Below are 72089 nucleotides of genomic sequence, written 5' to 3' on the forward strand. Positions count from 1 at the left end.
AGTCTTCTTCTTACGGGTCAATATATAACTCATTTTTCAAGATGGTGTTGGTTCTTTTTTGCACATAAAGTGTTGATTACAAAAGATAATGAACCATCCCTTGTTTGGTGTTGCAGACGTTATTATGACTACAATCAGATGCAATTGTTATGAACATATCGCTCAAGGATAAATAATTCAACCATCTTTCTGTAAAGGTAATAATTTCTCTAAACCAATCTTTTACTTCTACCCGTCTTATTATTGTGGTGCTGGCAGTGTTTAAATTCATTTTAATTAAATTAATTTAGGTAATTCTTCTTAATTCGTTGTTTCTAGTTTCTACCCTTCCGATGAATCCATGTAAATCTAGGCATCCAGAAAGATAGCAGCATAACCAATGGATCAACAACGATTAGGATCTTTTGTACATCGGCTCATCACCATTCAACAAATGTTCTTTTCTTGTCTGGACAACTAAAATTAATGAACTTACCATCTTGCTTCTTGACAGTATCTAATCTTTAAATAAATAATACTAAGGATTAAATATAGTTTTTTTAAATAAAATGATATTCTTTTTAGTTTCTTAATATAAATATTTTTTATTTATAAAAATATGTAATATGTTATGTTTATTTTTACGTATAAAAGACTCTGGCCGGCTGCAAATTCAACATCTCGTTATTTGTCTCTCTCTTCTTTGCCCTTCTTGTGACTTGCGAGTGTGACAATATCACCTGCTACTAGTAAAATTGTAGTTCTAACGACATATATCTATTCTATTTTGAAGACAGTGGAACTTATTTGGTTTAGGCTAAAATGGAATTACCTTCCATATAGCTAGTAGATAGGTAGTGCGTAGGACTATATATATCCATGGTTTCTCCATATGAGTTTGATTAACCATCATCATCAAAAACAATTTTTTTATTTTATTTTTAAGTTAAATTTTAAATGTCGGAATTCATTTCTCGCAATAAACAAAAGTTAATTAAGAAAAAAAATAAAAATTATAAAGTCTTAACTCTAAATAACGTGAGTAGGGACAAGTATTTTATACCCACAATTTCCCCATACTCGTTATTGTTACAAATATCAAGCCACATGCGACAACTAGCATATCTTTCTCTATTTTTCCAGCTTGGAATTTAATTTCGTCAGCGTTTTGCTTACATAGTCAGAGCAATTGATAGTCATTTGATCCTGCGGGACTGCATGACACAAATGAACCCATTTATGCTTATATCCAAAATTTCCACTTTTTAGTTGTCAACAATTATTTTATCAGTCTTATATCCAAAATTTTTATCCCATTTATGCTTTTAGTCAATGTTGTCAATAATAATATTAAATAATGATGTGATCTTAATTTTATTAATATTTTATCAATCCTAATCGTAAAATAAATTATTTTATATCTTAAAATGTTTCAAATAACTTTAAAATATATAATAATTTTTAAAATATATAATAATTTAAATAGAATATTTAATCTTAGATATATGTTGAGCAAACCTTGGTTATATTTTGAAAGGAGTTAGATCCGATGCACCAGAATGAATTAAACTCAAATAATCTTCTTAACTAACTATTTAAAAAAATAAATATGTTTAAATTGATCTCCACTACATAAAAATTAAAATGAATTTACTTTATTTAATATTTTTATTTGAACATAAATTTTATATCCATATATAATAGCCTTGTACAAGGTACAAATTACATACAACGTTTTCATGTGTTTAAAATTCCACTGTGAAAAACAATATTTTAATTAATTTTTAAATTATTTTATTTGAATAATTTAGTTTCTTACGTACCTTAGTTTAAATAGGTAAATATAGGTAAATTTATGAATTTAAAAAATATAAGTTTAAATCAATTCAAATTTAATTAAGATTGAGTTCACACATCTTGAAGAATAGAGATTCACAAAATAAATAAATTTTTATTTCAAAAGATCCAACAAAAAATATTTACAAATAAAATTAGTTTTTGAGATTGTATATTGATTAAAAAAATACTCTTGATGATTTTTTTTCATATTCGATAAAGCTCATGCGGCGTAAAGAATCTATTGCTCAAATTTTTCAATAACAAAAAGAAGATCATCATTGAATTTTCAAATTAACTTTTTGGTGAGAAAATTAAGAAGCCTCCTTTCTGCCCTAACAAAAAAGCACAAGTCATTAACTAATTATTTTCATTGCTAACAAAAAAATTAACTATTCATATATTCATTTTCTCTTTCATATTAGTTTTCACCCCATTTTTCTGCCCCTTTCTCTTCATTACCAATCACATATAACATATTTACCACTTTCTCTCTTTTTCTATACTTATTACTTATTCTTTCTCTCTCTCCACACATATAGTCCTTCATTAACAACATGTGAAATACACACACACACACACACACACACACACACACACACACACACACACACACACACACACACACATCCTCATCAGAGACAGACACACACATATTGATATCTATTTTTCAGAATAATGATTGATGTAGGTGTTCATTTAGTTATTTATTTGATTCTTGCTTTCATTTTGGATCGTGCTGCTCATCATCACAGGTACAAATGTTTATTACCAATTAATATTTTTATTACGTGTTCACTGCCATTAATGATAATTTATATGCTATACAAATTGTGTTCATGATGAGTGAACCTTAGATTCCCGTTTGAGACTGGATGCAATGATTCTTGCGGATAGTTTGCATTAATCATTGTATTCAATCTTGAATTGTCTGTTTGGACAGTTTGGGGAGACTGCTATTTTTATGGTAGATTCATGTGTTAAGGTTAAAATTATTTTGTTTAATTTGATGAAATTTCGGTACAATGCATTTCTAGTTGTTCTCTGAGTGTATACTTGATTATCGGGAAATTAATTTCACCGATTTCATTTCATGTACTTGGAGACCAATGCGAAATGCTGCCGAAATTTTGTCAAATTTAACAAAGTAGAATTAACCCTGATGTATGAAGCTACCATAAAAGACGGTCTTCCCGAATGGGATAGGGCTACACCTATAATAAAAAAGTGAGATTTTCATGCATCAAATAACTTTGAGAGTATGACCGAGTTATTACTTAGATGGATCGAAGTTGGATGAATGAAAGTCGTATCAGCCCAGAATATGAGGAAGGCATCAAGCAGTTCTTACAATTTGCTTTAGAAAGAGGTCAACCAGATAAAGATGAAAAATATTATTGTCCTTGCATCAATTGTTTGAACGGAAGATGACAAATACTGGATGACATACGAGAGCATCTGTTGTGTGATGGAATTAAGAGGAATTATACGACGTGGATATGGCATGGTGAAATGACAGACATGCAGAGTGGGCACCAATCCGAACCGTTTGATGTAGAAATGGGAGATCGCTTGGAGGATATGATTCGTGACCTTGTGATGCAATCCTACCTCGTAAGGGCATTGGATAGAAGACCCCAAGTAGAATGGGCCAAAGATGCAAGAGAAGGCCCTAGGGTTCTTATGAGCCTTAGGGTAGATTTCGGGCCCATAGGCTAAGTACGAGCCCACTTATCTTTGTAAATATTAGATTAAGGTTTCACTATTTTTGAGCCTTGTATTTAGGGCTCCATAATGTAGGTAGGGTACCCTAGAAATATAGGATTTTTCAGCCCTTGTATTTTAGGGCACCTAGACTAGTTTTTGTATTAGGGGTAGTTTTGTAATTTCATATGCACTAAGTGGATATTTGATGTGTGTGGTTGGAAATAAATTTAATTGAATTGGTAGAAGCCCAATCCAATTAAATTTTAGAGGGGGAGGTGAGCATTTGCTTACTACACCCCATTGCCACATCATATAGTCACACTTTGTGCATGTCCTTCATGCTTTTCATGCCTCATGACACCTAAGCACACTTAGTGGAGAATCTTGGAATTGATCTTGGATTAGTGGGCTGAACCATAACTAAAATTCACTAATCATAATTAGTGAAATTTTGGCTCCAAAGTTTGGCTCCACAAATTCAATTTCAAATTCAAGTGAAATTTGAATTTCCCTCCAATTTTGTGTGACACTTAGGCTATAAATAGAGGTCATGTGTGTGCATTTTTTTCAATTTTGATCATTTGAATATTAAACTTCAGATTTCAAAGCTCATTTGGAGCACAAAATTTCGTGCTCTTCTCTCCCTCTCCCTTCATTCATCTCCTTCTTCCTCCAAGCTCTTATCCATGGCCTCCTATGGTGGTGAGCTTCTTCTAGACTCATCTTCTCCTTGAAGTGGCGTCTCCTCTCTCTCTTCCTTTCTTCATTCCGCTGCCATTCATCTTCCAAGAAGTAAAGGAATCCATTGATGAAGAAGATCCTAGGCCTACAAGCTCCAATGGAGCTTGCATCATGTGGTATCAGAGCATCTTCATCTAGGTGATGTTCTTTTGCTTCCTCTATCTTTTTGGTCGGTGAATTCTCTTTAATTCCTTGTTCTTCATCTTATTCTCCATTTATATCCTCCATTGTCTTGTGGTTTGGTGCTGTTTAGAGTAGATTAAAAAAAAATCGATTAAATCTTAGATCTACACTTGTTCTTGCATTTCTATGGTTCAAATTTTGTAGATCTACTCTTGAATCTTGTTTTTGTGTTGATTTTAGGTTCTATCAATTTTCATTCATAATATTCTTGTGCTGAACCTTTAGATCTAAATTTTGTTCCAAAATATTGATTAGAAAAAAAAAACACAAAAATCTAAGTGTAAATCACTTAATCCATGTTGTCTTAGAGTCATGTTTAGTCATAGTAATTGTCACATTATGTTCTAAGTTTGTGTTGAATTTTATTTTGTTGATTGAATTCTAGATACATTTGTTCATGTATTCTTGTCATTCTTAGCCTATCCTTTGAATTTTGAGTCTAATTCATGCATGTTATTTAGTTCATAACATGTTCTAAATCAATTCCTAGAAGTAGTCTTGTTCTTGAACTCTTTTTTGTTTTCTAAGATTCCTACATGATGCCTATGATGAAGTTGAGTTGTGGCTGGATTTGTGAATCAAATAAGTCTTAAGCTCTCTTGAATTGTGTTATTCAAGATAATTGAGCATAAGCACACACAAATTGTAACTATGCAAGCCTTAAGCAACATAAACACTACTCTTGATTTCTAGGTTGAAATCGCTGGTGCTGGCAGCTTGAACATACAAAATTGTATAAATTACTAGGAATTGGTCACTACGAGTTTTGAGCTGAAATTTTTACTGAAATTTCTAGACATCTGGAAAAAAATTATAGAAAAAGAACCAAGCGATTTGGATTAAAGGAAAAAATAAGAAATATCACACAAGTTGGCAGAAAAATCAGTGTCCAGGAAAAAAAAGGAAAAGTGAAAGGAAAATGTGCTTGTTGTTTTGGCTCAAAATTTGTTCTATAATTGGTGCCTATTTTATACCAATCCTAGTTCTGAAATTTCAATTGAAAATTATTGTGAAAACAAGTGCCAAAACTAGAGGTTTCTTGAGTCTTTTTTTTTAGAGTTTTTCTACTCTACTCTAGAGCCATTCTAGGTTCCTCTGAGTCCTAGCTTGCTTTTTTGTGCTTTTCATTGCTTTAATTGTTGAATAATCCTTGGAAATTTGTCTTGTTAAAACTCTATTGGTTTAGCTTTCATTTCATTTTTTTTGGTCTTTGGTTATTGCTTGTCTCTTTGTTTCCTTGCTTGTGAGTTGCCATATAGGGAATTGGAAAGAAGGATTGGTGCCATATCTTGAAGAATTTGAGTCAAGAAGAAAGGGGCCAACCACCTTAAGAGCTATTGGACTAAGAAGCACTCCAAATTGAGTGAAATACTAAAGAGAGAATAGCCACCACAATTGAGGACTTTTTTTTTTTGTAATTTTGTAATTGGCAATTTGTTTTGCTTTCAAATTTTGTAACAAAAAGGCCTTTCATTGGAAGTAAGTTGGGAGCCTCCAATAGGTCACCCTACTTCCATTTGTGTGTAATAATTTTAGGCAATTTTCCCTTAGGATAGTGAGTGTTTTGTTGGGAACCTTAAATGAGGTCATCCAAACACTCTTAGGATCCGCCTAGTTTGCATTTCTTGCACTTTAATTTCTTGCTTACTTTCATAGCTTATTTCCTTTACCCTCCATTGTCAAACCGCCTAGATAGCTTGCCTTTTACCAATTAGTTTTTACCTTATCTTTCACACCTCTTTTAGTGTTTATTTTGGCTAGTTTCAACCATAGTTTCTTTTACCTTTTTTTCAAACCCCCAACAAGATAGAACCATAACTTAGGAACCAACATGAGTCTTCATTCTTCATCTAGTGTTAATGGTGAGGGTTCTACTCCTAAGGACCCCTTGTATAAGATATTAGATGAGTTGAGATCCCTTAAGTTGTGGAAAGAAAAACAAGAGAGAAAAGAAAAAGGTAAAAAAAGAGTGGAAGAAATAAGTAAAGATGAAAGAGAGAAAATAAGAGAGGAAGAAAGAAGAAAAATAATGAAAGAAATGAAAAGAGAAAAACATGCCTCCTATAGTAGTCATAACTCTTGCAAGAGCCTAAGTGAAGAACTTCGTGACTATTATGAAGGAAGGCATAGGTCACATCTTAGACCTCACTCCCATAGGAGAGAACATGAAAGAAAGCCTCAAGAGGTTAACATTAAACTCTCATACTTCCATGGGAAGGACAATGAAGAGGCTTACTTAGATTTGGAAATAAGGGTAGAGCAAAAACTTAAAAGAAAGCCTACTTTAAAATCTTATGGCTATCATTCTTATCCAAAGAAAGAACAAGGTCTAGGCATCTTAGGGGCAGCACCTTCTAAGCCCAATGATGATAAGGGGAATACAATAGAAAAGCAACCCCCTAAGGCTAGTATGCAAGAAAAGACTAGCTCCATAAAGTGCTTTAAATGTCTTGGAAGAGGACACATTACTTCTCAATGCTCCACCAAGAAAACCATGATTATGAGGAGCCAAGACATTTATAGTAGCCAAGATGAGGCTACTACTTCACCTTCCTCTAGTGAAAGTGAAGAAGCAAAAGGGGAAGAATCTAGTGAAGAAATCTACCCCCAAGAAGAAGGAAAACCTTTAATGGTTAAGGAGGAGTGTAAGGAGGTAAGTGTCTCCTCCAAGAGGTTAGCTAAGAAGGAAAGACATTTTGAAATAAAGACAAATATTAAAGAAATTTCCCCTCTTAAACAACCTCCACATTTTCTCCTTTGTAAAAAGGAACTTGTTCACATTGCCACACCTCTTAGGCTTGAGTTTATTCCTCAAGTAAAGGAGTTGTTGGATGAGGGTTTGGTTCGCAAGAGCTTAAATCCTTGTGCTTTGTTGGTGCCCAAAATAGGTATTATTAGGCACCAAATCCCTAAAATAGGTGGTATGGTGAATGCTTTGGGTGGTGCTACACTCATTTGTAAAATCACTCGTGCACCCAACATCTTCATGATTTGTGTACATAGGGACTCATTAGGTAGGTTTGTTCTTATTTTTAGTTTCAATACAAACTTAGGTACTCACATGGGACACCTTAGGTTTGTCATACTTTTTGGTAGAAATAATCAACATGAAAATACAGAAAAATGTATGTTCTATTGCTTTACTTTTCTTAATTTTTTAAATTGTGATCAAGGGGTTCCCATGAACCCTAAGAGAATAAAAGTCATTCCTGAGTGGCCCGCTCCACCAAGTGTAAGAAAAATTTGGGGCTTCCATGAGTTAACAAACTTTTACAAAAGGTTTGTCCCATATTTTTCTATACTTGTAGCACCACTCATTGAGTTGGTGAGGAACTATGTTCCTTCATTGGAAGATGCCCAGGAAATGAGTTTTCAAACCTTACCTTACTTCAACATACTAAACACCACTAATACATATGTTTTTGTTCTTTTTACAGGTGTTGAGGAAAAAAGCCCAGAGTTTCAAGAACCTCGGGATTTGAGGTCAAATCCTTTTCAAGGGGTAGGGAATAATGCAATCCTACCCCGCAAGGGCATTGGATAGAAGACCCCAAGTAGAATGGGCCAAAGATGCAAGAGAAGGCCCTAGGGTTCTTATGAGCCTTAGGGTAGATTTTGGGCCCATGGGCTAAGTACGAGCCCACTTATCTTTGTAAATATTAGATTAAGGTTTCATTATTTTTGGGCCTTGTATTTAGGGCTCCATAATGTAGGTAGGGTACCTTAGAAATATAGGATTTTTCAACCCTTGTATTTTAGGGCACCTAGACTAGTTTTTGTATTAGGGGTAGTTTTGTAATTTCACATGCACTAAGTGGATATTTGATGTGTGTGGTTGGAAATAAATTTAATTGAATTGGTAGAAGCCCAATCCAATTAAATTTTAGAGGGGGAGGTGAGCATTTGCTTACTACACCCCATTGCCACATCATATAGTCACACTTTGTGCATGTCCTTCATGCTTTTCATGCCTCATTGATGTGCCATCATTTTCTTCTATTTTCTAAACCCTTTTTGCACCATTTTAATTATTGATTGGTCTTAATTGTCAATTAATTAGGCAGTTTTATTATTTGGGCTCATTTAGCTAATTTGATGTTTTTAATCTAATTTCAGGAATTAATGAAACATTGGGCTTAATCCGGATTTTGGTTGTGGACTTGAAGAGGGCAAATAAAGCAGCGCTTACCTTAGTTAATTTCTAATTAGGAAATTTCGCAATTTTATTTTATGTTGTTCAGTGTTTATTTCGTTTAGGGCCGGAGTATTGTAATAGGGCCCAGTGACTTTGAGTGACTCTTTTTAAATAGCTGCCTTGGGATTCGTGCAGGGCATTCTGTTATGCTATTCATTATTCAGAGCTTTTGTTTTAGGGTTTTCGTTTTTCTGCTTGATGCTACTGTTCACGTAATGCAATTTTACGTTTTCCGCTTCTAATTACAGTTTCGTTCTTGCTTCTTCTTCTATTTTCATTTACGTTTCTGTTCATTTACGTTTCTGTTTAATGTTTCATTTGCGTTTTCTGTTTGAATCCATGGAAGGCTAGATTTTCTGGTGTTGTTTCCTTTTGAGGACGAAGCCCAACTCTCTTTGAGGTTTCGCTTGTAATGTGGTTTCCTGGCAGTTTTCCTTTCACCAGTTATCCCAATTTCGTGAACATTAATCAGTGCACGCTTCGTGTTCGATTAATTGCCTCTGAGCCTAACTTGCGTTCATGCTTAATGGACGAAGGGCTAACTGGTGTATGTGGTGCCTAATCACGTATTGAAAACCCTAAGTTGATTTTCGCTTAGTAAATTGAAATAGGGTTGGATTAAGTGGTTGACTGTTAGGGACGAATTCTCCATAACCCAGGATAAGAGAATGGCTTCTGAATCAGAGGAAACAACCCATTTTTAATATTAGTAGTTTCGTATTCCAGTTTACTTGTTCTACTCTTTAATTACCAAACAACCAAACCCCCCCAATCGTTACTGTTACTGCAAGTATATTATGAACATTTGGTTTGTCACTGCTCGTTGGGAAACGACCTAGGATCACTTCCTAGTTACTGCATTTTCATGTTTATTTGATTCGGGTACGGCCTCGATCACTCATGACACCTAAGCACACTTAGTGGAGAATCTTGGAATTGATCTTGGATTAGTGGGCTGAACCATAACTAAAATTCACTAATCATAATTAGTGAAATTTTGGCTCCAAAGTTTGGCTCCACAAATTCAATTTCAAATTCAAGTGAAATTTGAATTTCCCTCCAATTTTGTGTGACACTTAGGCTATAAATAGAGGTCATGTGTGTGCATTTTTTTTCAACTTTGATCATTTGAATATTAAACTTCAGATTTCAAAGCTCATTTGGAGCACAAAATTTCGTGCTCTTCTCTTCCTCTCCCTTCATTCATCTCCTTCTTCCTCCAAGCTCTTATCCATGGCCTCCTATGGTGGTGAGCTTCTTCTAGACTCATCTTTTCCTTGAAGTGGCGTTTCCTCTCTCTCTTCCTTTCTTCATTCCGCTGCCATTCATCTTCCAAGAAGCAAATGAATCCATTGATGAAGAAGATCCTAGGCCTACAAGCTCCAATGGAGCTTGCATCACCTTGGACAAGAGTCTTTCTAGCAAGCACATGCCCCTGTGTATGAAAGATTGCAGAGTGACTCAAAGAAGCCTTTGTATCCGAGGTGCAACAATTCCTTGACGCTGTTGTTGGCAGTGTTAAGTCTGGTTAATGTCAAGGCCAGATATGGGTGGAGTGACAAAAGCTTTACTTCACTGCTTCAAGTAGTGCACGATCTACTTCCGGAGGATAACACGTTGCCTAAAAGCTACTATCAGGCCAAGAAGATACTGTGTCTGATGGGTATGGAGTATCAGAAGATTCATGGTTGTCCTAATGATTGCATACTGTATAGACATGAATTTCAAGAAATGTCCAAATGCCCTAGGTGTGGGGCATCACGGTACAAGGTGAAGGATGATAAGGACTGCAATTCTGATGAAAACTCAAAGAAGGGCCCTCCAGCGAAGGTGTTGTGGTATCTTCTCATCATTCCAAGGTTTAAGCCTCTATTTGCTAATGAGGATGATGCAAAAGATCTTACCTGGCATGCAAATGGGAGAAACTCTGATGGAATGGTCTATCATCCGGCTGATTGCTCCCAGTGGAAGAAGATTGATAGTTTGTATCTGGATTTCGGCAAAGAGGCAAGAAATCTTAAGCTTGGACTAGCTAGTGATGGAATGAATCCATATGGAAATTTAAGCACTCAACACAGTTCATGGCCAGTTCTACTAGTAATTTACAATTTGCCTCCTTGGTTGTGCATGAAGCGAAAATACATGATGTTGTCTATGATGATATCGGGCCCAAAATAACCAGGAAATGACATTGATGTTTATTTAAGTCCGTTGATTGAAGACCTGAGAAAGTTGTGGGACGAGGGGGTTTTAGTGTTTGATGGGTTTCGCAAGGAGACTTTTCAAATGCGTGCAATGCTTTTTTGTATCATTAATGACTTTCCAGCATATGGGAATCTCAGCGGTTACAGTGTTAAGGGTCATCATGCATGCCCCATCTATGAAGAAGACACAAGCTACATACAACTGAAACATGGTAGAAAAACAGTGTACACTAGGCATCGCCATTTTCTAAAACCTCATCACCCTTACAGACGATTGAAAAAAGCTTTTAATGGAAGTCAAGAGCACGAAATTGCACGGATACCGTTAACTGGTGAGCAAGTCATCCAACGGGTTGAACACCTGAATACTGTATTAGGAAAGACCCAAAAGAAGGATAAAAGTAAGAGTTGCATATGGAAGAAGAGGTCCATTTTCTTTGATCTTCCTTATTGGTCTGATCTAGATGTTAGACATTGTATTGATGTTATGCATGTAGAGAAAAATGTATGTCACAGTGTCATTGGGACACTCCTTAGCATTCAAGGCAAGACGAAAGATGGGTTGAATACCCGTCAAGATCTAGCTGACATGGCATACGATCCCAGTTGCATCCAAGGTCTGATGGTAAAAAAATATACTTGTCTCCAGCTTGTCATACTTTGTCCAGAAAGGAGAAGATCAGTTTTTGCCAGTGTCTGCGTCGGGTTAAAGTCCCACAAGGATACTCTTCAAATATTAAGAGCCTTGTGCAGTTGAAGGAGCTTAAGCTGGTGGGGTTAAAGTCTCATGATTATCACGTGTTGATGCAACAATTGTTAGCCGTGGCCATACGAGACATTTTGCCTAACAAAGTCAGGTTAGCCATAACTCGTCTGTGCTTTTTCTTCAATGCCATATGTAGCAAAGTCCTTGATCTTGTCAACTTTGATGACCTGGAAAATGAGGCTGCAATTATACTGTGCCAGTTGGAGATGTATTTTCCTCCTGCTTTCTTTGACATCATGGTCCACTTAATTGTTCACCTGGTCAGAGAAATCAAATGTTGCGGTCCTGTTTTATCTGCGCTGGATGTACCCGGTTGAGCGCTACATGAAGATCTTAAAAGGGTATACCAAGAATCTACATCGTCCAGAAGCATCTATTGTTGAAAGGTACATCGCAGAAGAAGCCATTGAATTTTGTTCAGAGTGCATTAAAAAGGCTAAACCTGTTGGGCTTCCTGAGTCTCGCCATGACGACAGAGTGGGCGGTAAGGGTTCAAGAGGACTGCATGTTATCACTCCAAGTGTAGAGGATTTGTTACAAGCTCACTTGTATGTGTTGAACAACAATAATGAAGTTTTTCCATACATACTTCAACATGAAGGTTTAGTCAAACAAAGTAATCCAAAAATGTCAAAGAACTGGGTCTTGAAAAAGCATAACAAGACTTTCTCTAATTGGTTTAAAGATACAATCTTTGCTGACAAAAATGCTTCTGAAACATTAAGAAAGCTAGCTGATGGGCCTAAAAGAAATGTTATAACTTGGCAAGGATACGACATAAACAAGTTTTCCTTTTACACAAAAGGACAAGACGACAAAAGTACAATGCAAAACAACAGGGTCACCCTAAGGGCTGAATCTCAACACTTTGCAACTGTACATGATGAGAATCCCTGTGTAGCTTCCATCCCTTACTTTGGGTTCATTGATGAAATATGGGAGCTTAACTATGTCAAATTTACTGTTTGTGTTTTCAAATGTAAATGGGTTGACGGCAACACCGGTGTGCGGACTGATGATGTAGGATTTACGTTGGTAGACCTAAAGAAACTAGCTTACCAGAATGACCCTTTCATCATGGCAGAACAAGCTAAGCAAGTATTTTATGTGCAAGACCATTGTGATGAAAGGTGGTTCGTGGTTCTACATGGAAAACAATTGGTGTTAATGTAGAAGATGATGATTCATACATGGACACTTATGTTAGTCCTTTGTCCACACAAATGACTTCTAACGTCATCGGAGAAGAAGAAGCTGACGACGTTTATGCTAATCGTCATGATCATGATGAAGGAGAATTAATTAACATTGTCTAACGTAATTTTCTAATATACTATTTCATTTCGGTACATTCATTTACATAACTCATACAATGCTTTTTGATAATATTAGCTAACTCAACTTTTTTTTAAAGGTCCATGGCTACTCCACCTGCCTCGCCTCCTCCTCCTCTTCCTCCTCCTCCTGTAGACGCATCAACGTCTCCTTCTACGTTGAAGCGGACACGCAAGGCGACACGGCTATGATTGTTGGCCACTAGACCACCTGGGGCAGAAAGACCTGTGGTCAATGTCAATCCTGCTACTGGCAAGGCCGACGGTCCCCACAAGAAGAAATTAAGAACATATTTGGGGATTGTCGCTCGTGATAAGGTCGACGTGACATATGAGACCTGGAAGGAAGTCCCTGCTGCTTAGAAGGATTTGATATGGGAGGATATTCAGGTATTTTAAATTTCTTCTTTGATTTTCTTTAGTAGCCTAAATTTGTTATTTACTTTCAACCTAATTTATTGTTTGCCAGGCGGAATTTGAAATCCTTGAAGCTTCTGACAGTAGGACAAAGAAGAAATTTTTTTAGACAGTCGGGGAGCGGTGGAGGCAGTTTAAATCTGACTTGACTAGGAAATGGGCACTTGCAGCCGACAAGGACGGTGTGGACGACATTGTCTATGAAAAATACGACATTAGCAAGGAGAAATGGGCCCAGTTTTGTCAGACCCGCAAAGACCCCTCGTGGGAGGTATGTACTTTTTCATTTTCGTTATTTTCCACAAAAATATCAGTTCTTATAATTCATTGTAGTAATCATTTTCATTAATGTTTGATTTTTTCAGGATGTGCGGAAAAAGGCACAGACCATCTAGAAGCAAAACACTGCCCCCCACGTGTTGTCTCGTGGGGGTTATGAATATTTAGAACAAAAGCTCATGGCTGAGAAGACAAATAAAATACTGGAAGAAGCTGCCCAGTCCGGAAGCACTGAGGGCATCATTGACCCTCCATCTCCCATCAGACGCCACGTGAAGTGGAAGCTGGCCCGCACCAAGAAAACTGGGCAGATGACGTCTGAGGCAGCAAAGGAAATAGCTGAGAAGATTGTAAGTCATTTATAATTAATAATTGTAATTATCTTTGTGTATTCTATGAATTCCTTGGACAAATATGTGTTTTGTACAGGATTCTTTGGATGAGCAGGCGTCACAGGGATCGTTCGTCCCCCCATGGATGTCAAGATGTCCTAACTGCTGCCATTGGGCAACCAGAGCACCCTGGCCGGGTCCGTGCCGCTGGAGCCGGTGTCACCATAAAGCAATACTTCGGATCGGCTCCACGAATGTCGTGTAGTTCTTCCTCTATGCTTCCTGAAGACCTACAGCAGCTGACCCAAGAAATCAGGGACCTGCTTGATGAGTCGATCACAAAAAATGTGACTCGATAGCTGATGACATCCTTCAGCTAGATGCAGTCCCAGTTCCAGTCTCAAATGCATTCATAGGGACTTGCACTGCCTTCGGAGCCAGAGGTTGGTCCCTCAGGTGCTCGTGTCAACACAAAAGAGAGTTGTGTTGCTCCCTCAGGGAACGATCCAGAGACGGGTGACTCAGACAAATGCGAGCTATACATTGAAGAAAATCCTTCCCGCCTGGTTGCTCTAGGAAGACTTTATGAGGGATCCATAGTAGTTCACAACATCCCTTTGTTGCATGGCCAAGTCAAGGTTGGTGTTGAGGAGGTTAAAGATGTGGAGGCTCTCGTTCCTATACCCACTGACGAGGTTACCCCAGTGGGGCAGGCACATAACACCTTCCTTGCTTGGCCGACACATCCTTTGAAGCGTTTATCATAACAGGTATTTACTCTAATTATATGTTTCTTTTTTTCAATTGATTTGTTCACTGTAATCAAAACTTGTTAATTTACTATGTTTGATCAACAGGCAGCTGTGTCTCCAGTAAAACCTCCAAAAAGCCCGGATCATGAGGTCGATGATCCCCTGTACCTGATGACATTGATCATCCCACAACTATTTTTGAAGCCTCTCCAGGTTATATGGGATGCTACCATGTTCGGGGTGTTTAATCAAAACTTCCTGTTGTACATAAAGCACGAAGATCTCTCTGAAATTGCACACGGTGGTCAATGTCTCAGCATATCTGTTATACAGTTGTGGGTTTTGTAAGTCAATTTGGATTACTGTTAATTACCAAAGTAATTGTTTTAAATTCATACATAATTAACTTTGTCTTAACAACACAGGCATCTGACTGAGACAAGTCTGCGAGCGGGGAATTCCGATATGTATGGATTCCTCGAGCCACAGTCCATTCAGAGATCTGGGCAATTGCAATTTGAATCGGAAAGTTACATCAAGAGTTGGATGCAGAGTTCAAAACGAGATGTCTACCTTGGAGCCTACCTGAATGGGTAAGTCAAACACAATAACTGAATTTAAATAATCTATAGTACTACAGTAACCCATATTCATCTCTATTGTAGCGGACACTGGCAAATGATCGTCATTTTGCCTAAGGAAAACCTAGTTGTTTGGTTTTGTTCTTTACATAACAGGCCAGACAACTATCTTAAGGGAATAATTAACAGGTTAGTGTTGTTTTCAATACATTTGCATTAGCATAACTTAACAATATCAATATTTTAATGTTCCTCTTATTCAATAGTGCTTTGAAAGGACTTGATGATACTCCATAACCTAAATCCAAGGCTGCTGCTAGGTGGATTGTTGTTAAGGTACGTGATTTAAATTTATTATACTTATATATACTGCTTATGTGTGTGTACACTAATTGTAGTTAACGTTTAATTAATATCCAAATTTCATTATGTATTTAGTGTAATAGACAAAAAGAAAGCACTGAGTGCGGCTATTACGTCATGCATTGGATGTCCACGATAATCTTAGGATCTTTCAGGAATAATTGGGAAACGATAATTATTTATTTCAAACAAAATTGGTTTTCTTATCATTGTTATTACATTATTCATTTTTTTTATTTGATCATGCTGTATTTTAATGAAGTTAGACCATTGGAAGCAGAGAGACTCAAGGCGCTTCGCATCCAATGGGCACAGTATTATCTAAAAGTTAGAAATCAAACATAGGATGTTAGGGAACTATATAACTTTAGGTTACTTAAGTAGTTTATCATACTTTGCATTACATTTTTTACAATTTCTGTTTCATTTTAACATTGAATAACCTTTGTTGATAGTTATCCATAGTTATCAATTGATTTTTTTTCAATTAATAGTTTACTAGCTAGTTTTCTGCTAAAACCTATTTGAAAGCAGAATGCAGATGATATATGTTGTGTGTTGTGTGGTCTGATTTTAAATTTACAGGTTAAATTTTGGTTTTTTTGTAAAAACAGAGGCAGTATTAAAAAAAATTCCTGAAAACAACATCGGTTTTTTTACAGAAACCGATGTTAACGTATGGTAACATCGGTTTTTTTGAAAAAAAACTAATGTTAACATTTTGGATATTAACATCGGTTTTTTGTAAAAAACCGATGTTAACCATCGGTTTTTTGGAAAAATCAATGTTAACTGTCAACATGCACACATTAATTAACATCGGTTTTTTTTTTTACAGAAAACCGATGTTAACGTACATTAACATTGGTTTTTTACAAAAAAACCGATGTTAATTGTCAACATTAATACATTTTTTTGGGTGTAATTCATATTATCAACATCGGTTATTTATATAACCGATGTTATAAATTTTACGTTAACATCGGTTTTTTAAAAACCAATGTTAACGATAATACTTTCAACATCAGTACTTTCAACATCGATAAAAAACCGATGTTGAAAGCATATTTTCTAATAGTGTTTAATTGACTCAGGTGTAGAGTGACTGATCTTTCTAGCAAAAATATTGTAGTACAAGTCAAATTCTTGGTAACTAAGTTCACATTGACTTCAACCGAGTAATTGATGAGTTAATGAGGTAATTTATATTTTCCTATTGACATAATTGAAAGTTCCATATATAGGGTTAGATAAATTACTTTTAACATATAAGAGGAATATTTTTTATTTTCTTAATTTTTTCTCCCATAAATATTTCTGAATAAGTTTGTTACTTGGAGGTTTGTTACCAACAATAGGTATGAAATCTATACCATATAAAACAATCTATCAAATTCAAAAAATATAAATTTTGAATATCTAGCTGTTAAGGGGTTATGCATCATGAAAGTTTAGTAATTAAACATCTAAATTGACAATTTTTTTTTCATAGTATTGCCTGGGATAGCATGGATGGCTTGAATTAAGGACCCATAAGTATCTTGAGTTGGTATGCAGGTACCTTTTCCAATCCAAAAGACATGAATCTGAAGATAGTTTTCTATCACTTCGTATTCACAGTGCAACTATTGTTGGAACTTTGTTAGTATTTATTAACAATAATGCACTTTTTTAACAACTAATAACATACCATCGTTCATCATTGAACACATTTTATTACAAACCAAACTCTTGCAGAAAAATAGTAATTACAATGTATTATATCTTGAAACAGTGGTATACTCAGCTTTTGCTTTTCGACCTGTAGGGGTTATAAGGCTCCAAAGTACCTAGCACATGGTAATTAACAGAAAAAGAGGACGTATATAGCTTTGGAGTGTTACTGCTAGAAATAATTATTGGAAGACTGAACAATAAAGCATTAGAATATTCAGACAATCTAGTTACAATATTAAGATGCACAATATAAGTTAATTTGTCCTAATTGTTTATCAACTTGTTAAGACAAGATTGCATGGTGAACTGACTTGTACCTTTCTTTCATTAATCAAGCATGGAAGCATTTTTAGTCAGATATTTTAATACATCTTAAAATTTTGATTTAATTATATATATATATATAGGAGTATGTCTATGCAAGAATTACTCTAGAAATTGACTTTTTTCCCCTAAATTATTGAATAACTAAACATTGTCAAATAATAAGCAAAAAAGAGTTTGAAAGGGTACTATAACCTACCTAACATTATGTTTTTTAAAAGCCTAATTTAGGAAAACTTTGTAATCAACTAATCACAAAGTATAATTGGTCCATACCTGACGAGCTGCAACAACATCAATTGTGTAACCTTCATCAATTTCTGCATTTTTCAAAGCCATAACGGCCTTAGCTATTTCACCTTTCTCAACTCGATTAAGAACACCATTGAGCTGCAAAATGACATAACTGAGTGGTCATTGGTCAAGTATAAATCTTAAGACTATTACAAAAATTGGCAAGGATTATATGACACAAGAAACAAAAATGCAAAAACTCATCATGGCTACTAAACATTCCCAACCACCTACTCCTTCACCACATGGAAAACAAAAATGTAGTTACTCAATCACTTCTTAATATACCATAATTGCATATAAGCATTGTTCAACATACAAGTCTAAAATTACAATGGGATTAAAGCATCAAAGCGATACTTGAATTAAGATATTCTTGTTTCTTTTTCTTTACTCAATAATAGTTTCTGTAAGGTTCTTGTATCAATAATCATGTTGGTATACTATAATTTGTAATAATAATAAAAACAATGAAACAACCATTCCAAAAAAGAGAAAATTCCCTACTATTTATCGATCATCATTCACCACTGACAACTTGAAGACATTTTTAGTTCCAAAAAACATTTTTTATTTGTATTTTTCACTTTCATAAATAATTACAAAATGTCATGATCGTTAAAAATAATAAATGATTATTTAAAATATAATAACAAAAATTTCTAAATTGAAAGGCATTTCATGGCTAACCTTGAAGAGAAGCCCATTTATATCTTGAAAAAAATAGAATCCCTTCGCACTTCTAATTTCTTGGATTTCTATAATACAATTACATAAAAAAATTGTTTTACCACATAAGTAACCAAATTAGGAAGACCAGCATGACTACTCTTATTTTTATATAGCAAACGCGCAACTGATACTAACCTTGTGAGTTGGCTTGTTAAAGATGTTCTAATAGTGGTTTCTGCAGAAAGAGCAAGCTGTAAGAGGCAGAAGCTACAATTAAATTTTAGTATTAATGTAATGATAGAGGCAGAAGAGTATAAGAAAAGAAATTTTTTCTACTCACACAATTCCCTCAGCGAACCCAATTGCGATATTCATCCGCCGGTTCCAATCATGAAGGGATTCTGCTGAGTGTTATGTTGATCTTGTGTCATACTCTAGCCAATATCTCAATTCAACAGCAAATTCCATGTCTGCTTTGTTGCTCCCGTCTTTCAATCTTTTCAGTGCAATATGCATATGTACACAGATCAACACAAATGAAGTTGTTTTGTGTCTAGTCACTAATCATTACAAGTCTTTTGTACTTGCATTGAAGGATTGTTGCAATTGAAAAAAACAAAGCTAGAGGAGATATCGAATGTAGGTTATTTTTCCTTTCTATACCTAATTTGATTGAAAAAAAAAATCTTCCACACTAATCTCTCATAATCTGGTCCTTATCAGTGTTACATGATAAAGCCATCACAACTAGAGTCATTTAAGATTCCATAAGTTTTTTTTAGATGTTTCAATCTGTTAAAGAAAGTAGATCTCAATACGACACTAAGATATCAACTAGCTACAATATTTGGAGACACACTTGTGTTAAATTAACAATATTAACTATTACAAAGAACACAACAATAGTAATCAAACCTAGAATGATCAAGAATACTCATAAATCGAAGCTGATCTAGTAAGATGAACAAAGAATAAAAAAGCAAAGTATAGTCTGAGAACTGGCCCCAATACACACTACCGAATCCCCCTTCACCGAGCTTGTTATCATAGTTGAAATTATTTGTCGCAGACTGCAATTCCTTCAAAGAAAACACTTGCCATAGAGGTTGTTTCTTCCCCCGTCCTTTGCTACATTGCAAGAGACTAATATCAACTATTCCATTCAAAAAAAGCGTAGCCGACATAACAGTTTGAATCTAAAACTGTACTTTGAAAACTCTTCAAGTACGAAGTCAATGAAACAGGCAACTTTTGTAAACCTAAAATGATTAACCTTGCATGTTATGTTAATTAAGTCATAAGAAAAAACTCAACCTAAAAATTTCCCCTCTTTATTTTCCCTTAGAGACTTCACCTACCAAACTAACCTTTACTAGTCTTGTTGCACAGATAAGATTGACTAATACCTACAATTTGAGCGAAACCAGAATCTAAAACCCTCTCCTATAATTAGTGTCTCTCAAAAAATAAAATAAAAAAGTACAAAACCTGAAAGTGATGTGAGTGAGGTAAATATGTCATATCTGATCCAAACAATAATAATGATGAAATATATAAAGTAGAGACTAATCAGACAGATAAACTACACAAATGCAACCCATAATCAGATTTTCCAAATGACGCAGATAAACAACACAAAAAATAATTTATGGGTATTCCACGTTATTCTCACCATCATCATTTAAAGCTAAAAAAATTATAATGTTTGGAAAATCCATACTATATTCAGTTCATCACAAATTTCTTTTTTCTCCTCACACGACTCTCTCTCCTCTTTGTTGTTCCTTTTCCTTGACATGGTAGCTTGAATCTAAACAAAATTTAAGTAGAGCCTTTGGGACAATGAAACAAATATATACAACAATAATAAAAAAATGTGAATCCAAAAGAGCCATGACCCAATACCTTATTTGAGGCTTTGGTATTCATTTTGCAAATATTTTTTGCTCACTCGCAATCCTAAACAAAACACAGACTCAACATTAAGCTTGAAACAATTATTACCTCTGTTTAAAAAAATAATCAAAATTTGTCTCTCCATTATAACCCTTAACTTTACCCATGCTCATCCTAATTATTTCTTTAAAAAAATTTCATTCTATATAGTTAAATAATCAACATCCCTCAAAAAATCATAACACTGTCATCTGAAAGTAATTTCAAAAATTGATTAATACCATGGCCACAACCATCGATCTATGGTGTCTTTGGTCCCTCCATCGCCACGATGGCGGTGGTGGTGGCAGTGGTAGTTGCAACATCCTCAATAATCTTATTATTCTTCTAAATAGAAGCAACAACTTCCTTTGGCATATACTTCTCATCATGCTTGGCGAGAACCTTTGTGGCCAAAAAATAGCACTCTATCTTCCTCGCCTTCTTGGAAACATTCTTCGCCAACACCTCCTTCTTGATCTCCTCCGTCAACAGTTTTACGAGCCCTTCCACATAACAGAGTGCCATTCCTTGAAAAAATCCAGCAACGATCCCTCGTACCATACCATGATGTCAGAGATGAGATTGGTGATAACAAACTCCACTTCTGGTAACGACACCGGATACACCATGTTGCCTTCCAGGACAAGATCTCCTAATCGGAACCGTACTTTTGTTGGATTGTTTGCGTAGTTTTTTAGGGCTTCGGTTGGGGTGACGTAGAACATGACCTGGTCTTGGAATTTGTTGAGAACAATGACAACAAAGCCGGTGAGGCCGCCGAAGCTGAGCGCGTAGGTCTAGAGGCGCCTTGTCTAGAGCTAGCACGCGTGCGCCGGTGTCGACAGATTTGTTCGAGTGCAGCAAGGTGCGGCTCGTCGTGGAGAGGAGGCGGTGGAGGGAGAAGTGCGACGGCGAGGAGATGAGAGGGTGGTGATGAAGGGAGGAAGGGAATAGGGAGGCGGTGCAGAGGAGATGGGATTTGAATCGAATGGTGAGTCCCGAGGCTATTTCAATTTTCTCTCGGGAAAGTAAACAGAACGAAACAAAGAGACAAAGTTCAACAATGTTAAATTGAATTAATTTTTAGTATAGAAAAGGAGGAAAGAGAGACGACAGTTTTACAAAAAACCAATCTTTGAACGCAACTTTTTCAGACAGTTTTTGTAAAACCGTCATCGTTAAAGTTATCCATATTGCAAAATTGCCACCGCAATCGAATCTAAGATGGTTCTTGGAAACCGTTGTCATTTTACAGTCATAAAATACAGTTTTTTTAGTAGTGAAAGTAAAAAGTTGCATCTGGGATAATTTGAGTTCCAGTAAGAAAATTTCGTGATTGTGCAAAATTCCTCCATTCATTTCCAATTTTTGCAGTCTTCGTATAATAATTATAAACTATCTCACACTTCGTAGTCCCTTCCATGTTCAGATGGGTGAATCTTGCAGCTTTCATAAATGAGTACATGGTACTCGGCACATCCTGATCCATAACATGAACAATGTTGAACATTTCCTCTGCTTTTTTGTTAATCTTCATCATTATGTTAGCTATTTCCTTCCAGTTCTGTTGATCTTCATCCATCATTTCTAAACTCCATTTACAATATAAACATGACATTAAGTAGATTTTGTCAAACCAACTAAATCCACTAAGTGATCCATTCATAAACTGACTATGCACCATGCTTCTATAGGAGCTTATTCCATGCAACTAATATAATATGCGTGATACATTTGACATAACAATACGATACCAATAAATTTGCAAAACCAAGAATTTTCACACCAGCACAGAGTCTGTGGCAGAATAATATTCCTGTTTTGAAAACCAACAATGACATTCCTATTTTGGGGGCCTAAGGCTGTGACATAATTCTCACACTAGCACAAAGTCTCATTAACAAGCATTTTCATGTTAGTAATACGCACAATGTCCCAATATCTGTATTTATATATCCATAAAATAACACATGTTGTTAGAAACATACACAGAAACAAGCATTTTCATGTTAGTAATACACACATTAATAAGAAGCAATACACACATAAAAACGGAAGCAAGCATTGCCATCACCATCAAAACCAAGAACGAGCCCTAGCTTCTCGCTTACCATCACCATCAAAACCAAATACAGAAATAAGCATTTATAGAAGACTAACCTTTCTTGAATGAGTGAGAGTGCGGGAGTCAGAGAACAGCAGTGCGAGAGAGATTGCAAAAACGAGACCACGAGAGTGAGAACAAGAACGGTGTGGTCGTGCCATTGTAGAGAGTGCATGAGAGTGAGAGTGAGAAGGATAGCGCGAGAGGTGAGTGAGCAAGTGAGAACTAGAGCGCCAAAGATGAGTGAGAGTAAGAGATGGTTCAAAATGAGCACGAGAAGAGGAAAAGACAAATTTAATTTAACTAACACAACATCGGTTTAAAAAAAAACGATGTCAGCATGAGTTTATTAATGTCGGTTTTTGAAAAAACCGATGTTAACAAACTCATGCTAACATCAGTTTTTCCAAAAAACGACATTAACAAACTCGCATTACTTACGAATATGCCACCGTGTTTTTGTTAACATCGGTTTTCTAAAAAATCGATGTTAACATAACGATGTTAGATCCATTCTTTCTACTAGCGTATCTTGTTTGCTAGCATAAATTAAGTTAGAATAAATTACATAGACTACCTAAGCATGAATGGACTACGTCACTGCTAAACAAATATGTTTTTACATCATTATATCTATGCCAGTTTTTGAAAAATTGATGTAGAAAAAATTGGTGGCATTTTTGAAATGAAGTCCAAGTTTTTAAAGATGGTGTTCATAGAGGGTGTTAATGACAATTTTTATGAAACCATTTTTTATTTGAAGCTTACCACAACGGTTTTTGCAAAACCATATTTGATTTTACGCTAACAATCACGATTTCATGAAAATTGTCATTAACTTTACAAATATACTATAATATTTTGACTCTCTACACACGAACCCTTCACTCTCGTGTCCTTCACTCTGGCATGACCTACAATAGCCATATTCGTTTCATTTGGCCTCTCTCATCCCATTGCAACAATGCTTCCCTCTATTGCCTGGTTAGTACTCAACTTTGATTTGCTTTACTTTAATGGTTGGTAGCTAGGTGTAGCTGAGCAATAGTATTGATGTTTTTAAGTAAAGATACTAATACTAGCTGAGGGGAAAGTTAATTGTTCATAATTTTTGGGAGAGTTTGTTTGACTTGATAACCAAGTTTCTAGCTCTGGATTGTGAAACTGTGATCGGATTATTTATTCCATTTTGTTTGACTTGATAACCTAGTTAAAGAGTAAGATTAATTTCTAGTTGGTAGGATATATAGACAATGATTAGAAAGTATGAGTATTCTGGGCTTCTTGTGGAGATTGATCTCAAAGAAGGTGAAGATGATGTTGGAGGGTTTTGATCAATTTGTTAGGGCGGTACTCTAGTGAAAAATCTTTAGGAAACAAACTCCTAAGTGTTGTTTGAATGTCAACCTGGTAAAAAAAATAGGGAAATGAATATTCAAAATACAATATTGATTCATCTTTTAGTTTATGAAATTGTCATTAAATATGTTAAATATATGGTAGAATGTATGTAGTTGCTTACTTCAGACATATTTAAGAAACCAAGCTAAATTTCCCCTTTGTTACACCCCATGAAAACAACAGTCATATAAGATTCCTGATTTATCATGAAGCTTATTAGGAAAAAAAAAACAAATTATTTTGATGTTTTTTACAACAAACGAACCTTAATCATTGCCTCCTTAAAATTAAATAAAAATGAAACTAAACTTAGTACCATCATAACCTTAAAAATATTTAAATATATAGCATTTGAACTTTGAAGGGAATTTTATTTCTTTAGAAGAATAAATTACCTGAAAAAATTGTGTTTGCATTTTTGTGGATGCTAGTCTGAGAAGTTCCAATTGTTGGAGCTCAAGGTATGGTCGTTGATTCCTAAAAGCTAGTCTAGGAACACAACTGAATAAAACAAACAAATTATATATGCTTTCTTTTATTTAGAAAAAAAGAATAATTTGTTTATTATAACATTCCATATGAAAATTAAGAATTAATTAAAAATTAGTGAACATTAGAACTAATAGCCTCACTCATAATTGATATCAAATGTCAAAGTTTGCAACTAACTGAAAAGTTGTTGTGCCTGCACACTCCCCAAACTGGAACTTGCTTGGTTGTTCCTTAGATTGTATATGCCAAAAAAAAGCAAAGCCTCATAACTATACATGTAATATTTATAATATAATTAAAATGGAATAATATGTGTATATGCTGCATAAATATACTTTTGTGAAATGGAATCATATGCCCATAGACAAATGTAACTGCAGCAAAAAGATTACACCAGAAATTGGATAAAATCAGTCCTTGCAGCTGCAAAGAGAGAGAAGACACTTTCCTTGGGGTGCATGGTTCTTGATGCCAATGTTTTTGCATCAAGATCATGACATAGAAGAGTATATATTATGTGTCCCTAGTAATAGTATTTTGTTTCCTTTTCTATATGCCATTATTTGAATCTTTTACTTTTATGAAATGCAATGTACTGGTCCTATATGTGATGGATCTGTGTGTGTGAGTGAGGGGAGTAGTGGCTTATAGAAATTAGAATTATTTATGTGTATTTAGGAGATGATGTTACAAATGTTCTATACTACTTGTAGAATTGTAAATGAGAAGATAAAAGTCATTTTATTCATTAAAGACACATCTTCTATTCTATAATTGTTGAGAAGATAGAAAATAGTATCCAAAGAGTCTGACACGACATTCAAATCATCTGTGATAATAAAACTGACATTACTCTTAACAAAACCATCACCATCATAGACATTACAACTTTCACTCTTAGGAGAAATTGGTTTAGCCAACACATTTCCACATCTGCATCTTCCATTTCTGGAGGTTCTTCATAAGACCTGGCTTTTGTGTCGACACTTGAGCAAGTCATTACATACAAAATAGTCTGTGAGCAAAATGTCATCAATGTTCACCTTCAGATTATTCATATAAGCTTTTGATGAGTTCTTGAGTTGCAGTAGCATTTCTTTGGACAGACAAACTTTGTCAATATTTGCCACACTTCAATAAAGTGAGCTCAGTGATCAAACTTCAATTGACTGCTTTTCCATTTGTATAGCAATGTTTCCAAAAGGAAATGTTAAGAAGCTAAATAGAACATTCACAAAGTCCTTCCCTGCCTTGGGGAAGAAAATTTTATTTGCTCCATTTCAATGGTAGCCATGGTACAAACCAATGAACAAGCTTATAAGAGAGTAATTTTTTTTTTTGCTAAAATCTTGTAAATAAATTTCTTTTGTTGACAACATTTCTTAAGCATTTCAAGTTACTAGTACACTATATTGAAAATGTTGAGTCACCTTGGTTGTGTCTTTAATGAATCATGTTTTCTAGAAATGTGCATTATGGAGAGAGGTTGAAGGAAAGGAAAGTTAACAAAGAGAAGTATATCAGGGACTGATCAAGTACGACAATCACTTTATTCTTAACTTTACATGTTGTGTCCATGTATAATGAAACATATTGCTTAGAAAATGTGCATGGGGAGTCATTTCGATGAAGGAGAATGAAACAGTTGGGTGATGGAATGTAGAGAAAGACTTAATGTTTAGCCATTGTCCGCCTCGTTAGACGCTTAGTTGGAGTAAATTTTTTTACAAAGCCTATTTAATGTCTATAGATAAAAATATACTAAATTTGAGAATTTGACATGTTATCTAAAAGCAATTCGTTGGATGACTAGGGACACTTTATTTGACACTCTATTTTCAATACTCTATGATTGACTGAAAGTTGTTAAAAATCATTAATTTTGATGAATCTCACTTATCTTTTAATGATTTTCTCTCCTAATTTAGATATGAAATCCACCAAAATTGATAATTTTTTTAAAAAAATTAGTTAATCGCAAAAAGAATGTTGAAAAGAGAATACCAAAAAGAACGTCGTTAACATTTTGATTGAAATAATACAAAAAGTGAAACATGAAAGATAAGAGCAAAATATGTGAAATGGTTCCCTAAGAGCCAATGTCTCGGGGTGTGACACTCTACAATATTTTATTCATCCTTTCTAGTCAACCCCTCTATAGTTAGCTTTGATACCATATGTCCCTTAAAAGGTAGTTGTTAAGGGGAGAGAACTAAGTCACTTAAGTACTCCACCGAGCATGTCATACTACTTGTTGGGAATTTTACGCATCCTAATGGCCCTATGAATGTCACTTCCAACAAAACAGGGTAAAATGAATGTTTATCGCCCCCTTCTCTTTCCCTCAATATTTCATTCTTTGTTTCCTTATTTAATTACGATTAGGAATATTTTATTAGCATAAATAGAGCTTGGTGTTTAGGAAGAAAGATTAGGGATTAGATAGGACAGGACTTAAAGTGCATAAAGAGATTGGGTTTTGGTCTTTTTGCACTTTCAGCATTTTAGGAACACAAACATCAACCCCCACACTCCACAGTTTCTGTCAGCTAATTCCCTCTCTACAATTTCTTGAAATAAGTTTTGTTGAGTTACACAGTCACTGGTTCACACATATTTTGTATCTTAGTGCACCTCATTTTGTATCTTAATTACTGCTGATCTCTCCAATTTCTCTATCCAGAGTGCAAACTCGTATTAGTCTAGCATAAGTTGAAGGCATCTTGTTTATTGCTTGCTTTTGGGAGCTCTTGCCACCATTTTGAAAGCTAAAATCCGGTTTGAATCTCTATAATTTTGACTATTGAATAGTAATTATATACTTCTCTTTTTTTTATCAAGATTATATAATTGAGTTAGTGAGAACAAACTGGCTTACATCTGTTATTTATTTTAATTTCTGATGTGTTATTTATCTGAAATCAGTTAGTGTTGCCAACTTCCCACCGAGGTGGTTCCTCTTGACATAATTAAATTCACTATTTTAGTGTTTTGACACAGATCAAGATCATAATTAATGTACGAGATCCTAAAATTACTTTCTCCCTCTGGTATCAAATATGAGAAAAAAAAATAAAAACATGTCATGCTAACTAAGGACAAGTGAAAGCTATCTTCTCTTGGTCTTTGGGGTAGACAACTATTTGGTTGTATCGGGAATAACCATCAAGGAAACTATAATAAGCTTATCCCATAAGGCGTTCCAACATTTTATCCATGAAAGGAAGAGAAAAATGATATTTTTGTGTAGCTTTAATTAGCTTACGATAATCAATGCACATTCTTCATCCCGTCATAGTTATTGTGGGAATCAACTCATTCTTTTCATTATTGATAATCTTTGTACCCCATTTCTTTGATACCACTCGCAAGGGACTAACCCATGCACTATTGGATATGGGGCATATCTTACCGACTTCAAGAAGCTTTAACCCTTTTTTGATACCAGTTGCAAGGGACTAACCCATGAACTATCGGGTATGGGGTATACCTTACTGGCTTCAAGAAGCTTCAACCCTTTTTTTCCTCACCACTTCCTTCATAGTAGGATTAAGTCTCTTTTGAGGTTGAGCGGTGCCAATTTCTTGTTGTGCTTTAGACATAATAGACAAGTGAACCTAGTTTAGTTGTAGAAAGAAACAGTAAGTATTGAGTTATCGTATCCACAGAGACTATGGGCAACATAAAGGAAATCAACAATTAATTTTTAGAATCATTGTTGTAGTGAGTTGTCAATTCACTGTGGCGAATGTCTAAGTTTTAATTTTTGAAAAGAAAAGATTTCACTGTAAGCTGTAGCAACTAAATAATTTGTTAAGGAGAAAATTAACTATTTTTGGCTTTTGAAAGAAATTTTTGGAGCAAAACAAAATCCCACAAAAGATAAGTGTTGTTGAGATGAAATCCATATAGAATCCTTCAAATGAAATTCGTTTCTAATAAATCTCTTAGCTCAATGCAACCAAGATTCAAACTACAATGACTAATCCTAATTCCTTAGTGATTAATCCTTGAGTTCAAAGCCAAATTCCTAATTCCTTAGGTGATTTGAACCTAAAAACTCAGAGCTTGACCAGTGAATCTCTACAAATGCAAGTACTTGATTCATTCTTAACATTAAATCCTTGCACAATCTCAATATAGATCTAAGATTTAATTTGTTTCCACAAAATTCAAATCCCAAAATGCTAGGTTAACTACTCCTAACATATATCTAAGCATATAATTGAAATAGTATCACATTAACTATGAGAATTGATTAGAAAACAAAGAATTGCATACTTGAATTCTACTTCTTTCACTCAACAACTTGAAATTTATCTCATTTGGATCATGAATGATCCAAATAGAATCTCAAGAGAGAGTCACAATGGAAGAATAGAGAGAAAGAGAGATTCTATTTTAGAAAATCACAAATGAACCAAAAGTTCTTTACAAGAATGTCACAAGCTCTTTATACAGAGCTGAGATTAAATTATTTTTTTTCACAAAGGAAATTTGTTGCAGCGAAAGTATAATTCGCTACAACAGAATTACACAATGTAGTTGATCTTCATGCTTCCGAGGCTTGTTCGTTGGGGCCAAAGGTTGACTCTCTATGGCAAGTTTCTATTAACTCCGAGGTTTTTAGCTTTACAATTTCACTATGCGAGGTGTAGGTGTGTTGTGGCGAACAAAGCATGTTGAACTTGAGAGAGAGAGAGAGAGAGAGAGAGAGAGAGAGAGAGAGAGAGATGCTAGAAACACACCATCTGACACACTCTTTATTAGGCACACTTTTATTTTACACAATGGATACGATTAAAATAAAAGAGAATAACAATCATATTTTACAAAACAAAATCCCAAATGAAAAGGAAAATCAATAATTATGTTGGCATCACAAACCAAGTATGACCACCCATGACGTTACACGCAACACATGAAATCTCCTACCTCTTTCAAGTAATATAGTATTTATAAGAAACGTGTAAATACTAGCAAAGCAACTTGAAGTAACATGTCTCAAGGACACAAGGAGGATTATTATTCAAACTTTGAACATTCATGGTCATTTCGTAGAAAATTAAAGATTACACATGTGACACAACCAATGATCCAATAGAAAGTTAAAGAAAAAGGCTTATGAGCTAACTGAACAAAACCAGATTAAGTTAACATCCACTTGAGGCACCTCTATCTGTAGATTGGGAAGCATAGCTTCAAATCCTTCCCATGAAGCAGTTATCTCTTCATCACATATCACCACCTTTAAATTCACAAGATTTATGATTAAGGATAGCAATTCACACCTTGCACAACTTTTCACGTAGAGATTTCTTATATTACACAAATTACCAAAGCCCTCTATTAAAATAAGAAGGCTTATACAGTTTGAGATGTCAAGATGCCTTATATTTGAAAGCATTCCAATAGAATCTAGTAACCCCTCCAAATTGATACAAGAACAGAGCCTTAAGAGTTCCAAATTCACCAACTTCCCAATTTCTTGGGGTATTGCCAAGAGCTTGTGGCAATTAGTAACACTTAGCTTCTTTAGCATTGTAATATCACACACCTCACTAGGAAACAACACCATATCTTTGCAATAGTCAATGCTCAAATCTACTAGATTTGGAAATGCGTCTAAAATTAGGAAGATACCATTTTGAAAGCATGATTCAAATTGTACATGTAGAGGGATAACTTTTTAAGACTCTTCAATGTGACAAATGAAAGAACAGAAATCCTCTCCAATCTAATTCTTTTGAAAAAGTTCCAAGTAGCTCAAAATTTGTAAGTTAAGTGGGATGGAAATTGTAATTTGTGGCTATCAAAACTTTTAGTTTCACTACTAGAAAAAAAGTTTTTTCACGTCACTGGATCAACGACGGTTTTACCAAAACCGTCTTAAAAAAATGTGTGGTGGCATTTTTGTAATTAATAGGACTCCTTAACAACGATTTTTTGAAAAACCCATCATTAAGCTTCGTGAGTTAAGGATGATTTTTGGAAAATTGTCATTGAGAGTAGTTCATTAAGAACAATTTTTCTAAAACCATCATGGTTGGTTTGTCTAAAAATCAAAAGTTTTCATTCTTAGTCATCACTGAACTACTAACTCACACTCTCTTGCCCAAGCCTTGCTTCCTTGAAACCCATCAATCTTGTGTTGTCATGGTTTCACCTTTGTGATGTCGTGTTGTGCAACCACTGTCGTGCTCTTGTGTCACTATCATTGTTGAATGTGTGAACCCTTACTCTCACTTTCTCCTCTACCACATCGTGATGTCAAAGATAAGAACCGCTAACCATTGACAAGTTTCACTAAATGCTTGTTATATGTTGGTAGATCTAGTCCAGTAACTTAGTTATTTTAGATGATTGTAAAAATTTTGTTCACATTTCTTGTATTCCCAACGAAGGAAATTCATACACTTTTCTTCTCTACAGAAAAATCATATATATTTCAGTCACTTAATCAACAATTAATCAAAATGACCCGTAAATTGTAGAAGCAAAGCTTCCAAGATTATTTTGATGATGCCAAAGATTTTAAAAAGATTAAAGAAATCAAGAAGATTCAAGTGAAGATTGAAGAGAAGACTCAAGATATGCAATAACCTCAAGAAAAGCATCAAGATAAGTATAAAAAGAATTTTTCGAAGAAAAATTTGTTACCAAAGTTTTTAGTCTCTAGTAATCGATTACCAAAAGCCCAAAGTAGTTTTATAACTGTTTTAAAAATTAGTAATTGATTACCATGGACATGTAATCGATTACCAATGTTTTTGAACGTTGAATTTCAAATCCCAAGAGTCACAACTTGTGAAAAAATATTTTCAAAATAGTGTAGTCGATTACACAATATTTGTAATCGATTACCAGTGGTTTTGAACATTGGATTTCAAACCTCAACATGAAGAGTCACAACTTTTGATAAAATAAAGTGTGTAATCGATTACACCATTATGGTAATCGATTACCGGTGACTGATGTTGAAAAATTACCAAAAGTCACAACTTTTACAGTGACTGGTTTTGAAAAATAAATTGCCAAAGAGTCACAACTTTTAACAGTGACTGGTTTTGAAAAATTGCCAAGAGTCACAACTTTTAAAGTGACTGGTTTTGAAAAAATTTCCAAGAGTCACAACTTTTAAAGTGACTGGTTTTTGAAGAAATTGCCAAGAGTCACAACTTTTTAAAGTGACCGGTTTTGAAGAAATTGCCAAAAGTCACAACTTTTAACATGGTTTCTTCAAGAGCCATCAAGTGGCTATAAATATGTGACCATGGCACGAATTTCAATATGATCATTCTTAACATCTTTCTAAAAGTTTTTGTTCAACACTTGCTTTGTCAAGAAAAGTTCATTGGGCAAAAACTTGTGCTATTCTATTTTCTTCCTCACCTCCATTCTTACAAAAAGCTATTCAAGAGACCTACTCTTGGTGACTGTTTTCAAGAGAAGGTTTTCTTGGTTACAAACACTGAACACAAGGGACCAACGTTCCTTGGATTCATTGCAAGAAGCAGGATTTGCTTCTTGGTTGATCACTGGACACAAAAGACCAACGTCTTTTGGGTTCATTGTAAGAAGTGGGTATAACTTCTTGGTTGTTATCACTGGACACAAGGAACCAATGTTCCTTGGGGTTCATTGCAAGAAGTGGGAATAACTTCTTGGTTGTAATCACTGAACACAAATGAGGGAAGTCCTTTGTGATTCATTTCTTGTAAAGGATTTTACAAGGATAGTGGAAATCTCAAGCGGGTTGCTTGGGGACTTGACGTAGGCACGGGTTGTGGCCGAACCAGTATAAATTCAGTTTTGCATTCTCTCTTTCCTTAATCTCTTTTACTTTTTGTTGTCTTTATATTTCTTTAAGTTTACTTCTCCTTATTTATTATTCAAGTAACTTATAATTAAAGAAATAATTGAATCTAGGGAATATCTAAGTAAGGGAAATTTTCAATTAGGAATAGTCAATGAAATCTTAATTCAACCCCCCCTCCCCCTCTTAAAATTTATGAGGCCACTTGTCCAACATAAATAAAAACATACTTATAAGATTTTACATAATAGTTTGTTTTAAGTAATTTATATATTACAAAACCATCTATCAAAAATGTTTATATTTGAAAAGAATGCAAAAAGGCAACCAAGAGGATTGAATTATGTTCCTATCACAAATGGATCGAGTACTCGTCCTTTTGCCAAAAGGTCTCTTACTGTGTCCAAGGGTTCTCTGCTTTGTTTTCCTCGTCAAAGGGTGTATGTGAATTCAGTAGGGCAAAATGGGAGGTACCTGCAAAAGGCACTCCGACACTCAAGTGAGGGTTTAGCTCGAAGCTATGAATGATATATAGTGAGTAGGTGAGAATGAATCAATCCCTTTACCTGGGGGTCACTTTTTTTTTATACTAACCTTGTTGGGCTTGGGGTTATGGGCTTGTCACATCCTGATTAATAGTTCAGTAATATTCCTCCTAATCATGTTTAAGTACCTCTAATTGAAAGATTACCCTTAAGCGGATTTTGCGGAGATAATCATGGTCGAGCGGTGCTCGTTGCTCGCACATGCTAAAGGTCAAGACGTACTGTTTGGCATATATTGATATGAGGCTGAAGGGTGTGTTTGGTTTGGATGTTCCAAGTGTTAGTTCGGCTAAGCCATGTACTTTATTCGGTACACTAGCCCTCCAAGCCCCTTTTTGGCCTCCACTAAAAAGAGGGGCTTTATGACTCATCAGACAGTTATTCCCTTAGCGGTTACAAGCTTTTATTGCCACCAAGTGACAGTTACATCATGAATGTAATGGTTACTTCCCACGTTGAGCACCGTAATGTCCCGTGATCTCAGTTGTAGATTTGCCTTGATCAAACGGTGGGGGGATGTTGTTGGTTGGGCCTCGTCCCAGGCCCAACTCCTATAAATAAGGGGAGGTCCCCCTTTCACTCTTTGGCCCAAATATCTTTTTGTTTGCTCTTAGTCAAATAGTGCTTTCTTGCTCTCAATCGAGTAGTGTAATCAATTGTTTTGTGAGGTAAGTAATTGTTAGTCGGTGAATACGACTAACTTTTGTGTATAAAACTTGTGTAAATTGTATCAAACTCTTCCAATTTATGGTTATTTTGTAGTGTTATAAGTATTTTATGTTAAGTATAGGTAATAAATACTTAGTACTTCCATTTTGTGTGTTTAATAATCATTTTCTCTCAATTTTAGGTTAATTAGGCAAGCTTTGAAAAGTGTTGTTTTTCACCTTCTCTCTAAGCCAATCTGCTGGCTTAGTGAGCATTCGCTAAGTGCATCATTCATGGGCTAAGCGCGAGGAAGACTCTGGAAGAAGATGAGCTGTACAGGTTCACTAAGCGCACCGCTTCATCTCACTAAGCGCACCGCTTCAGTCCATCCGCTAAGCGAGAAAGGCACGCGCTAAGCCAAAATTCACTAATGTGCGCTAAGCGGTCCATAGTTGCACTAAGCGCACGAGCATGAACAAGGCCACCTATTTAAGCTTGAAATCATATTTTAGAGGGGGAGTTTGGGCTGGGATTCAGAGCTTTGCATGTCTAGAGATTTTAGAGAGAGAAAGGTCCAAGTTCCAGAGAGTTTTGAGAGATTTTGCTGTGTGGAGATCTGCAGAGACTAAAGCTTGAAGCAAAAGCCGTTCTGAGAGCTTGCGATGAGCTTGTGAGTGATTGTGAGATTCTAGAGGTGATAGAGACATCCTCACCACTTGTATTTTTGCAATCTTTCATCTTGATCTTCTCTTTGTTGTAAAGAAGGCTTCCTGGTTATGGAAAGTTAAATCCTCTGTTGGATCTTCCCTGTAGGTACCTGATGTAAATATATTTCTATCTATTTAATGATTTTTTGTGTGTTCTCTGTGCTATCTGCTTTTCACTCCAGTATGCCTTTACCTTGATCATGTAGATGCATGCTTTGTTAGGGTCATTCAACAGTGGAAACTGGTCTGATTCTAAAGTCCTTGATAGTACAGGGCTAAGTTGTCGTACTATCGCGAGGAATCGGGGTGCCATAATTTAGTTGTGTATGTGTGTCTTAATGCAGTCCTGATTGAGTTTAGTCCAACAAGAGGAATCTGCGGACGATGCTTGATCAGGATTAGGCTAAACTATCATAAGGAATCGGGGTTTAGTATCTCATAAGACACCATAGGAATACATGAGCATTGTTAGATAAAGAATATCATTTTAGCATTAGGCGCCTATTAGGAAGGCTAACGTGTTTTTTACTTGTTTTTACACATCATTTCTCTCGCATGGTTTTCCTTTTTGCATAGATAGTTTACACACTTATTCATATTCACACTTAGCTTTATACATCAGACACGTATTTGCTGATATATCTTACCAAATAACACAAGTTCCCCGAGAGTTCGATACTCGGTTCTTACCGTTTTATACTACTTGTGCGATCCGGTGCACTTGCCGGAAGCGAACAAGTTTTTTTGGCACCGTTGCCGGGGAGCTTCTTTTTATTTGGGAAGTTAGTTTGTTTTTAGGTGTCTATTCTTTGTTTGTTATTCTTTGATTGTTTGTGTGAATATTTGTTCTTAATTCCTATTTTTCTTTTCTTGTTAAACTGGATAATCGTTGTTCTGTTAGTATTGTATATGCATAGATCTCCCACAGGCAATTTAGTTCCTCTGGACTTAGAAATTGAAGCTATATTGCGAAGGAACAAGGCCGAGAAGAGAAGGAAACTTCTGCAAGACAGAACAGTTGCATCCATTCTTGAGGAGGAGACTCATTTCTCTGACTTATTATCACCTGATTCACCATCATCAAGGGAATCTGCCACTCAATTACCTGAAGTCATTACCATGGCATAAGAGCATGACCAAAGGATTACCCTTGAGGATTACTCAAGTAGTTCAGTACCACAATTTTTCACCAGCATTGCACGTCGAAGTGCAAGCTAACAACATCAACTACCCACATTCCTTAATTCATTTAATACAGGGGAACTTATTTCAAGGATTACCTAATGAAGACCCCCATGCACACTTGGCAACGTTCACTGAAATATGCAACATTGTTAAGATTGTCGGTGTACCAGACGAAGCTATTAGGCTCAGCCTTTTCTCATTCTCATTGGTAGGAGAAGCCAAGAGGTGGCTCCACTCATTCAAGGGTAACAGTCTGAAAACCTGGGAAGAAGTTGTTGAAAAGTTCCTAAAGAAATACTTCCCAAAGTCCAAGACTGCGGAAGGGAAAGCTGCAATCTCTTCATTTCATCAGTTTCCTGATGAATCTCTGAGTGAAGCATTGGAGAGGTTCAGAGGCTTGTCAAGAAGAACTCTTACTCATGGTTTTTTCGAGCCAATCCAATTGAATATGTTTATAGATGGGCTGAGACCACAAACCAAGCAACTGTTAGATGCTTCTGCAAGGGGAAAGATAAAACTTAAGACCCCAGAAGAAGTAACTAAGCTAATTGAGAACATGTCAGCCAGTGATCATGCCATTCTATAAGACAGAACCCATCAACCCACAAAGAAAAGCTTGTCAGAGCTATCATCACATGACGCTTTATTGGCACAGAACAAGTTGCTTTCTAAGCAACTTGAGATTTTAACAGAAACACTCGGTAAGTTGCCAACTAAGTTTTCTATTGGTCAACCTACGCACTCTTTTGTTTTGCAAGTTACAGGTTGTACCATCTGTGGTGAGGCTCATGAAATAGGCCAATGTATTCCCACTGAAGAAAACACTCAAGAAATTCATTATATGGGAAATCAACAGTGACAAGGGTATACTCAAGGAGGATTTTTAGGCTTCCAGCAAGGTCCCTATAATCAACAAGGACAGTGGAGGACACACCCTGGCAACCAGTTCAACATAGACTAGAGTGGGCCTTCAAGCAAGTCAATTCAACAAGGACCTAACATATTCCAGAGGACTACTAAGCTAGAGGAGACCTTGACTCAGTTTATGCAGGTAACAATGTCAAATCATAAAAGCACTAAGATAGCACTGAAGAACCTTGAGGTCCAGGTGGGACAACTGGCCAAGCAGATAGCTGGCAAGTCATCCAACAGTTTTGTGGAAAATACATAACAGAATCCCAAGGAGGAATGCAAAGTTGTGATGACAAGGAGTAAAAGGTTTGTGGAGGATGAGGATAGTGTTATGCATAAGAAGAAAACTGCCGACAAGAAAGGTACTAATGGCAAGAAAAATGAGGTGAGAGGTGAAAGTAATCAAGAAAAAGAGGAACAAATAATGGTCAAGAATAAAGAATTGAAGGACCAAGAAAAAGAAAAAGAAGTAGAAAAAGAAATAGAAAATGAAAAAGAAGGAAAAATAATAGGAATGCAAAGAAGAGTAGAAGCGAAAAAGCTGTGGATGAAGGTGTGGAAGTACCATATCTTGTGGTACCTTCCAAAATGGAAAAAGATCATCATCTAGCGAGATTTTTAGATATTTTCAGGAAACTGGAAATAACCATGCCCTTTGGAAAAGCTTTGCAGCAGATGCCACTCTACTCTAAATTCTTGAAAGATATGTTAACAAGGAAGCATAAATATATTCATCAGGAAAACATCATAGTGGAAGGAAATTGCAGTGATGTGATCCAAAAGATCCTTCCACCCAAGCATAAAGATCCTGGGAGTGTAACTATTCCTTGTTCAATTGGAGAAGTCAATGTTGGAAAAGCTCTTAGTGACCTGGGAGCCAGTATCAATTTGATGCCACTCTCCATGTGTAGAAGATTGGGAGAGTTGGAAATAATGCCCACTCGAATGAATTTACAATTAGTTGACCGCTCCATTACCAGGCCATATGGAGTAATTGAAGATGTGTTGGTCAAAGTAAAACATTTTATCTTCCCGGCAGACTTTGTGGTAATGGATATCTCTGAAGATACTGACATCCCTGTAATATTGGGAAGGCCATTCATGTTGACCGCAAGCTGCATAGTTGATATGGGGAAGAGGAAGCTGGAGCTAGGTTTTGAAGATCAGAAAATTGATTTTGATTTGTTTGTTGAAGACAAGCCTTCTCCAGAACACAATGTCTGCTTACAGGTAATGGAAGGAGGTCAAGAGGTTCTGAATGTAAAAACCAAAACATAAGATCGCCTAGTGAGGTAAAAACGTCAAGCTAATGACGTTAAAGAAGCGCTTCCTGGGTGGCAACCCAGTTTTAATTTTTGTAACTTTTGTTTTTCATGCATTAGATCATTAGGAACTTGCTGCATAATCTGTACGTAGGAGTAAATCAGCCTATCTTTTAATGTTAGATATAAGGGATTCAATTTGTTGAGGAAGGGACTGAAAAATAACTTATAAAACATTTTCTGAAAAATAGTCCTTTCGCTAAGCGCAAGCCTCGCGCTAAGTGCATCTTTGGTCATGCGCTAAGCCGAGAGTCTCAAGCGCTTAGCACCCAACCCTTGCATCTGAGGCTGATTTGGTCCGCTAAGCTAGCCAAGGATGAGCTAGGCCAACTTCAATTCGATCTGAATTTGGCTAAGCTTCATCCTGATCGCTAAGCGACAACTTATCCTTGGCTAAGTGCGACCTATTATCGCCAAGCTAAATTCCTTACGGCCATAACTAAGGTTCATGAAGCTAAGCGCCAGTCATGGCAGCTAAGCTGAATTCCTTGTTGTAATGTGAGTGCTAAGCGAGTCCTTATCAGCTAAGTGCATGCTCCTCTGTACTTAAGATGCATCATTTTAGCTAAGCTGGCCCAGAACCCGGCATAGCGAGAGTTGCAGCTTTTCTGATCTGCAGACCTCGCTAAGCAGACTTATCCGAGCACTAAGCCAAGCCTGTGTGCAAAAAAAAAAACTGATTTTGAATTTGAAACGTTGGCTAAGTGCGCAGATCCGCTAAGCAAGCCTCATTGAGAAACCAAATGTCTCTCTGGCTCGCTTAGCGCAGCGATCTGCTAAGCGAGAGTGTCGAAAACTGCTTAAGTGAGTGTAACAGCAGTTACACTCACACTTGCCCGATTTTAGAAACTTTGTCTCTGCATTCTCTTTCTCCAAAAAATTTCACATTTTGCATTTATGCTTTCTTTTTGCATTATCAACTTCAAAGCAACCACCATTCACCACCCAAGTAAGTTCCTTGATTCCTTTTCTCTGTTTTCTTGTCCAAACTATAGGATAGAAGACTTCACTTGTAGTTTTAGATTTTTAGGGTTTTAATGTTTTGTTAGAATTAGTTTAAGATTTAGGATTATATACGCTTGTATACTGTATTGAGTATGATGCACACATTGCATGTCTGATGTGCCTTTTAGAGGCTAGAAAAGTGCAAGAAAATGAACTGCATTTTCTGCATTATCTGGAAAACGCGATGAACTCGCTAAGCGAGCATGTTGTGCTAACCGAGTTCATTGGTACTTATTGTATAGAGGCGTTCTCTGAAGAACTCACTAAGCGCGCCTATCGCGCTAAGCGAGTTCATCCTTTGAGGATGAATACTCATCCTCTTGCTGAACTACCTGTGGCTAAGCGAGGTTGAATCGCTAAGCCTAGGTAACTTAGACATTTTTTTTGTTGATAGCCGCGCGCTAAGCCGAGCTTTGTTGGGCCAAGCGCGATTTGTTGCGGCATCCGCTGAGCTAAGTGAGCTTCTCTCGCTAAGCTCCCAATACTTAGTGAAATTTTTGGAAGAGTTGGTGCCACTAAGTGCAGCCTTTAAGGAGCTTAGTGCATATCCTTACGGAAGATGTTTAGCTTAGCGGGCACTGTCCAGCTAAGCCAATTCTGCAGAAGCTGAATTTCTGCAACATCCGCTAAGCGGCTCCACATGTCGCTAAGCGGTAGTGTTTTTTTTGCAAAGGCCAGCTAAGCGGACCATGTCTCGCTAAACGGCCAGTGTCTTTTTCAGTTGTATTTTTCAATTTTGATTTTTAATAAATTGAGTCCTGATCAATTGTTTGATTCCTTTGTCTATAAATGGCTTCCAGAAAGAGAAAGAGTATTGGTACAAGGCCCACAACTTAGTATGATACAAGGAGGTTCCACTCCTTTGAGGCCTAGACCCGATATACAGATAATGTTCTAGGAAGACATATATTGCCTGAAAGGAAGGTAAAGATATATCACTCTGAGCTAGATGAGTTTAAGGCTGAATTGGAGAGGCGTAATTTCCATAAACGCCTCACCAATTTAGTCGATGGGAGCATAGACCTAGCTTTGGTGAAAGAATTCTATGTAAATTTATACAGTTCTGAGGACCATCCACCAAAGCAGTCCAGAGTCAGAGGTCATTTGGTGAAGATTGATGTTGACAGTCTCAACACATTCTTGGAGACACCTATGGTATTAGCTGAGGGGGAGACCTTACCTGCTTACTCCAGATACTGCAGGTTGCCTACAAACTACAGAGAGATAGAGGCTGCCTTATGCATACCTGGCCGAAGGTTCATCTTGAACTCTAAGGGCCATCCTGGGAAGATTCTCAGGAAGGATCTGACTACACTAGCTCAGGTGTGTAGTGTCCTTTCATACTCCAACTTGGCCCCCACATCACACACTTTTGACTTGACAGTGGATAGAGCTAGGCTGATCTTTGGCCTAGTTTCTCGCTTGGATATAAACATAGGAGCGCTGATCTCTGGCCAGATGACCACTATAGCCCAGTCTAACACTTCTAGACTTGTGTTCCCTACTCTAATCGTCGCATTATGTAGAGCCAGAGGGGTTGTCTCTGATAGCCTCACTTTTGAGCGCCTAAGCCCGGTCATTAACTTGGCCTACATCAAGAAGAACTGTTGGAACCCCAAGGATCTAACAGTTTCTATTCGAGGGGCTAGGAGGGCGAGGGTAAGGCCAGCTGAGCTTCCTTCTACTTTTGCAGCTCCTACTCCAGCATCCACTTCAGCAGCTCCTTCTGTCCCAGCTCAGACAGATTCTCAGCACTTTGCAGCCATGCTTCAAAGCATTCATCAGGGACATATCATTTTATTACAGAGTTTACAGGTGGTGGCACCTCCAGGATCTATTCCTTCAACTGAGCAGTTTAGGGAGATGGTAGCCTGGCCCAGGACCCAACCTTCTCTTCACAAGGAAGATGAAGGTCCCACAACCCAGGTACCTCAGCATGTGGAGGCTAAGTCATCTGAGGCCACCATCCCATAGCCATTTGTTATAGGAGAAGAGGCAGAGGAGACACAAGTGAGACAGGTAGTTGCTGCCACGCCTGAGCGATCCCTTAAGGCTACTTCAGAGCCTTCTGCACAAGGGGAGGACATACCTTCACCTCAGCCTACAGTAGACCCCTCCACTCCTCTTCTAGAGATGCCAAAGGACCCAACTACACCGATCCTAGCTATGGACACTTCTCCTCCAGCTACTCCAGTATTGTGTTTGACAGTTGAGGAGGATGTTCAGACACAGGACACCCAGGATCAGTCACAGGAATTTTCATTCATGATGACACTTTTTGCTTTTTGGTTTATTATTATTATGATTATAGTTTCAGTACAATATTTCTTTTATGTTTATATACACTGCTAGTCTTATTTTTGAATAGTTGGTTTGCTTATTCTGAAGCATTTTGAATAGTTTAACTTAGTTTTTGATGACATGGCAGTAAAACACTTTTATCTTTTTGTGAAAAATGGGTGTATGTCTTTATTTTGAACTGAGTGCATGATTTTTATGGAATTTGTGTTTCTTTTCATGAGTTTGAGCAAGTGTGTATGTTAGACAAAGAAAGAACAAGAATGTGAACTTGCATTTAGAATTGTGAGTCAGTAGACAGATTGATTGTGAAAGAAAAGCTTGAACCAAAACCGATGAGAGTGTGACCTTACTCTGTGAGTGAACGACTAGCTGTGAGTAATAATCTTTGCATGAATCTCTGAATTTTAGAATGATATGTGTAAATGAGAACATGATGAAGGCCATGATTTGTGTATACACAAGCCTTTTGACCAAACAGCTTACCTTGCAAGATAACTGTATCCTTTGCTCCTTTTATAAGCTAAATGATTTTGTCATAAATTGAACCCTGAACTTAAATAATTATCTCTTGATACCTTGCTTAGATTCTAGGAGAGCATATGGTTCAAGGCAAAATTTACCCCAAATTTGGGGGAGTAAAGTCAGTTAGAATGAAAAGAAAAAGGTAAAGCATCAGCATACACAACAAATAAGTTGTATGTTAAAAAAAAGAGAAAAGAAAAGAAAAAAAATTGTGTTGTTACAATAAGGTCAAAAGCAAATTAAGAGGAAAAGATAGTGAGAAAGCTACTTGTATGACACAAGATCATTTAGATAAGTCTAGGATTTATGCTCTCTTAGAATCTAAACCTTTGAATCCTAGAAAAACCAAGAATTTTTGTAGCCAAACCTCACTACAAGCCTGAGAAAGTCCTTCTAATTCTATTTATACATTTCTGACTTTATGGAATGAGATGAAATTCAAAGATTGGACCTCTTGCTAGTTGTTATTAATGAATATCTTAAACACTTGTGCTTGAGTGAAATAGTAGTCGTGAGACTGTGGTTTAAGCTACTTTCCTTAATATTTGTCTTATGATTAACTTCATCTAATAATGCAACTTACATTTTATTCTTCTCTTTGAATAATGTGACATCCTGGAAATTTCTACCCGGAATTTTGTAAACAATGCATTTTGAATGATTACATATAAGTATTATTCAATGTATATGTATGTATACTCCTGGTAGAAGTAAGTATATTGGGGGAAAGATACGCGGGTTAGGCTAATTAACGAAGAGAAATCCATAACTGGATAGTTATAGGTTAATTCTCAATTAATTAGTTTAAAAATTATCATTTTGCGTGCAACTTAAAATTTAACGAAACCAACCTCTGAACCACGCTCGGGGTTTCATTCTGAGCGTTTTGATATATATTGCCTACTTTCGAAAACTGGCCCCGACGGGTGCAGAGAAACGCGAGGGACAGGAACCAGAGAAATGGCACGCAAACTGAGGCAGGATTTTAGCGTTTCAAAAGGTCAGATTTTTTCTCTTCTTGTGGATGAGTATGAGTCACATCAAGAGAAAAGTGGACCCTCTTTGCTCCACTCAAAAAGAAGATGTTCTCTCTGCTCACTCAGCCCAAAATTTCAGAAGCTTTTCTCCCTCTCTCTCTCATGTTGCCATTCCCTTCTTCTTCCTCACCATTGAAGCTCCATCAAAGCTCCAACCTTTGCACACCGTTTCTGCTCCAAATCGCGAAAGGAAGTCATTTTCGGAGTCGGGAAGCGCACATCTACGTTGTGGGACTTCATATTTCAGGTTTGGGTAGACTTCTTCTCACATGAATTTTCGTGGGTATTGGGTTTTGGGAGTTATGATGAGTAGTTTTACTAGGTTTATGCCTCATGATAGTTATTTGTGAAGAAATTTGATGAAAGCATGCTAAATTTGTCATGTTTGGTATGAGTCAAGCTTACCCATTCTGTTTTAGGGTTTTTATGATGATGCTTGTGATGCTTGTGTGCTGAAATGGCTGATGGAAAACTGATAGAGGTGAAGGGTAGAGTTAACCTAGGGTTAAAAAGTGAGAATGTAGTTATATGAGTGGAAAAGTGTGATGCTTTGGGGATTTGAAAAGCCAAATCTGGATTTAGTGGTAATTGGAGGTTAGAGTGAGTTAATCCTAGTTTGAAATGTCATTTAGGACTGTGAGAAAGCTTGGGCTGTGCAAAGGAGGAAAATGAGTGACCAAAGTGAAGGCAAGAGCCATTTCTAGGGTAAATTGGGTGTTGAGGAGTCAAATTTTGATTCGGTAGAGTTTTCATCGTAAAACCAGTTTGAGCAAGTTTAGATTAATGTTATAGACTTGTGTGAGATGAGAGTTTGCTCCAAAATTACCCCATTCTCATTTTCACTTCCCAAACCTTGAAAATCCACTAAATTGAGGGGTTTTAGATACCTAGATTTTGAGTTGCTTTGGCCTGAAGCTTGTCTTTGGTTTAGATATGATTTATACTTGATTTAGGACTTGTAGGATCCAATTTGGGCGATTTTGGATGAGGGCAAGAGTGATTTCAAAAATCTTCACTTCTATGTAGAATTTTGTTGTTCAAGTGTGCAGCAGAATTTTGTATTTGTGCAGAAAATGCTTATGCATGGCTTGTTGTGGAAAGGGTTGTACATATTGGGTTCTGGACGTTTTCTAGAAGATCCCAACGGTCAAAATGTGGACTTATGTACTAGGAACCTCCAGTAAAATTTTCGAGTCGATCCAACGGTGAAAAAATTGGAACAAAGGGAATGTTACTGGGGTATTTGAGTAAGAAAAGTTGTGGTATTGGTTTGTGTTTTGGGCAGAGTTTTCTGCCTCTGCCCTGTTTTTGCTTGGTTTTGATAGTTCATGATGTTTGGATGTTGAAATTGCTTGGATGTTGTGGAAGCTTGGAGGGATTGATGGGGACCCAGTGTTGAGAGGAACGAGGATAAGGGCTACGTGGGAGTACGTGAGCTCAGTTGAAGGTGGGCAACTGGGGATTGTGGATTTATGTGTGATTTGTTGATGTGGATAGTCGACTTGCACCATCGCCCGACCACCACCTAGTACCACATGTGACGGGTACCCCATAATCTTACAAGCTTGAAGTGAGGAAGTGTGGAAGGGAGAGACTTCCTACTTTTATTCGTTGACCACGGAGTGGTACCTGAAGATATGTCGTGAGGGTCAGGAGACCTTGGGGACGTTAGGTGGGGTGCTATTGCCCAAAACCAAGCTTGACCAATCCCGACCCAACCCGGGCATAGTCAGTCAGTGAGAACCTGTGACGTACCTAAACAGGCGAGCTCCTGGCAGTCAACCGATAAAAGAACAAAGACCACAAAGCAAGGAGGCTTGTGTGGTGGCTGGCCAGCTATGGATCTTGAGTAATATTTGGAATATGGCCTTTGGTAATCGATTACCAAGGGTGGGTAATCGATTACAAGGCTTAAAAATGAAGATAGGAAGTTAAGATGACCTCGGGTAATCGATTACCAAGGATGTGTAATCGATTACCAGGCCTAGAAATGGGATCAGGAACATGAGAAGGCTTCTGGTAATCGATTACCAATGTTGTGTAATTGATTACCAGGCTTAGAAATGGAGACAGTATGTTGTGGAGGCCTCTGGTAATCGATTACCAATATTGTGTAATCGATTACACAAAGTAACAGGCCACTGGTAATCGATTACCAGTTATGTGTAATCGATTACACAGTGCATATTGCAGGTTTTCATGTTCTGAAGCTGTGTAACTCGAGTTTGGCCTCTGGTAATCGATTACCAATGTTGTGTAATCGATTACCAGAGAAGAAAAGCCTTGAGGCACAACTTTTAATTGCATGTAGTGGTTATGGGACGCATTGTGTTGCTACTGTAGTTAGATCTCTCGTGAAAGAGTCTACCCCTTTCTTTTGTTTCTTGTAGATCGTGATGGCAGCGCAGTTCATCCATGACCGAGTGGAGATGGAGTGCCTAGAGGGAGCTTGGGAGACCCTCGAAGGCAATGCGAGGTGCCAATTCCGTGGCACGATCCGACTCACGGCTACTTCGTTGGTACATCCAGAGGAACCAGCACGCACGCTTCAGCGCACTGTGGAGTGGATATTACCTACACCTACTCCATATCTACTAGTGGAGCCAGTCCAAGTGATTAAGGTGACGTCATCTGAGGAAGACCCCGAGGAGCTACCTCCTGAACCTGTTGTGGATGCTCTTGACTTTCTAGGGGGTGATGAGGACCCACTCCCTGAGGTGGATTCTCCCGAGGACGTCATGTCGGCATCTGAGGCAGACTCTACGGAAGAGAGCGGTCCCGGAGGGATAGCGACTAGTGGAGGTTCTTCATCATAGCAGACGGCCCCTTAGACTAGGATTATATACTTTTTGGGGGTGGGTGTATCTAGTACAGACAGTTAGGTTTACTCTTTTGTTTTTTTGTATGGGTAGACCTATTGTATAGGAATTTGATGAATGTATACATGTGGCTGAAGCCACTACATTGGATACCTTTGCTCTGGATGACTCTATGTATTTTGCAAAACTCCCATATTTTGGACAACTTTAGATGATGAATGCACTTATGTTTAATCTGTTATTTGAAAAGAATGTGTTAACAAACTTTATTTGAAAGAGAGTTCACCGACCGTATTTTATTTTATTATTTTCACGTGACGACCTAAAGTAATGGCTGGTATACTTTTATTTTTTTTAAAGAGCAACATATTTTAAAGGTTATGTGGGATCAGAAAGAAATGACTCCGAATAAAGCTGTGAACTGGCCATTCAGGACTCTATAGTGATGATTTTTCCTTCTGAATTTAATTACCGTGAAAAAGAGAAAGAAACGAAAAAAAAAAAAGAAAAAAAAAAGTTTCCCATGGATTTTGTTATTTAAATCATTACTATTAAACCAGACATTATTTAGGGACGCCACAAATAACCGCATATTTTGTGAAAGACAAGTGATGAGTACATAATGCTTCATTCTCCTATCATGCAATCAGTAATTTTTGTTGCATACACCTTTGTACATAGTCACCAGACATTTATGAAGTGCTTGGCTTATCCTACCATGATTTCCATTCAAACATGCTAACCTCTTTACTATTGTGCTTTCGATTCATACTTCCTCACTCACAATGACACCTGCTCACAAGAATCAGAACCTTCATCGTTATCTCATTAGTGTATCTCATGCATCAATTCATTCAGAACAAGTCACAACCACTTACTGATTTCCTCTGTCTAACATGCAATTTTATTTATTTATTTACTAACTAAAATAAACTACCAAAATTAAATTATCATTATTGAAAAGAAAAGTACACTGAATTTTAAAGAAAATAAAATAAAGAAAAAGAAAGAAAGAAGGAAAAGGAAAAGAGAAATCCTCAGTTCTGTGTGGGCCATGGGTCCCATTCTCCCTATGTTGTCATGAGGTCTCCAATATAATCGATGTTTGTAGCATCTCTAGCGCCAGAGGTCTCACCACCCCCCCCCCCCCCCCGCCCCCATTAGGTAAGGGCTAGTCTCCTGGCCAGGCGACTCGCTGAAGGAAGTCCTCTGGCGTCATGAGTGGAGGGTCCATGGCAAGGTGAACTAAGATTTGATGAAGACTCTAAATGATGAGGCGCTAGCAGAGGTGGACACTTCGTACCATCTATGCTAGCGGCTCCAACTAGGAGAAAGATGGAGAAGGCTGGCTAGTGGTGTCAGGTGGAACTGATGGTGGTGTACCTTCTGGTGGAGGAACTGGAGGTGCATCTGATGCTTCTTTGGCTCGAATCCTCCTCGGTCCTGGAAAGATAATGGAAAGATCTGCTGGGTTCCAACAGTTCTCCTGATGTATGCTAAGTTGAATGTAACACCTTGAAATATTACTAATTATAAATCGATGTTTAATTGTATTTATCATGTTATTTGACTATATGGTTGACTTGAATGAGTTGAGGTATGACTTGAATTAGTCATGTGTGAATTTTTTGATGTGGATGTTGAGTTATGTCGATTTTTGTTGAGCTAAGTTGAAATTATGAGATTTCAAATTTTACCTAATCCTATTTTAGTAAAATCGCGATCCCGGGTTCGTCAACCGTTGGATCCTCTTTAAATTGTGGCTGGAGGTGCCAAAGACAATTCAACACAGTCTGACCGTTGGGATTTTGAAATTAACAATGTTTTATGTCTTACTAAGCGCGCGGAGCGTGCTAAGCGCAATTCCAACCCAAGAGGGAATTGCGCTGAGCGAAAATTAGCGCAAAGGAAGTTGCGCTGAGCGAGAATTAGCTCAGATTTTCCTCAAAAGCACTTCAATTCTTCATCTTTGGACTTCTACTAATCAAAAATTGTACATATGTTAATTTATTTTTTTGTAATCACCTTTTGTCGATTCTTTGGCTTTTAATGAATGAATATTTCTTTTCTAAGTGTTGGTGATTTTGTCACATTTTTTGCGTTGTTGGTAGTAGCTCATTTATTCCTATGCTCAATCAAATGACATGATAAAAAGAAATTTCATAGGTTTTAGTTTTAGCCAAAGTGTAAGGAATGTTAACACAGGTCGTATAACCTTAATAAACTTAGCTGAATTGTAGTTTTAAGTAATCAATGAGTTCTCAGAGTTGGATAAATAATTTGATTAAGTTCAACCTTGGCCGAGGAGAGTACTCGGGAAGGAATTATTCATCAAACTTCGAGCTCAACCTTAGCTAAGGAGGGTACTCGAGAGGGAACTATTCATTATTCTTCAAGTTCAACCTTAGTCGAGGAGGGTACTCAAAAGGAAACTTTTTGTGATCTTCGAGTTCAACCATAGTCGAGGAGGGTACTCAAGAGGGAACCATCGTATTTCTTTGAGTTCAACCTTAGCCGAAGAGGATACTCAGGAGGGAATTATTTGTGATCTTTGAGTTCAACCTTAACCGAGGAGGGTACTATTCAGAAGTTTGGACCTGCTAACTTGTAATGAAAGATATATCAAGAAAAATCTTTATTGGTAGTTGATTGTTGGAGTGTGCCTCGATAAAACCTCCTAAAAAAAACCCTTTTCACATTTTTATAAGGTTAAAAATCCGAGGTAGGAAAAAGAGTACACCACTCATTACAGGGTATGTGGCTAACTATAGTAAACCTTCAAATGTGTGGAATTCTAGGTCCTCGGGATGACTTCCCTAGATAGTTCTTCCAACTTTCATGCTTTATTCTTAAGGTTATGTCGGATCCTCAAAGGTCCTTCCCAGTTGGCCACCAACTTCCCATCTAACGGGGGCTTTTGGGCTTTGCTACATGCTCTCCACACTAGGTCCCCTTCCTTAAACTGTCGAGTTATGAGAAAGAGTACACCACTCATTATAGAGTATACAACTAACTATAGTAAACCTTCAAATGTATGGAGTTCTAGGTCCTCAAGATGACCTCCCCGGACAGTTCATCCAACCTGTATGCTCCATTCTTCAAGTTGTATCGGATCCTAAATGGTCCTTCCCAGTTGGCTACCAACTTCCCATCTGATGAGGGCTTTTGGGCTTTGCTGCATGCTCTCCACACTAGTTCCCCTTCCTTAAATTGTCAAGGGTCTGGTTTAGAGTTGAAGTGTCGGGTCATAGGCTGCTTGCAGGCTTTGGTCTTGATGATCGCATCCTCTTGTACTTGCTTAATCAGGTCCAAATCCACTTGTAGTGCTTCTTAGTTTTGGGCTTCAGCAAAGTAATGCCTTTGGAGAAAGACTTCTCCTACTTCAATTGGCAACATTGTCTTCATGTCGTATGTAAGCCAAAATGGGGTTTCCTGAGTCGTAGACTAAGGGGTGCATCTGTAAGCCCATAGGACCTCTACCAGCTGTTCGACCCATCTCTCATTGTCTCCATTTAACCACTTCTTCAACTCACTCAGAAACACCTTGTTAGCGGCCTTGGCCTACCCTTTGGTTTGAGGGTGCTCTACGAACGCGACCCTGTGCTTGATGCCAAGACCACTCAAGAATTCATTGAATTTTTTGTCTATAAACTATAGGTCATTATCCGTCAACAATGTATTCGGAATTCCGAAGCATGTGATGTTGCTTTTCCAAAAGAACTTCTAGACCTCTTGGGTAGTGATGCTCGTTAATAGTACGGCCTTGACCCACTTGGTGAAATAATCAATGACCACCAGCAGAAACTTCTTTTGCCCCGGAGCCATGGGAAAGGGCCCAAGAATGTCCATTCCCCAAATAGCGAACAACCAAGGTGAGACCATTGGGTGCAACTCTTAAACTATCCGATATATCAAGTTTCCAAGTCTTTGGCACTGAGTGCACTTTTTTACAAAGTTCGAGCAATCCATCCTAAAGGTTGGCCAATAGTAGTCGGCCTTGAGAACTTTGGTAGCCATGGTCCTTTTTTTGGAATGCAAACCGCAAATACCCTTATGTAGTTCTCGGAGGACATAGTTAGCCTAGTCTCAGTCAAGGCACTTGAGCAGAGGTGAGGAGAAACCTCTGATATACAGTTTTTCGATCACTAGGGTGTACCTGGCGGCTAGTGTTCTTATCTTTCTAGCATGGCTTTTATCGGCTGGGAGTATCTCATGCTTCAAGTAGTCGAGTATCTCCTTTCTCCACCGTAGGGGGGTTTCTTCCACTTGTAAACATTCTTTTCTAGAGACGCTGGGTTTAGGCACTGCATGAATAATGAAGGTTTTAAGTTGTCCTGGCTTAGCGAAGGTAGCCAACCAAGCCAACTCGTCAGCCTTATCACTGACCTCTTTACTTATGTGAGTCACTTGCACTTCCTCAATTTCTCCCCTAAGATTCTCGAACGCATAGAAGTATTTTAGGAGTTAGGGGTCTCAGATTTGAAACACCTTCTTGATCTACTCGGCAACAATCTTGGAGTCATTTCAGCATTGAACCCTTGAAGCACCAACCTCTTTGGTGAGCCTTAGACCTACAAAGAGTGCCTCGTATTCAACCTGATTGCATATGGCTTGAATTTGAAACATAAGGATTGTGCCATGGCCACACCATTGTGTCCTTCCAAGATGAACCCAACTTTGCTCCTGTGCCTGTTGAAGGAGCCATCCATATGCATCATCCACCATTCCTACCCGAAATGTGTTGATGGGGGGTGGAATTCATTAATGAAGTCGGCAAGTACTTATTCTTGGATAGTAACTTTCAGCTCGTAGGCAATATCATATTCTGAGTGTTCGATTGACCATATCATCATTCGTCCGGCCAACTCGAGCATACATAATATCTTGGCTATCAAGCAATCAGCCCGAACAATGATCTTGTGGCTCTAAAAGTATTATCGAAGGTGATGAGCGGCATTGACTAGTGTGAGGGCTAACTTTTCCATCACTTGGCACCTCATCTCCTGAACTTGCAGTACCCAGCTTACAAAGTATATCAGCCTCTGCTCACTTCCTTCCTCCTGCACCAGCACCGTGCTTATGGCCTCGACCAAGACTAAAAGGTAAACAATCAATTTTTTGGTAGGGTCCAATTTCGACAAAACAGGTGGTGTCACCAATGTTACCTTTAACTGCCAAAAGGTTTCTTCACAGACTTGATCCTACACAAAGTTTTTGGCTTTCTTGAGGAGGGAAGCTATCCTACCGGCTAGTCGTTAGGCCTCATTCACATTGAGGACTCCTCATGTCTAGGATGGCTCTGCATTTCTCTGGGTTGGCATGTATTCCCTACTGGGTGAGCATGAAACCCAAAAACTTTCTTCCTTCTACCCTGAAGACACACTTCTTGAAGTTTAGCCTCATGTTGTACTTTCTAAGCTAGCCGAAGGCTTCTTCTAGATATGCCAAATAAGTTGTCATATCATCATACTTGACCACCTTGTTGTCCATATAGACTTCTAGGTTTTTTCCAAGTTGCCCCTGCAAGATTTTGTCCATCAAGGGCTGATATGTGGCTCCGACGTTCTTCAATCCAAATGGCATGACTTTGTAACAAAAATTTGTGAATTCAGTGATAAATGTTGTTTTCTCCTCATCCCTAGGTTCCATCCTTATTTGATTGTAGCTGGAATAGGCTTCCAAAAAGCTTAACAATTTATGTTCGACCACTCCATCAACCAGGCAGTCGATATTCAAGAGTGGATATGCATCCGTAGGGCATGCTCAATTTAAATTTGTGTAGTCGATGCACATCTCCACTTCCCATTCAACTTCTTGACCATGACAATGTTGGAAAGCCACGTGGAGTAGTTGATCTCTCTTATGAACCCAACGGCCGTCAACTTGGCCACTTCTTGTTGTACTACTCGGAACCTCTCTTCACCTACCTTTCTCTTCCTCTAGGCGACAATCTAGGCATCTTCACATATGGCCAATCTATGACAATGGAAGCTTGGGTCGATACCAAGCATGTTTGTCATGGACCAGGCAAACAAGTTAGCATGTTATCGGATGACTCACTGTATTCGGTTGTTGTCATCCTCGGGTAGTTGATTCCCTTATTGAGTGAGCTAACCTTCCCTAAGTCCAAGCTAGATAGTGGCAGACTCTTCAATCGGGATCACTCAGTTATCATCAATTGTTATGGGGTCAAGCTTGAGTCCTTCTACTTCTTCAGCCTCAATTCTAGTCTCTACATAATGGATGGCCTTGGGGGTCTCCCTCGTTTAAGGCCATATCTAAGGTTGGCCATGTAACATTCCCTAGCCATCCTCTAGTTAGCGTGTACGGTTATAATGGTCCTGCCATCCAACGGGAATTTCATCGCGAGGTGAGGGATTGGCACAATAGCACCAAAGCTTGATGAGTTCCTCTATCTTATCCTTCAAAGCATTGCATTCTTCCATTGAGTGGGCATGGTTACGGTGATACTAGCAACGTTTATTGTAGTTGGCTTTTGGAGGAGTGTTGGCTCTCTTGGGCATGGTCAAAATGTTGACAGTTAAGGACTGATCCATGATATGGAATCTTTTGGCAGTAAGAGGAGTGTAATGGGTAAAGTGTGACTCCCGTGGAGGCCGATCCCTTCTTCCTTCGTCACAGGCCTTTTTGGAGTTGGGTCTGCCATTATCTTTCTTAGCCGACACTGCATCGACCCACACCTAGTTTCGGTATTCGGCCAATTCCTCCATCTGCATGTACTTGCCCGCTCTCGTGTGCAATTCATCGAGATCAGATGTCGGCTTCTTTCATAGGCTATTGACAAAAGGTCTCGGTTGTAATGTTGTTATTAAGTGGTGCATGGCCAACAGTGGGTCTAGGTTTTGGATATTCAAGGCAACCTTTTAGAAACGTTCCATGAATGTTCGCAACAACTCCTTCTTCTCCTGTCATATGTTGACTAGAGCCATGAATGTCAGGTGGTGAGGCTGACTAGTGGTAATATCAATGTAGAAAGTGTCTTTGCAACATCGGTTTTACCAAAATCAATGTTGCAAAGACACTTTCTACATTGGTTTTGGTCAAAACCGATGGGGTCATCACATTCAACATCGGTTTTTCCTAAAACAGATGTTGTATAGTTGATTTCAACATTGGTTTTTCCAAAACTGATGTAGAAAGTGATACAGCATACAACATTGATTTTGACAAAACCAATGTTGTATAGTTGATTTCAACATTGATTTTCATAACCGATGTTAAAATTGGTGCTTCTAACGATGGTAGTTTCAACATCGATTCATAACCGATGTTAAAAGTTCGTAATAACCAATGTTAAAAGCATATTTTCTAATAGTGTGTTGTTGGATCGAGTAGCCTCAGAATAATTAAGAAGGGGAGATTGAATTAATTATTCCTAAACCTTTACTAATTAAAAATTACTCTTTTAAGGCTTTTACTAAATTGTTAAGAGAATGAGGAGTAGAAGAGAAAACTTAACAGAAAGTAAAAGCGGAAATTAAATGCACAGCGGAAAGTAAAAGAGTAGGGAAGAAGGAAACAAACACACAAGAGTTTTTATACTGGTTCGGCAACAACCCGAGCCTACATCCAGTCCCCGAGCGACCTGCGGTCCTTGAGATTTCTTTCAACCTTGTAAAAATCCTTTTACAAGCAAAGATCTACAAGGGATGTACCCTCCCTTGTTCTCTTTGAACCTAGTGGATGTACCCTCCACTAGAACTGATCCACGCGATGTACCCTCTCTTGTTCTTAGTCAAACCCAAGTAGATGTACCCTCTACTTGTACCACAAAGGATATACCCTCCAATATGTTGAGACAAAGATCTCAGGCTGTTAAACCTTTGATACTTTGTGAATGGGGATACAAAAGAATTCTCAGGCGGTTAGTCCTTTGAACACTTTTGTATAAGGGAATGGGAAGAATCAAAAGAATTCTCAGACTGTGTCGTTTTGAATTCTTTGACAAGGGAGAAGGGAGACACAAAAGAATTCAGGCGGTTAGTCCTTTGTTCTTTTGGAAAAGGGAGAAGAAAGACACAAAAAGAATTCAGGCGGTTAGTCCTTGGAGAATTCTTTTTGGCAAAGGAAGAAGAGAATGAAAAGATGAATAACACAAGTTTTCAAGGTTTGGAAAACCAGAAAACTTCAGAAAGCTTTTTGGTACAAAGAAGAAGAAGAAGTTCAAAGAGATTCAAGGCTTATAAAGGATTGATTGGAAAAGTAAAAGTGTGAAAGAATTAATTAATTGAAAATGCAAAACAAAGCCTTGCTTTTATAGATTCTTCATGTCTGGTCAAGAAAACCATTTAGAAGAGTTATAACTTTTAGAAAAACTTAAAACCAATTTGAAAAAGTCAAAACCTTTTTGAAGAATTACATCTTTTGATTTATTCAGAAACAAACACTGGTAATCGATTACCAAATTAGTGTAATCGATTACACAAAGCTTTTGTGTGAAAGGATGTGACTCTTCACATTTGAATTTGAATTTCAACGTTCAAAGGCACTGGTAGTCGATTACCAAAACATTGTAATCGATTACAGCTTTTTGAAAATAATTGGAATGTTGTAAATTCAATTTGAAAACTTTTTCAAAACAATTTTGCTACTGGTAATCGATTACAACAATCTGGTAATCGATTACCAGAGAGTAAAAACTCTTTGGTAAAAGGTTTTGTCAAAAACTCATGTGCTATTCAAAGTTTTGAAAAACTTTTTAATACTTATCTTGATTGAGTCTTCTCTTCATTCTTGAATCTTGAGTCTTGAATCTTGATCTTGATTCTTGAGATCTTGAACCTTGAATCTTGATTCTTGTCTCTAGACTTTCTTCTTGAGTCTTGAATTCTTCTTGATTCTTATCTTGAACTATTGTTCTTGATTGATCTTTGATTTACTTGAGTTATTCTTTTGTTATCATCATTGTTATCATCAAAACACCTTTGAATCACCTTTGATTCACCATGAAGCTTTGCTTCTACATGTGTGATAGACAAAGTGTCACTTCATTAACCCTAATCACTGACACATACCCAAAAATTCATCATTCTCACATCTCAATCGACCCTCTTCTCTCCCCTCTCGTCAAACCCACCTGTATCACCATAGTCGCAACCCAATTCTTCTTCAAGAATCTCCACTCTCTACCACAGTCGCCATTGTCATCACCACCAATAGCGTCCCCAACAACGCCTCCCTCTTCTCCTCCTCTTTCACAATCCAACCCTGGCCTCGTTGCCTCACCCAATTTATCTTCTTTATCCTTCCACCACCACCAAGCCAATTCATCTTCTTCATCCTTGCACCGCCACACCTCCTTTCCCTATAATCATGACCTCCCACGACCCTCTAACATACTTGGTCGGTGTGCGGACGACAACCACCATCAACCTCGTCACTACGCCTCATCGCCATGAGAGTGTCTGCAATCTCCTTAATGCGCGAGGTGTCGACGTGGACAATGAAAAATTTGATGGAACTCACAAACCAAGAGGGGGTGAATTGGTTTCTAAATCAAATCAAAGTTAAAAAACCAAAAGTTAAAAAAGAAACTTCTTTTTCAAGGATCGTATCACAAACTTTTGATAAACCAATATTTAATTGTCACAACCTACCATTCGGCGAGAGGGCGACGTGGGGCTCACGGCGAGAGGGCGGCGCGGGGCTCACGGTGATACCACCAACGTTTATTTGAGGAAAACGTTGGAAAAACTTGAAAAGGTGTGGTCTACGAACTTTAAGTGTGAAAGGTTCGGGAGTTGTTTTTATGCACGGGAAAGGTATTAGCACCCCACACGTCCATCACAAGGGACGACAGCCTTTAATCAAGTGTGCAAATATGACTTCAAAATGTTTTATTTTCCCTTTTTTATGTCTTTTTTGTGTTTTTATGCTTTTTATGTTTTTTGTATTTTTTATCTTTTTGTGGTCGACAAGGGTGTTTCCCTTGCTCCTACGTATCCTCAATTGCAATGAGGAAATCAGACCTACGTAGTTCTTTCAGAACTAAACGTTGGTTAAGTTGTTTTTTTTATCTTTTTTTGCAAGATAAATTTTAATTGAACAAAGGTCATTTAAGGCGTTGGACCATTAAACGATCTTTTGATTTTGAAAGGAGAAAAACGTTAAGGCGTTGGACCATTAACGATCTCTTGTTTTTGAAAGGAGAGAAAACGTTAAGGCGTTAGACCATTAACAATCTCTTGTTTTTTAAAGGAGAGAAAAAGTTAAGGCGCTGGACCATTAATGATCTCTTGGGGTGGTCGACAAAAGCGGGATTTTTGCTCCTACGTATCCTCAATTGCGATGAGGAAATCAGACCTACATAGTTCTTACAAAAGCGGTAAAGTTATGGGTTAATTTTATGCTTTTGAACGGTCCATGTTAACCGATAAAAGCAAAGAGGATCGTTTAAGGCGTTGGACCTTAAAACGGTTTTAAGTGACTTTTGCGGACAAAACTTGATTTGTGAGTTGATTTTAGCCTTAGTTTCACTTTGGTTATTAGTCAATTCATTCAAGGAAACTTTCAAATAAAAGCGTCCGATTGATTTTTTTGATTATTTTATTCAAAGATATTTTGATTATTTTATTATTATTTTTTCAAAATATTTTGATTATTTTATTATTATTTTGTTTTTTTTTGTTTAATCGAGGTTACAACGTGAACGATCGGTTAGATTTTGCTTTAACAGTGATTAAACGACATTACAACACAAATGATCGGTTGAAATTCATTTTATCATTTATTAGGCGAGATAATGGCTTAAATAAACGGTTAATGCACGTTAAAAATGGAAGAAAAGAAAATCGAAAGTGAGCGAGATGAAGATGAAAGCAAACAAAAAAAGAAATGAATTGAAAGTCTTGGATTCGAACACTTACCGGTTGAAGAACAAAGAACGAACGAAGAACGGATGAAGAACGGTGAAGAACAGAGGAAAATCTTCACAGATTTGCTCATGGAAACGTCTCGAAAGCGTTACGAAAACACTTCGACTCGATTCTTCTTCACGGAAACGTGTTTTTTACCCAAAATAGCCGAAATGCATAGCCTAGGGGTCATGAACATTTTTGAAACAGCCCCCCCTCCTCCCTTATTTATAGGGAAAAAGGGAGGTGTTTGCCGCCCTAAGGCTTCTTGAGGAAGATTTCTAAGCGCACCCCAATTACTAAGTTCACCCCCATTTTTGTACTTTACAAAAAAGTTACGAAAGCATTACGGAAGTGTTTCGGATTTTATTTTCTCTTCCCTTTCACCAATATTAAGTGAAATATGCTTACCCTAGGTTTTCAGAAATTTTACGGAAGCATTATGGAAGCCACAAAAGCCCCGGAAACCATTTTTCAACAAAACGTGGAGGAGCTTGCCGCCCATTTGCTTCCTCCTTAAGCAACCCAACTTCCAAAATGTTCCGGAAGGGCCTAGATTATAATTTCTATTTACACCCTTATCTTGATAAGTTCACCCCCCCCCCCATTTTTATGTTTTTGGCTGTTTTCTTTTCGAAATCTCACAAAACTTTACGAATTCCAACGCGATGAGTTTTAAGCCTTCCAAAGCGATTAACAATGGTCCTCAGATGAAATTAGAGTGTAACAATTTATTTACACACACCCCACTTTGCTAAATACATTCTCGTTTTCGTGTTTTTGACCAGTTTCTTCCCGAAACATCTCGGAACTTTAAGGATTCCACAACGATTGGTGTTAAACATTTTGAGGTGGTCAAACGAAGATCGCATGCCGACAAACAATGGTCCCCGGATGAAATTAGGGTATGACATTAATCAATCACCCTTAACACAAAATCCTTTGTTAAAGTTCTTTCTCAAAAAGATAATTTCTTTAACCTTCAGTAAATGGATCAAGACTAAAATGAGAAAGAAAGATAAAATCAAGATAAAATGTACACCAATTTTTATACTGATTTACTCTCTATCTCTAGAGAAGCTAATCTAGTTATTTAATCAAAATCGAATTAGATTTTTACTATACATATAAAATTCTTACAAGCAATCACAATCAATCTCAATTCCTACCCCAAAAAAAGAGACTAAGGTACCCAACCCTAGGATCCTTTGTGAATAAGAGCCTAAGAGAAACCTACCCTTAACCCAAACTAGAAAAACCTATTCTAGCACGCCTTTAGAAATTCATGCATATACTGACAACATGTAAAACACATGAAAAATTGAGTCAAGGAGAGACACAACCAAATCAATCACATGCAAGAACCTTTGTTTGTGTGAATGAGTGTCTTCTTGAACTTAAGAGGAATTCACAACTCACTTTTTACCATGAGAGCTTCAAAAAACAAAGTCTAGAAGTTATGGGTCGCACACTTATTATAAACACATATTCTTCTCTTTTTTTTCTTCTTCATAAAAGTGAGAATGCAAGGTGATTATTTATAGAGAAAATAATTATAATCATCTGTAATCGATTAAATAGTCAATGTAATCGATTATTTCAAAGAAGTAATCAATTATATTATCATTTCAATTGATTAAAGTGTTCTTCCCAACATCTGGAAAACTTTCAAGAACAATGTAATTGATTAGATTCTTGATGTAATTGATTAAAGTGTTTATTATCACTTCTGGAAACACTTTTAAGAAAGAAGTAATCAATTATGATCACCTAGTAATCGATTAAAGCAGAGACTCATGAAAAACCAGTCATTGTCTCAACTGAACTGTGTAATCGATTATGATTAACTGGTAATTAATTAAATCGAAACTAGAATCTCTATGCAAGCTACAAACACTTGTGTAGTCGATTACGATCAACCTTTTAATTGATTAAAATAGAGAGTTTTATGCAGTGAAAAAGTTTCTAACTTTAGAAACAATCTTCTTACTTCTACATGATGATGCATGATGTACACATGAAAAGATAGAGACTAAGATGCAACAATTAATACAAATGCTACTCAAGGAATTAGGCATATAAAAAGACAAACTTCTTCAAGCTTCTTCATATTGCTCCCCTATCTCTAACAGACGATGTAGGGGTCGAGGTCATCCGCAAAGGCGGAGTTGATGGCATGGTCGACAGACCCAAGACAAAGGATGAGGTGATAGGAGTAGAGGTGGCGTTGGGCGACATGGGGGAGGTAGGCGAGCGAGTGGAAGTGGCAGACTCAATCTTACCAAGGGGAAATCATATTTTTAAAAAAATTATTAGTTAGTAAAATATAATAATTGAATTTTTTAAACAAATTCAATAATAAATAATGATATGGCTTCAATTTGCTGACGTGTCAAGTGATTAGGCTTGATGACGCGACACTTCATTTGTCACGTCATCACTTAACAGAATGGGAGTAACGTCAGATACTACATTGAAACATAAAATTTTTTCCAATATGTAGATGACCAAAAGTAAATTTTAGATAGTAACTTGAAAATGGCTTATTTTGCAAGTATGAAAAACATATTTAAGCCTTTTAAAAATATTTTAAATTATTGTGTGATAAACATACTATTTTTACCTCATAGGCCAACATAGTTGGGATCTATTAGTGATATTATGATGCCTTTGCATATTTCTTTTTTAAATAACACTTATAATTAATCTCAATGTCAAAATAAGTTTTATAATTATCATTTTTAGATTCAAGTTGAGATAAACTATGTTGTTGATTAAATTAATTACTACAATGTTACAAGTTGAAATCACTTAATTGTTAAACTTTAATTAATAAAATTAAAGTAAAATAATAATAAAACAGAGATTAATAAATTATATTAAAATAAAACTTATTAGCGAAATTCGCCTAAGGCCTCAACAATACTAGACACGCCTTGAAACTAGTAATTGAAGCAACTTATGAAAATAAGTTAAAAACTACATAGATGTACATGCCATAGATTTAAACCTTAGGAATGAAAAAAGTGTTATTAGGAGGAAGAGCTCACTAAAACTAGGTGTTTCGACAACGATTAGTCATTAACAAAACATGTAAATATCACTTGGTTACAAAAAAAAAAGTTTTTGTGCCAAACAATCTTAAAATCATCTTATACCCCTAAAATGACTTGTCAAACACCAAAAGTTATTGAGTGGAGACTCAAGTGGCTCTACTAAGAGATAACCCCAACTCATCTCAATCTCTCAATTAGACATGTTTAATATTCTTTCATTTGCTTTTCTCCTTTAGATGTGCAACTAACAAAAAAAAAATCAATCATTTCAAACTATCTTTACTTTTACCTTTATCTTAGTCTTGTTAGTTGTCTAACCTTTTTTTATTCATTCTCTAAATTTAAATTTAATAATTTTTAAAAAAAAACTTCAATAATTTTATGTTGAAATGTAAATTAATCATTGTAAATTTAAAACATAATTTATATAGTTAAATAGATTTGTTGTGAATTTTAATATATTTTCGATGGATTTAGATCAGATACAATTTAATGGTCGACATATGCCTTGAATCTAAGTGGCTAAGTTGGCCGATAAAGCACAATAGAGATGGTGACACAATGATGGTTAAGTATCTCGAAGCCCTTAGAGCTCAACTCAATGTTTGTGAGAGGTAGAGAGCACATAATGAGAGTTAGAGGAGTTGTTTCATACCTAAAACCTACTTATATACTTGAGTTTAGGAGAAAAAATTAGTTAAACAGTTACATTCACATGACCTGCATGACTCAAGTGGGGAATCACACATTTCATCTTACTGGTATAGATAATTTGGAATTGTTGATCTAGTTAAATCGAGTATCTCCAAGGTATATTGACTCGAATGAATTCTTAAGATATTATTCTAGAATGGTATATAATATAATATTTATTATAAATTTTAATTCGATAAAAATAAATATTTATCTAATGTATTTTAGTACTAAAATACTAGTACAAATATATTTTTATTAACGTTTACATTTTTAAAATTAATTATAACAATATTAATCACAAAATTAGTGCTATACTAATCTAAGCACGCATTTAATATTATTTTAATATGATTTTTATTTTTAAATAATCAGACAATTTTTTTACTAAATAAATCTAAAAATGATCTCATTTTTTTCTCTTAATTTATTTCCCTTTCTTTTTACTTTCTAAATAAATAAAAAATACCATAGCTTCGTCAGAGTCAAGGAAGACTATTTGTAACATGGAAAGTCATGCCAATACGGAATGAAACATGAGCAGTGGACAGACCGTTTAAAGAAAATTTAGAGCCTAAAATATATTTTAAGAAAAAAATAATTTTTTATTTTAAATGAGAGAATTATATGTTAGATTTTCTTGTCAATATATATATCACTTTTCACTTTTTTCTAATAAATCTGATTTTTTTTTTCTTTGTAAAAATTAAAGTAAATATTTTTATTTGATGAACTTAAAAATTTGAGTTTTACTTGTTTTAGTCTTGCCCTGACAGCGGATGGGACAATCTAGATAAGGATAAGTAAACCGTTAACGTGTGGAAAGTGGAAACTGAAGGAAAAAAAAAATTGAACCATGTACTAGTCTGGCAAAACAGTATTTGACTCATTTTTCTTACTAGGAAATTTAATTTTTTTTACGCATTAAGAATATAAAATTAAAACTCGTGGGATGAAATTAATTTCCTTATAGTATAAATTTAAATTATTAAAATATAAATTGTTTTTTATAATAAAGTTTCTAAACACGATTGAGAATTAAAATGCTATTTTTTTAAAAAAATTAATTATCCATCACCGTGTCAATTTTTGGGTGATAAGACTGATCATTCATTTAACTTTCCTAAAATTTGAAAAAGAAAAGCCATGGCAGTTGACAATGTATAAGACCTTCTGTTACGTTTATATTTTAATATATGCAAATGCAAACGATTTGCTGAACGGAAAAAGAATCAAACTCCTTATGATGAACACGTGTTTACCCAATTCAAAAAAATTGTACGTGTTTGACAGACATTTTCAATTAATTTTGGGTTAAATATATATATTTCATATCGAGTTTAATTGTATAATTTCATCCGCTGTCAAATTCTTATAAGTTATAATGCAAACATTATCAATTTGATTTTTATCGTTATATATTATTTATGTATTCTTAATTTGGTCTATGCATATCCAAAAAAAAAAAGTTGGTCTATACATGTGTAGCATATTTTTAATTTGGTCCTTAATTGCACATTCTTAATACTTATATAAATTAAATTAATAATGTGTTGAACTAAATTAAAAATGTGTCGTAGGTAGAAGACAAAATTAAGAATGCGTTGTATATATAAACACCAAATTAAGAATCCGTAAAAGACATGATAAAAATAGGAACCAATTCGATAATATGTGCACATAGAGACTAATTTAATTAGAAACTAAATTGAGAATATGCAAAAAGTACAAGGACTCGTTTATGCATTTAACCTTAATTTTATCAATAGTAATTTAATGAACAAATTTATGTCAATAGTTTTATTTTTAGCACTTATGTTAATAGTTTTTTGTATTGTTTTTGGATATGTTATTACAAGTAGTATTTTTTAAATCTAAACTTTTAATATTTTATAAGCTTGAGTTTATTTTTTTCCCTATAATTTTATGATAGTGAAATTTAGGTCCTAGAAATATTTTTAAAATAAATTACACATATTTCCATTAAGATTTAGACTTATTACACTTTATACTTCTTCAATCTTTTACTCCTACAAAAACATCCTTAATTTTTTGCCGTGTCCATTCTACTGACACCCTTGACCGTTTAAGAGTCAAAACTGTTAATTTAGACAGTCATGTGAGCGGCATATCATTTTTGTTTTCTTTTTGAAAATACCCTCATCTTGAACATTGGAATGTTCAACGCTCAAAAAAGGAGACTATGGACAATGATGCAAATTTGAGACCTTCATTGCTCTGCAAAACAATATCACTCTCCAACAGAACCCAAGTTCAATTGTGAAACAAAATCAACATCCCCATGGTACAAGAACTAATTTACCCAACAATGATGCAGAGAAAGACAAAGAGATAAATGACTAAAGTAGAACAAGAATCTAATTACTCAACCAGCGGACACAATGTGATCGACAATCATCACATAAAAAGAGACATCAATTAGAAAAAGAAAAACATCTCGAAAATCAGAATATGTTTTTCTAAAAGAAAATACAAAAATCATACAAACTTAAATTAATCATACAAAACTCATAAACAAAGGAATTGCGTCTTTCATGTCCCTAATATACTTTCAGTTGCTGCCTTGGCTTCCGAATCTGATGAGTTCCCATGCAGATTTTAATATTGGTCCACTACGTTTTTAAAATTGAGCAATTCTGATCAAACTCGTTGACCACGTACAAGCTTTTTTATTGCATATTTTGTCCACTATGTTTTTAAAATTGAACAATTTTAATCTATTAGACAATATATGTATTAAACACTCACATTATTCATCATTTTAGCATATCAATGTCACATCATTACTAACATGAGACATCAATATTTTTTAAAAAAATTAATGAATAATTAACAATGAACCAAAATTACAAAATTTAAAAAATGTGGGGAGTGAATTAATTTGCAATAAAGAACTTTAGAATCAAAATTACATCATTTACAAAACAATAGGAATAAAAAATAAATTTAATTTTTTTTTATTTTATTTTTTATCTTAAAAATATTTATTTATTTTGTTACTATTAGGTAAGACTTTATTTTTCTTTCTTATCTTGCTAACAATTGAGTTTTTGTTTTGCTATTATTTTTAATTTAATATTAAATTATTTATTTTACCTATTATATCATTTATTATTTTAGAATAATACTTCAAGATAATAGGTTTCTTTTTTTTTATTTGTGTATATCACCCCATTTATATATTGTTTATTCTATTATTTTAATATTATACTTCAAGATAAAATTAAGTTGTCTATTTAAGTACTGTTTATTTTATTATTAATTTATTTTAAATTTGATTGAAAATATTTTAAGATATAGTAAATGATTAATAATTGAATACACGATATAAAAAATTTAATAATTGAAATAAAAATACAATAATTTGAAATTAAATAAAAAAAATTATAAAACACCACAAAATACATTATCATCAATAAATAAAAGCTAAAAGTTATATAAAAGTATTATCTATACATATTTGTTTTTATTATCTTACATTTATTAAACTAAGTATCTTCGGATTATCAGTTTTCAACGCTAATTTTCTTATAAGTTTTTAACTACCATTAACTTTTCAGTATTTAAAATTTTCCAATTTTCAACTACCTTTTATCAAAGCTCACCTACAATATGCAAGCACATACATCATGTTTGGTTGGCGTTCTGATCCGCCTACATTCATAAATTGTGAAGCAAGTATTACTTGTCTCTATACTGAATAGAATATGTTGACTTTAGTTTCTTTTGTTTGTAGTTTTTCAACAGAATTTTTTTAAAAAAAAATTAAGTGAATGCGGATACTCTACGTTATGCTGATGAAAATTGCAAGCACATCTTCCTAGTGTTAGACTCGTAAGCTTCACCTTTAAAAAGAAAAGAAAAAGAAAGACTCGTAAGCTTCAGGTCAAACATTGGGTGACATTGGAACCTGAGTCAGTGACCACAATTTATTTAATTTTTTTTAATAATAAGAATCATATATATAAAAATAAAGATATAAAAAAGTGAAAAAATAGTATAGTGGGTTCAAACACATAACAATAAGTACAAAATGTTTAAGATAAAAATTTGTAATTTTATTAAAATAAAGAGGTGCATTTAATTACCGTCACACAAAAATAGGTTAGTGATTCAAACAAATAAAAAAATGGGTGCAAGATATAAAAATTTAAGATAAATATTTGTAATTTTATTAAAACGAGAGTGCATTTACTCATTGTGGGTAGGTCTACCACCGAGGTTAGACATAACTTTTTATGAGACAATATTTTAAAATATGAACATGTATTTTATATAAAAAAAAAATAAACATAATTATTGTACCTCCAGTTGTCATTAGGTCAAGCCCAAAGACTAAATAAAGCGGGTAAAATACAAACCGACCCAACCTATATGGCTAGCGGACATTTGGATGCCTAACTTAGATTAGAGTGCTGCTAGGTGCACCCAGCATTTTTGCTGGTGTACCCAGCACTTTAGATGAAAAGTCTTTTATGCCCCTGGGTTATTTTAAAAAAAAAATGTTTGACTCTCTCTCTCCCGCTACTCTCTCTCTCCTTTCACCCAACAGTTCTTTTCTTCTTCCTCGCACAGAGTCATTCTTCTTCTTCCTCGCGCTACCTTCTTCCCCAGAGCCATTCTTCTTCTTCCTCGCGCTACCTTCTTCTTCTTCTCCGTTTGATTCTTCTTCTTCTTCCTCGGCCATGAACGACGAAGCACGAGCAGCCACGAACCACGAACCACCGTGAAGAGGAGCCGTGTTGCCGTGAAGAGGAGCCACGAACCACGAACCAGCGTCCACTGTCGAGGGAGCATTGTCAGCGTCGGTCGTCGAGGTAAGCACCACTATCCTTTCCGCCATTGATGTCGGAGTAGGGAAGCTTGGAGGAGCTTACGGATCAGGTGATCCGTAAGCATTTTCCGGATCAAGTTGATCCGGACACATGCTTACGAATCACCTGATCTGTAAACTACACAGACATAGTTTACGAATCACTTGATCCGTACACAACTCAAACATAGTTTATGGATCAGGTGATCCATAAGCATTTTTCGGATCAAGTTGATCCGTAAGAGGAAAATGCTTACGGATCACCTGATCCGTAAATAGTCACAGCTTCATTTTACAAATTGTATCCTCTTTCAGGGATGAATTAGATTGATTAGCATGAATTATGATTATATATAGATGTATCCTCTTTCAGGGAATTATCGAAATAGTATATATTGATTAGCATGAATTATTATTATATTGATTAGATTGATTAGCATGAATTATGATTATATATTGATTATCGAAATAGTATCCTCTTCTTCATTTAAAAAATTCCAAAAGATACCTAGTGCTTGTCAGAAACTATCCAAATATTCCAAACCATATATTGCTACTAAAACTAGTCTCATTATTACAAAGATAAAAATCACAACTAGAGAGAGCTTAAGGGTTAATTGCATCAACTTCATCCTTATGGTTTGCTTAAGGGTTGGTTACGAAGTCATGCAATCTTTTATGCTCAAACCTATTCATTTTCTTAACATAATCTTTAACATTGAGATAAATAACTAAGAAATAATTATAAGAAAGATTTGGAATTGATTATTGACTTTAAAAAAAGCAAATTACTTCCTCATAGACACTTCATTTACGTTGGCAATTGAATGCACTACAAATAAAGCTTTAATACTATGCACATATGCAGATTTCTCCCTGTCTGTCAAGGTGGATGATTAATGCTCTAATTGTGTAAGGATGGAAATTAATGTTTCATGATTTTATCCACTAGTCCCTGCTTATTGCTTACCAAGTATTGTATGCATTAGAGTAAGACACTCGAGCACAACCATGAAAAAAATAAGTACTCTAGTTCTTACTCAAGTATAAGTATTATTTTGTCGATTGCCTGTGTGGTCCTTTTGGTCATGTGAGTACTTTCGATTATAGGACAATCCATTGGTGACATAATTTTCTTAGAAATCACCTACAAGTTTTATCCAAAAGCTACCTCCTTTTCTGCTTCCAAGTCATTTACGCAAAACCAAAGAAACAACCATGAGTCCCATTGGCTTGTCCTTCCTCTTCCTCATTTCTTTAGCACTTCTCTCTATTGCCAGAGGCCAACAAAGGGCACCTCATGCTTGATGTGCTTTCTTTAATCACATCAAAATCTCAGCATAGAACAAAGCATAAATACTCTTTCACTTTGCCCAAATTCCTAAAAAATCGTTTCCTTAACTATATATATATGTATCTCACTCTCTTATTTCTTAGCACTAGTTCCATCTCCCGTTGTTTATGGTTAACAATGTAACTACGATTGTGATAGAGATTGATATCAAATTTGGATGTTTTCACAATTATCATAGACACATGTTTCCAATTTCTTACTAACTACTGAAAATAATAAGATAAATTCAATGTGAAGCAACATCAGATACAAAATAGCAGGTCTATCACAGATACTAACTACTGAAAATAATAAGATAAATTCAATTGTGATTGAACTTTGCATTCGAAAACTGGACAACCACATTTAATAGGTGATGAAGTTGGATATTCTATCTTCGTTCAATGATTTCGAACACATAAGTGTGTGTGCTTATTGATTTAGTCAACATATGAGAAAGTTTCTAAAATCCTAAAGTGACCTAACCATGCTTTCAATGATTTTAATCACTCACTTAACCATGCTTTCAATTATTGATGCATGTACATAATTCCCTTATAACCTCACTATCAAATTGCATCTGAGGATTGTGATTGAACTCTGCATTCGAAAACTGGACAACCACATGTAATAGATGATGAAGTTGGATATTCCATCTTCGTTCAATGATTTCGAACACACAAGTGTGTGTGCTTATTGATTTAGTCAACATATGAGAAAGTTTCTAAAATCCTAAAGTGACCTAACCATGCTTTCAATGATTTTAATCACCCACTTAACCATGCTTTCAACTTATTGATGCATGTACATAATTCCCTTATAACCTCACTATCAAATTGCATCTGAGGATTGTGATTGAACTCTGCATTCGAAAACTAGACAACCACATGTAATAGGTGATGAAGTTGGATATTCCATCTTTGTTCAATGATTTCGAACACACAAGTGTGTGTGCTTATTGATTTAGTCAATGATTTCAATGCTTTCAATGATTTTAATCATTTTCATTTGTCATCTGGCTTTGGTGGCTTTGTGAGACTCACGCATAAAATTTGAGAGAATGAAATGAGTGATGGATTTTGCGGTACTCATTTGCAGATCATGGTTAGGACTAGAGAATTAGGTCGTGCCTTAGGTCAGGTCACTGGCAGAGGTGTGGGCAGAGGAGATCGTGATGATTCCGATGATGCTCCGCAGCATTGACAGTGATGCAATCCTATCCTGCAAGGGCATTGGGTAGAGGACTCCAAGTAGATTGGGCTAGAGATCCAAGGGAAGAGCCTAGGGTTCTCATCAGCCTTAGGGTAGATTTCGAGCCCATGGGCTAAGTATGATCTCGCTTATCTTTGTAAATATTAGAATAGGTTTTTCCTTCACTTGAGCCTTGTATTTTGGCCATTCTAGTAGTATAGGGTTTTAGCCTTGTATTTCGGGGCATTTTTAGTAGTCTTTGTAGTAAGGACTTTTTTTTGTATTTTCATGTTTTTTTGTCATGGGGGTGAGCTTAGCTATTATAAGGGGTGTGTAGCTAAGTTCTAGCTTCTCATCTCAAGGAGGTGAGCTTAGCTATTAGAGAGGTATGTGTAGCTAAGCTCTAGCTTCTTTAGGAATCTTCTTAAGGAAGCTTCTCAAGGAGGTGAGCTTAGTTATGAGAGGGGTGTGTGTAGCTATGCTCTAGCTTCTCAAGGAAGTTTTCTCAAGAAAGCTTCTCAAGGAAGCTACCTAGTCTATAAATAGAAGCATGTGTAACACTTGTTGTAACTTTGATGAATGAGAGTCTTGTGAGATACAACTCAAAGTTCAACTTCTCTCCCTTTTTTTTTCCTTCAATTTCGTGCTCCCCCCTCTCTCTTTCTCTCCCTCTTTCTTTTCCTCCATTGAAGCACCCTCTCCAAGCTTCTTATCCAAGGCTCATCTTGGTGGTGAAGCTCCTTCTTCCATGGCTTATTCCCTAGTGGATGGCGCCTCCTCTCACCTCTTCTCCTTTGTCTTCCGCTGCATCTCCATGGTGGAAAATCACCATTAAAGGACCTCATTGAAGCTCAAAGATCCAGCCTCCATAGAAGCTCCACAAGCAAGCATCCATCAAGTGGTAATCAGAGCACAAGAGCTTCAAGTAGGTGCTCCTTAAACCTCCATTAATTTTTTACTTTACCTTCTCTTCCATTGTTGTTTCTTCATTTTTCTCCATGTATCTCCTCACATGTCTTGTGATAAATGTTTTTAACATGATTCTTTAGAGTTTCTACCGATTAAATTTGCTATAGAAGCTAGATTTGATTTTCTATGGTTCAAATTTCTTGTTCTTGTTCTTGAACCATGAATTGTGTTGAGTTTAGGTTCCTTTGAGTTTTGTCTTGTTATTTTTTGTGGTTGAAACCTAAACCATAAAATTCTTACAAAAATGTTAAAGTAGAAGAAAACCTCAAAAATCTAGAGTGACTTGTTCACCTATTGTAGTTTTGTCATAGAAGTCATGTCTAGTCATGAAACTTGTCACATAAGATTTCTTATGTTGTGCTGAATTTTATTTTCTTGTTTCTTTGTCTAACTCATTTGTTCATGAGTGTATGAAATTCTTTTAGCCTATTATTTGATTTGAGTCAAATCTTTCATGTTAATTAGTCCTTAACATGTTCATGCAAAATTCTTAGAGAGTCTTTGATTGTGAACTTTTTCTTGAACTTTTAGGTTTCCTTATGATTGTGTCTATTGTGAATTTGAGTTTTGGTGATTGAATTGCTGGCTGAAATGTTGATCCTAAGTGAATATTGAACTCCTAAAACTGTGGTAAACAAGCCTAGTGAGTTCAACATGCATAAGAGGGTTGAAAGTAAACCCAAGGCAATCAATATACCATGCTTAAAAAACAAAATCGCTGGTGCTGGCAGCTTGGACATACAAACTTGTAAAAATTACTGATAATTGGTTACTTCGAATTTTGAGCTGAAATTTTTACTGAATTTTCCAGACATCTGGGAAAAAGTTAGAAAAAAATAAAAAAGTGATTTGGATAAAAGGAAAAAATATGAAAAATCACACAAGTTGGCAGGAAAATCAGTATCCAGGAAAAAAAATGAAAGGGAAGTGTGCTTGTTGTTTTGGCTCAAAATTTATTCTATAATTGGTGCCTATGTTATACCAATCTTAGTTTCAAAATTTCAATTGAAAATTAGTGTGAAGACAAGTGCCAAAGCTAGAGGTTTTTTGAGTCTTTTTTTTTCAGTTTTTTTTTACTCTACTCTAGAGCCATTCTAAGTTTCTCTTTGAGTCCTAGCTTGCTTCTATGTCCTTTTCATTGCTTTAATTGTTGAATAATCCTTGAAAAATTGTCTTGTTAAAACTCCATTGGTTTATCTTTCATTTCATTTTTTTTGGTCTTTGGTTATTGCTTGTCTCTTTGTTTCCTTGTTTGTGGGTTGCCATATAGGGAATTGGAAGGAGGATTGGTGCCATCCCTTGAAGAATTTGAGTCAAGAAAAAAAGGGCCAACCACCTTAAGAGCTATTGGACTAAGAAGAATTCCAAATTGAGTGAATCACCAAAGAGAGAACAACCACCAAAATTGAGGACCGTTTTGTAATTTTGTAATTTGCAATTTACTTACCTTCATTGCTTTCAAGTTTTGTAACAAAAAGGTCTTTCATTGGAAGTGTGTTGGGAGCCTCCAATAGGTTACCAAACTTCCATTTGTGTGTAATAATTTTAGGCAATTTTTCCTTAGGATAGTGAGTGTTTTGTTGGGAACCTTGAATGTGGTCATCCAAACACTCTTAGGATTCGCCTAGTTTACATTTCTTGCCAAACCGCCTAGATAGCTTTCCTTTTACCAATTAGTTGTTTACCTTATCTTTCACACCTCTTTTAGTGTTTATTTTGGCTAGTTTCAACCATAGTTTCTTTTACCTTTTGTTTTCAAACCTCCAACAAGAAAGAACCACAACTTAGGAACCAACATGAGTCATCATTCATCTAGTGTTAATGGCAAGGGTACTAGTCATAAAGACCCTTTATCTAGAATCTTAGATGAGTTGAGTTCGCTCAAGTTATGGAAAGAAAAACAAGAGAGAAAAGAAAAAGGAAAAAAAAAAAAGTGGAAGAAATAAGTCAAGATGAAAGAAAGAAAATAAGAGAGGAAGAAAGAACAAAAATAATGAAAGAAATGAAAAGAGAAAAACATGCCTCCTATAGTAGTCATAACTCTTGCAAAAGCCTAAGTGAAGAACTTCGTGACTATTACGAAGGAAGGCATAGGTCACATCTTAGACCTCACTCCCATAGAAGAGAAAAGGAAAGAAAGCCTCAAGAGGCTAACATTAAACTCTCATACCTCCATGGTAAGGACAATGTAGAGGCTAACTTAGATTGGGAAATAAGGGTAGAGCAACAACTTAAAAAGAAGTTTACTTCAAAATCTTATGGCTCTCACTCTTATCCAAAGAAAGACCAAGGTCAAGGCATCTTAGGGGTGACACTTTCTAAGCCCAAAGATGATAAGGGGAAGGCAATAGAAAAGCAAGCCCCTAAGGCTAGTATGCAAGAGAAAACTAGCTCTATAAAGTGCTTTAAATGTCTTGGAAGAGGACACATTACTTCTCAATGCCCCACCACAAAAACTATGATTATGAGGGACCAAGACATTTATAATAGCCAAGATGAGGCTACTACTTCACCTTCCTCTAGTGAAAGTGAAGAAGCAAAAGGGGAAGAATCTAGTGTAGAAATCTACCCCCAAGAAGATGGACAACCATTAGTGGTTAAAGAGAAGTGTAAGGAGGTAAGTGTCTCCTCCAAGAGGTTAGCTAAGAAGGAAACTCATTTTACAATAAAGACAAACATTAAAGAAACTTTCCCTCTTAGACAACCTCCACATTTTCTCTTTTGTAAAAAGACACTTGCTAGCATTGCCACACCTCTTGGGCTTGAGTTTATTCCTCAAGTAAAGAAGTTGTTGGATGAGGGTTTGGTTCGCAAGAGCTTAAATCCTTGTGCTTTGTTGGTGCCCAAAATAGGTATTATTAGGCACCAAGTCCCTAAAATAGGTGGTATGATGAATGTTTTGAGTGGTGCAACCCTCTTTTGTAAAATCACTCGTACACCTAACATCTTCATGGTGTGTGTACATAGGGACCCATTAGGTAGGTTTGTTCTTATTTTTAGTTTCAATACAAACTTAGGTACTCATATGGGACACCTTAGGTTTGTCATACTTTTTGGTAGGAATAATCAATATGGAAATACAGAAAAATGTATGTTTTATTGCGTTACTTTTCTTAATTTTTCAAATAGTGATCAAGGGGTTCCCATGAACCCTAAGAGAATAAAGGTCACTCCTGAGTGGCCCACTCCACCAAGTATAAGAAAAATTTGGGGCTTCCTTGACTTAACAAACTTTTACAAAAGGTTTGTCCCATATTTTTCTATACTTGTAGCACCACTCATTGAGTTGGTGAGAAACCATGTTCCTTCGTGGGAAGATGTCCAGGAAATGGGTTTTCAGACCTTACCTTACTTCAACATACCAAACACCACTAATCCATATGTTTTTGTTCTTTTTACAGGTGTTGAGGGAAGGAGCCCAGAGTATGAAGAACCTCGGGATTTGAGGTCAAATCCTTTCCAAGGTGGAGGGAATGATGCAATCCTATCCCGCAAGGGCATTGGGTAGAAGACTCCAAGTAGATTGGGCTAGAGATCCAAGGGAAGAGCTTAGGGTTCTCATGAGCCTTAGGGTAGATTTCGAACCCATGGGCTAAGTATGATCTCGCTTATCTTTGTAAATATTAGAATAGGTTTTTCCTTCGTTTGAGCCTTGTATTTTGGCCATTCTAGTAGTATAGGGTTTTAGCCTTGTATTTCGGGGCATTTTG

The 72089-nt window shown here is 36.2% G+C and overlaps 2 pseudogenes; both read right to left on the reverse strand.

The window, feature by feature from the left end:
• Nucleotides 1–20871: 20871 nt before the first annotated feature.
• LOC100809098 (cytochrome c-type biogenesis protein CcmE homolog, mitochondrial-like) lies at nt 20872–22195 on the reverse strand (annotated as a pseudogene).
• A 7537-nt stretch (nt 22196–29732) lies between these two features.
• LOC100809642 (probable disease resistance protein At5g66900) lies at nt 29733–30751 on the reverse strand (annotated as a pseudogene).
• Nucleotides 30752–72089: the final 41338 nt, after the last annotated feature.

The sequence above is a fragment of the Glycine max genome, chromosome 17, assembly GCF_000004515.6.
Source record: "Glycine max cultivar Williams 82 chromosome 17, Glycine_max_v4.0, whole genome shotgun sequence".
Classification (NCBI taxonomy): Eukaryota; Viridiplantae; Streptophyta; class Magnoliopsida; order Fabales; family Fabaceae; genus Glycine; species Glycine max.